General features: G+C 35.5%; 4 protein-coding genes across 4 annotated transcripts; 3 read left to right on the top strand and 1 right to left on the bottom strand.

Annotated features, from left to right (window-relative positions):
* Positions 1-12,392: 12,392 nt before the first annotated feature.
* On the top strand, positions 12,393-17,406 carry LOC116587845 (beta-defensin 110). The gene is made up of 2 exons (XM_032338375.1): positions 12,393-12,447; positions 17,258-17,406. The coding sequence occupies exons 1-2, from the start codon at positions 12,393-12,395 to the stop codon at positions 17,404-17,406; spliced, it is 204 nt and encodes a 67-aa protein (XP_032194266.1).
* A 3,834-nt stretch (positions 17,407-21,240) lies between these two features.
* Positions 21,241-25,652, top strand: LOC116589364 (beta-defensin 110-like). The gene is made up of 2 exons (XM_032341351.1): positions 21,241-21,335; positions 25,487-25,652. Exons 1-2 carry the CDS (start codon positions 21,241-21,243, stop codon positions 25,650-25,652), a joined length of 261 nt encoding a protein of 86 aa, XP_032197242.1.
* A 19,949-nt stretch (positions 25,653-45,601) lies between these two features.
* On the bottom strand, positions 45,602-46,783 carry LOC116588736 (28S ribosomal protein S7, mitochondrial-like). Its single transcript, XM_032340225.1, has one exon. The coding sequence runs from the start codon at positions 46,763-46,765 to the stop codon at positions 46,037-46,039; it is 729 nt and encodes a 242-aa protein (XP_032196116.1). The 5' UTR covers positions 46,766-46,783; the 3' UTR covers positions 45,602-46,036.
* A 2,247-nt stretch (positions 46,784-49,030) lies between these two features.
* DEFB113 (defensin beta 113) lies at positions 49,031-50,192 on the top strand. The gene is made up of 2 exons (XM_032340227.1): positions 49,031-49,088; positions 50,002-50,192. The coding sequence occupies exons 1-2, from the start codon at positions 49,031-49,033 to the stop codon at positions 50,190-50,192; spliced, it is 249 nt and encodes an 82-aa protein (XP_032196118.1).
* The last annotated feature ends 21,897 nt before the right edge of the window (positions 50,193-72,089 follow it).

Here is a 72,089-nt window from a genome sequence, read left to right as displayed (position 1 = left end):
AGTAAAGAATTTAGAGATAATAAAACTACTGTGCATTAATTATCTGTTTTCTTTCTAATCAATTCTTCCTTTGTTGGATAAAGAATATTTTCCAATACCCCTTTGCTATCTCTCTTCTGAGTGAGTTTAGACAATCAAAAGCACTCAAGGAAGAATGCATGGTGGATAGGTAAGCCCACATATTTTTCCCTTCTCTATTTCAAGGCATTATTTCCTGGTACTGGCTAATTCTCCTTTTGGTTATAGTTCCCCACTGGACATGGTCCCACTTCCTGTCAGGTAACACCTAACATAGTTCTAGATCCAATTGGATAACCATAACTTTTAGATTCTGGACATACAACTTCTCTCTGTTTCCTAGCTCTAGACACATTACCAGTCACTGGTAAGAAGAGAAATATAATAGTTGGTCCTTAACTTTGTTGTCTGTAAACATCTCCCCAAACTCTAAGAGCAGTTTCTCAAACATCAGAAACATGAATCTAAGATCAGAAGTGAGCACTAGAACTTTGGAACTCTGGAGAGACTGCCCACAGCTAGTAGCTTCAAGGAAAAGGAAGTGATAAACAACTTTGGTGATGTCCTGTTGTTCTTATCCCTGAATTCATTTAAATCCACGTGGGAGGAAAAAATGATGTCCTATGGCTTTGTTTTGATTTAGCTAGAGGTAATAGATGGTAAACTAGCTTTCATTTCTGTCACAAATCAGCTGGGTCTTATAATGGAAAATTAAAGTTACCTCTGAAGGTTATCTCTTTTTTATATCTTTACTTTTTTTATCAGGTGATCTTACTTGTATGAGCTTGCTAGATTTATCTTACTATTTTCTTCTGGAAAGTCTGAAAAACATTTTTATTGATATAAGTGGTAATGAAGATTTTTAGTGGGGGAAGTGCAAAAGTAATTTGTGTTATAAATCAACAGAACTCATTTGTTGGCCTAAATATTTTTTTCTCCATTTAACCAGCATATAGAATATACATTTTTCTTATAATTTTTATTATCCAAAATGCTGAGGTTTTTTTTTTTTTATATAATTCCAGAAGGATTGGATACCATACTACTAATGGAAGAGATCATTTGTTTTATCCTGTAAGTGGTGAAGAGTATTGAGTCTATATGTCATCAAACACAAATAGGAAAAAACACTACAATGAGGATAAAATGTGTGAGAAAGTCCTTCAACCTACTTCTATTTGGCATGATATTTTTTTAATCTATTTGAGTTCTAACTCATATAACTTTATGCTGCTTAAATTTGAATAAGATGTTTTTTGTAATGCTTTTTTTTTTTAAATTTACATGGTATGGGATTTGATTAAGAAGAGCATTTCAGTTAAGAGGTCTGGTTCTCATGTAGACAAACGGGGATTGATATCTCATTCCCCCAAATCTTTACAAGTCACTTAATCTTTAAGACTTTTATTTTCATAATTTCAAAGAAAGTTCTCTATGAGCTAAGATGATTCATTGAAATAATAAAAAAAAACTTATTTTTTTGCCTGATAGACTTTTTTTTTTAAAAGATTTTTATTTATTTATTTGACAGAGATCACAAGTAGGCAGAGAGGTGGGCAGAGAAAGAGGAAGAAGCAGGCTCCCTGCTGAGCAGTGAACCTGATGTGGGACTTGATCCCAGGACCCTGAGATCATGACCTGAGCTGAAGGCAGAGGTTTTACCCCACTGAGCCACCCAGGCACCCCACCTGATAGACTTTTAACACTCCTTAAAACTATAGAAAATTTTCTTCTGAATATCATTGGCTGGAACCTTAACAGGTAGATCTACTACATATGTGCACACAAACACAGAAATATTTAATTTAATTTTAAGCACGCCTATAAGAAAAGTATGGTTGAGATTTCTTTTTTTTTTCTTTCTTTTTTTTTTTTTTTACAGATAAAGCCCTGAAATTAAAAGAAGTTGAAAAAAAAAAAGAAGAAGAAGTTAAGTATCTTTTCCAAGGTCGATCATTTCTTTTTTTTTTTTTTAATTTTTTTTTCAGTGTTCCAAAATTCATTATTTATGCACCACACCCAGAGCTCCATGCAATACGTGCCCTCCTTAATACCCACCATCAGGGTCACCCATCCCTTCCACCCCCTTTCCATCCAAAACCCTCAGTCTGTTTCTCAGAGTCCAGTCTCTCATGGTTTGTCCCCCCTCCAATTTTCCCAGACTCCCTTCTCTCCTTCCAATGTCCTCCGTGTGATTCCTTATACTCCACAAGTAAGTGAAACCATATGATAATTGGCTCTCACTGCTTGATTATTTCACTCAGCATAATCTCCTCCAGTCCCATCCATGTTGATACAAAAGTTGGGTATTCATCCTTTCTGATGGAGGCATAATTTTCCATTGTGTATATGGACCATATCTTCTTTATCCATTCGTCTGTTGAAGGACATCTTGGCTCTTTCCACAGTTTGGTGACTGTGGCCATTGCTGCTATGAATATTGGGGTACAGATTGCCCTTCTTTTCATTACATCTGTATCTTTGGGTAAATACCCAGTAGTGCAATTGCAGGGTCATAGGGTAGCTCTATTTTTAATTTCTTAAGGAATCTCTGAAATATTTTCCAAAGTGGCTGCACCAACTTACATTCCCACCAACAGTGTGAGAGGATTCCCCTTTCTCCACATCCTCTCCAAGGTTGTTCATTTCTTAAGTGGCACCATCCAAATATGAAAAGAAACATGACAGATTCTGAATTCTCTCTCTCTCTCTTTTTACCTCTTGTATGCATAACATATCATAACATATCAAAATTTGTGGTGTAAGAATTTATACCCATAAGTGATTATGTTTTTGAAAAAGAAGATTTCAAAATAATGAGCTATGTATCCTACTTAAGAACTCAGAAAGGATCATAGAGCACTGGCTATTATACATATTTAACAAATAATTGAACACTACATCAAAAACTAATGATGTACTATATAATGGCTAATTGAACATAATAATAAAACAGCATAAAATGAAAAACTGAAAAAAAGAAAGAACCATAGATAAATCAAGAAAATAAAATGAAGAAAATGAAGATATGAAGAAAAATCAAATAAATAGACAAGATACAGTAGAGTGATGATCAACAAAGGCAAATAATGTTTTTTCATTAACGAAATTAATAAAATGTATAAACTTCTGGTAATCCTAATCAAGAGAAAAAGTACATCTAAATATTATCCCATATTCTTTGACTCTGTGATTTTCCCATTACACTTAGCAAGAAGGGTAACATTGACTGAGAGACATATAGCTTTGGTTGATCTTTAATCCCAGCTTCTGGACTCTGTGTAGGGTGTTAGAAGAAGAAATTAATGAGAAATAATAGCTAATGAAGATTGGCTTCTGATTTTTTATTCTAGGGCACCTGGCTGGCTCATTTGGTAGCGCCTTCAACTCTTGGTCTCCGGGTTGTGTGTTCGAGCCCCATGTTGGGTATAGAGATTATTTAAATTAAAAACTTAAAAGGAGAATTTTTATTTTACATATGAAATTTGGGGCAGGAGTATGAATATCAAATTCATTTATTGAAAGGAATGATACAAGGAAGTACAAGAGGATGGTTTGGGAAAACTTAAAAAAAAAAATAGGTAAAGCAAACATGCATGTGCTTCATTGACAAGATACTCCAGTGGATATAGGCCAGCCAGGTAAAAGTGAGCTCTTTACTCCACTATCTCCCTGTGTGCACCTGTCAAAGAGATCCTTATACCAGATTCTGTGGCCCTGTCTTGGGCAAGTTGGTTACATGGCCACCCAATTCCATGATGGATTTCACCTGTTCTCCACCTAATAAATCTCAAAGACATCGCATAAGTGCGATCACTTTTTTCAGTGGCTTGTTTTTACAGTTCCGTTAGCAACTAATTCACATATTTTTTCCAAGTGTCATGAACATTCACATTCTGCTCACTCTGTCTTCATATTCTGGTTTCTTGAAGGAAGATTCAGCCTTCTCATTGTTCTGGATCTTTATCCATTTCTTAGTATGTTTTCTTCCTTCATAACTTTGGTAAAACCACATTATTATAGTCAAAGTAGTAAGACACGGACAGGTAACGGGAGGTATAGAACTTTGACTGATCTAACAATTGATGGTGTCCTCCATGTTCTGTTGTTAATATTGGTTTTTTTGTGTGTCAAATATAGAAAATGATTCACATGCAGACTGGATCAGAAATACCTCCTGAAAAAACACAGCAAAAATCAGAGCACACTACTGGGTTTCATGAATAAGATTTTTGTGCCACGATAGGCACAATTCTATTTAGAAGGTTATATGTAAGTGTGTTAGGATGACTTTTGAATTGTTAACAAATTCCCATTCTTATTATTATATACTTAAAAGTAAATATACATAAAAATAACTGTGATAATTCACTCATCTTCTCTGGTACATCTATCGATAAAAAAATCTCTGCAGTAAATGCTAATTCTATGTTCTTTGGTGTTATAATATTGAGCATTTTGAACATTTTGATATCAGAATGAGAAGTGTCTTTGAAACTTGTAGAAGATTGATGGGGTCAGCGAGGTATCACTTTTACCTTGATGTTTTAGGAAGTTAAATCCACTACTAGTGGAATAATAATGTCCCTTAGGGTCTTCTGCAAAAATTAGATGATTATTTTATATGAAAATAAAATAGACTTTTCCTCATTGTAAGCTTTTTGCACATGACACTATTCAACAAAGAATGCAAATGGTCTCAAAAGTAGTAAGCCTCAGAACTACTTGCTAGGGAATTCCCTAGCAAGAACTACTTGCTAGGGAATGCCTGCAAATTAAAAGTATTTAATGAATGCCTCTCTTTCTTTCTCTGTGTGTTTTATTCTATGTAATAGAATTCATTCATTTTCACCATACAATTTGGAGAGTCATGATATGGGAGGGAAAAAAGAAAAAGTGAAAATACAGCAATGCAAATGAAGTATGGCTTATAGTTAACCAATACGTGATGGTTAGGTTTACATTAACAACATTATTTTTCTTTTTTTTACAGCGTCTTAACAGCTATATTTTTTCCTGTAGCTTTTTGGAGGCTTAAACTTGCTGTTCAAAAGTGAGATAGGAAATTTCATAGGAATAGTTTTATGATATAGCTCTGGTGAGACAGATGTCTTTACATTTTCTCTGTAAAGAAATTTCCTAGAACGTATTTTCACTGTCTTTCTTCCTTTTCTGAAGTTTTGGGGTACTGAATCAGGGGAATTCCGTATCACGGTAAAAAGTAATAAGTGCCAAAATAACGAATACTGTTATGCTGAAAATAAAAAATAAATTAAAAAAAAAGTAATAAGTGTCATATGAGTGATTCAAATAAAATACTATGATGAGTAAAGGGGGTGAAAAGATACAAACCTGCAATTAGAAAATAAATGACATGGGTATGTAAGGTACAACAGGATGCCTATAGTTAGTAATACTGTATTGCTTATTTGCAAGTTGCTGAAAGAGTAGACCTTAAAAGTTGTCATCACAAGGAAAAACTTTTGTAACTAAGTATGGTGATGGATGTTAAGTAGACTTACTACAGTGATCATTTCACAATGTATATAAATATTAAAATCACTGGGGCTCCTAGGTGGCTCTGGTCATGATCCTGGAGTCCTGGGATCAAGTCCCACATCGGGCTCCCTGCTCAGCGGTGAGTCTGCTTCTCCCTCTGACCTCTCCCCTCTCATGCTCTCTCTCTCTCATTCTTTCTCTCTCTCTCAAATAAATAAGTAAAATCTTAAAAAAAATCAAATCATCATGTTGTATACATAAAATTAATATCATGTCATATGTCATTATACCCCAACAACAACAATGAGAAAAGAGAGAGGCAGGACATCTGATCTACTGTAGCTAACTTGAGGCATCTAGTGAGGAGTCTTCAGGAAAGATGATAATATATATTAAGATGGTTTATATTCTAGGGAATTTATTAGAAGTGCTCTCCAACCCTTAAAGTACTCCCATAGAAATAAGAAGGAGGATGATTTTTTTATCTCAGCAAAGGTGAGCATCTGAACCAAATCTAATTTGACAACCTGGAGTTGATGTCACTGGGAGGTGATACTGCATGAAAATTAAGAATGGCCGGATGAAGGTTTATTCCCTCTGGACACCAATACCTTCTACCATACTGATGCCTGTTACGGACTGACTGTTTTTATTCTCCCAAAATTTACATATTGAAACCTAATACCCAATATGATGGTATTTGGAGGTAGGGCCTTTAGGAGATGATTAGGTCAAGAAGTGGAAACCCTAATGAATGGAATTCATGCCATATAAAAGGGGTCTTATGGAGTTCTTTCTGTGCTTCTGTCATGAGAAGATACACAAGAAGACTGTCATCTGTGATACTAGAATCTGATCCTCACTATATGCAAAATCTGCCAGCATCTTGATCTAGTACTTCTCAGCTTCCAGAACTGTAAGAAATAAATTTCTATTGCTTATACACAATAAATATGTACACACATAAAATAAAATAAAATAAAATAAAACAAATAAAATAAATACTATTGTTGTCAAAGGCTGAAATAACTTTTCTAAAAGTATTCAAGGACGACATGACATAGGATGAATGAGATTTGGTATTGAACAAGTTCTATGAAGGCAAAATCATCTGTTTGTGTTCTTGGTTTCCTTAGAGGACAGCAGATGATGTAACATTAGTAAAAACCCAGTAAGTATTAATGGAATGACTGGATGGACATGTGGATAGAAGAAAAAAGCAAAACTGAAGACACATCTTTTGCAATCTCCACTTTATGGAGCAGAAAAAGGAAAGGTACAAAGTAAGGAACTTTTAGAGAAGTGAACCAGGAACAAACATGGACCCATACAAAGGATACGATTGTTGCCAGGAGGACGGGCAGATAAATAGTATCAAACATTAAGAATTACCAGGTTCCTGGGTGTATCAGTCCATTGAAGGGCAGACTCTTGATTTTGTCTCAGGTCATGATCTCAGGATCATGAGGTCAAGCACCGTGTGGTGCCTGCCTATGATTCTCTCTCTCCCTCTCCCTCTCACCCTTCCCTCACTCACTCTCTCTCTCTCTAAAAACAAAACAAAACAAAAAGAATTGCCAAAAGTGAGTCCCAGTTCAATAAAGTGAGCATAACTTGTCTTTCTAATTTTGAGAAAATTCCAAGGATGCTTGATTGTTTGATCCTCTGAGAACTAAATTACAGGACAAATAATAATATGAGTTTAAATAAGAGTGCTTAATTAAGTAAGGGTAAATGTTTTTCTACTTCTATTTACCTAAGTCTTGTGTCTGCATCACTTAAGTTCATGAACAAAAAGCCAGTACTAACAGTTTCTAGTCTCTGTGTCCAATGGCCACTTGAGCTTTGGGTTTACACAGTCCCCAACAGGGGTTTTCAATAAGAATAGCACAAATAGATGGTGTTTCCATTCACATGTATTGAATCTTTTGCCAGGTGTTTTACTTGGATTGACTCTATTAATCTTTATAAGAGCTCTATGAGGTTGTCCATTAGTGGATTAAAAAAAAAAAAAGTGTATACAATGGGCTTATGCCTCCTTAACTCTCTTTAAGGACAGGAGAAAAAAAATAAAATATTCTTCCCATTAATTTTTTAACTACTCTTTTTCTTCACTTCAAAACATGCACATTTTTTTAAAGATAGCTTTCCAATCATTTAGCAAGCTCTTATTTCACTATAATCGAATCCAGTCTTTGGTAGTATAAGTAATATGTTGAGGCACATATTCCTCCCATGAAATTTGAAGAGGCCACATATAAACTAGAGGAAAACAATGTTGCAAATATAAAAAGTAATGTCTTTCGCATTATGTCTTTCACATTATGATTCATAAAAACGTGTTGATGGAACTAAACTAAATAAAATCAATGCCATAAATATTTGTCTTGTGCCAGTCCGTGTAGAGTAGAAGTTTTAATTTCTTTTTTTAAATAAAAGATTTTATTTATTTGACAGAGAGAGAGAAAGCACAATCAGGGGGCAGGGGAGAGAGGGAAGCTCCCCTATGAGTCACTCAGGAGCCCCTGAAGTTTTTATTTCAACCTCCCTGTCACCTTGTAAAATTTCCAAAGGCCTATCATAATTTTGTATAGTTTTGATATATATATCTTATCATGACAACGTAGTGTTGTGTTGAAAAGATTTTCACAGTTTTTTGATCCATTTGAAGGAAGATACAATTATTAAACCTGAAAGAGAAAATACAGATGAGTGACAAAATCAAAATTAAAGATTGTGATAATTTCACCCATTACAGATCCCCTTTTTGTTCAAGACTTAGAATATTATTTCCAAGAGCCCCTAACCCAGGTACAATGACATAAAAGCAGAATGAGTGAAGTAAATAAAGAGCTAAGGGAAGGCAAAAAAAGATATAGCCATGTTTGTGAGAAACTTCCAGGAAGACTTTCAGAGAAGGGATAATACTGAAGCAAAGGTCATGAACCCCACTGTTTTTGTCTTCCATAGATCCTGAAGCCAAACTTAACATTTGGTAGATTCTTTTTTTTTTTTTTTTTTAAGATTTTATTTATTTATCAGAGGGAGAGAGAGCGAGCACAGGCATACAGAATGGCAGGCAGAGGGAGAAGCAGGCTCCCTGCTGAGCAAGGAGCCTGATGTGGAACTCGATCCCAGGATGCTGGGATCATGACCTGAGCCAAAGGCAGCTGCTTAACCAAATGAGCCACCCAGGCGTCCCTTGGTAGATTCTTAATAAGCAGTTGTTGAATTAATAATGATTGAAGAGGTTGAAAGAGGATGGAGAGATGAAGACATGAGAATCAAAGTTGTAGTCTTAGGATATGCTGATATTTTCTCTCCTGAAGATACTCTGTAGTACTAACACAAAAACCTAAATCAAGGATTGGTGAACTTTTTCTGTAAAGATGAAATTTCAGATAGTAAATATTTGGGCTTTACAGGTAACAGCCAGTGCAGTACAATGCATTCTGCCATGAACAGATGCAGCCTAGACAACATATAAACAAGTGGGTGGGGCTGTGTTCCAAAAACACTTTATTTATCAAAACAGTCAATGGGCCAAATTGGCCTGAGAGCCTTTTTCTGACCTCTGCTCTAAATCCACAGGGCTCAGGACACTGCAATGGCCTTGGCTGGATTACAGATTTCATCTATTCCTATTTTCTAGTAGCCAGAACTAGGAAAAAAAAAAAATAGGGATATGGCTGTGGATGTGAATTGCAAAAGGCTTAATGGGCAGGAAAAAATGATCTGTAATGAACAGGAGAATATCTCTTTCTGCCCTGGATCCATAAAATTTCTTATGCCATTATATAAGAGTGTTATAAACAATGGATGGCAGAATGGAACAAAGAGATATATGAAGCTAGGACAAGATCCTTGCCTGACATCATTCAGAAGTGAGAACATCTGCTCTTACATCTTTGTAATGAATAAAGAAATATAATTTAATATTAAAGCTTGAACAGTGCCAAAACAACTGCCATGAAGGCACATGGTAAGTTTGCATTGCAGTCTTCCTTGGATGCCTTCATACACACACTCAGAGCTGATTCTAAGGCAGTGTGATCCAAAAGCCAGTTTCATCTACCATGGAGTTAGTGGCTACAAGTAGATCATGGTGAATCCCAGGCAGTTGAAAAATTTTGAAGAGGCATAACTTTTAAAACAATCTTTCAGTAGACCTACCCTGTTGTGGTCTCTACAGAAACAACTTTGAAGTTAACAAATAAAAGATTCTAGATTCAAGTGACTTCAGACACTTTGCATGTCAAAAGCAGATGTCCTCACGGGTGATCTGGAATAAATGCAAGAAAACTGAAGAGCATAGAACGTCTAAAACACTTGTGGCATTTCCTTGCTCCATTGTAATTGTTTATAAATACATGCAGGAATAATCAATTAATAGAAGGTTTTATGATCAAGGGTTTAAACTCATAAGGAGTAGGGCTTACATTCACATTTCTAGAAAAAAGCCACCAAAACTGCTGATGTGCTAAGGTGAAGGATATTTGGGATGGACAGTAGAGGAGGGAGAGCATAGGTGCCATTCAAAACCCAGCAATCAATAATAATGACAGAGGCTGAGATTTATCTCACAAATCTTCTAAGTTTGCTTTTAAGAAGGATCCAAAGGAATCATGGAGGAACTGCTGCTCAAATGTAGAGGAAGAAATAAATTTACATGACATAAAGGACAAATTTAGGTAGCCATGAAATGTGACTGTAATTGATCACGGGCCTCAGCTGACAGACTTTGAGATAAATCTCTGCATTTCTGCTGAGGCCACACTCTTCACAGACTGCTCCCAGCTAATGACTGGTTGTAGCAAGGTTACTAAAGCAGACACTTTCCTGAAAGACACAGAATTTCTTGGATTGCTGATTTTGTGGAGAGTAGTCCTTTATGGCTTTGCTGAACCTTTTGTCATTTGCCCAGGAACCTGGGGATGCATTCTTCTAAATGATTTTTGTCTACTTCACTCAAGATCAGCTCTGTATCCCAGTCCAATGCTCTCCTAACCTTTCCTGACTTCCTTCTTTTCCTCCTAACAGGTATTTCCCCTTATAAAATCCTAGCACATTTAATTCTGTACCGGCACATGGTTCCTACACACATAGACTATATAGAGTTCACCACTAATTTAGGTAACTACTTTAAAAGTTTTACATCTTCATATGCAATATTGTAAAATACACAAACATTTATTTAGTTATTTATATTTTTAAAGATTTTATTTACTTATTTGACAGACAGAGTTTACAAGTAGACAGAGAGGCAGGCAGAGAGAGAGGAAGGGAAGCAGGCTCCCTGCTGAGCAGAGAGCCCAATGCGGGGCTCAATCCCAGGACCCCAGAATCATGACCTGAGCTGAAAGCAGAGGCTTTAACCCACTGAGCCACCCAGGCGCCCCTATAGTAAATATTATCGCATGCAAATAAATGAGATGTGTGCATAACTAGCAATTCTTTTTGACAGGTTACACTTTATTTTGTCCTCATAACAGTAAATGCAAATTAACTGCATATATTAATGTATCTTACTCGGAGTAGATATAGCAATACTTATCATTTCAGTGCAAAGGTATTGTGGAACTGAAAAAAATATCCAACTACCTACTTTTGGATCAAAATGTGTAAGCACATACGATCCAAATCCACCCAAGAAAAAAAAACCATAAACATAAGCTTAGCATCCTAATAGACAACAGAAAGAAAATATTGTCACAATACATGAAAGCCCTAATCAATATTTCCATATGAAATTAATATATTTTAATAAAATGATTAAAAATTTAATTTAAAAAGAATAAATAAGTAGATGTTTAATAGAATGAATGAATCAGGTTTCCTGGAGTAATATGTGGCCCCTTCTAGCAGTCTTAGCATTCCAAGATCTTGTTAGAAATGCAATTGTTAGGCTCCATCCTAGACTTACTAAATCAGAAATGCTGGAGGTGGGGCCTTGCGATTTGTTTTTAACAAGCCCTCTAGGGGATTGTGATGTAGCTGAACTTTAAGAACTATTGTCCTAGAAAATCTCTTGACTCTGTGGTAAGAGAGGTTCAATTATTTGTTCTCTGTTTACAGCATCAGCTTCTGGGTATTGTGTAAAACTTCCAGCCTTTCCTCCTGTATCTGAAATAATAGATGTGGGCAATATGCAAATTGGATCAGAATACACTTCCAGTTCCATGTACAGAATTAAAAACATTAGACATTAGAATGGTGAAATCAGATGATTTATTATAAGGAATCCATAAGTCATACTTAAAAATTTACTGGGTACAGTATTTCCCACACTCATTAGTGAATCCAAATTTTTTGATCATGTTACATTTAAATAATTACATTGTATATGAATTGAAATAAATCATTCAACCTTCCTGGTTCTCATCTGTAAACAAAAGTGATCTCAATGGAAACTTATAGCTATAAAGTCCTGTTTCAGACATTCAGTAATTTAATACTAAAAATATTAGAATATTTAGCATCATATGTAACATATAATAGAGGAATGTATTGCTATAACATTTCCACTCTGATGTTTCAGCAATCCAATCATATTTCCTCTACAAGTCAAAGTTTGTGTTTTCAGGAAAGTCTAAGGTAATACAAGCAGGTTTTACTTTTATGGGAAAAATTTAGTAATAATTCTTATGACCATGTTCTTTGAGCATGCACAATTCAACCAAGCATACAAATGTTCTCACTATTGATAAGCCTCAGTAGTTAAAACCACTTCCCAAGAGAATCTATAAATAAAAGGATTCTCTGTTTTCTTATTTGGAAACCCCTGACTTGAACAAGATCTGGATATATATATATATATATATATATATATATATATATGCATGTATATAGTATTTTTTTTCCTGAGAAACTCCACCATGAAGATTCATCTCTTTTTCTTTATTCTGCTCTTTTGGGCCACAATTTTACCAGGTAACATGAAAATGTTTATGGGCTTATTTGTGCTAATGAATTTGAGGAGACATAGGTTGTTTCTGATTAAAACTAAGATTTAAAAGTATGGGATTAAAAGATTTTTATACTAACTGCAATCTGGTATCCTGGCTTGGACCCCAGAATAGAAAAAAATATATATTTTTTTAAAGATAGTGGGAAAATTGGTGTGGTGTGAGTAAAATTTGCAGTTTAGTTGGTAGTATTATACCAATGTTACCAATGTTCATTTCTTAGTTTTTATAATGTAAGCATGATTACGTGAGATGTTACCAAAAAGGGAATTTCGCTTCTATTACCCTTACAACTCTTCTTTAATCTAAACTTCTATAAATCTAAACTTTTGTTTCAAAACAAAAAGTTTAAAATAATTAGATCAATATGTTAGTCTCATCAACTTTATCCTGAAGCAATTTGTTAGAATCTATTTTTACTGGAAAAAAAATGTTCTTTAGCATAATCAATTGGTAAGGGATAGATGTTTCTGTGCTAGAGGAAGATCTATTTACCTTTTGCTTCTTTTTAACCTATGCCAGTGTACTACTTCCAATGAACAAAAGCCTTTCTTACTATTCTATTCTCAGTATATAGGCAAATCATGTCCATTTTTGACCTTTCTTTCTATATTTCTGGTCACTATCTTTCTGTCTTTGACTGCTACAGATCACATGGATGTTGAGTGTAATACCTTGTACACAAGCTATTTTTTTCATGAGATTTTTTTTCCACCCTCAAAGGCTACCTTTTTACATCAGGTACGTAACAAGAGAATCTTGTTAATCCTGAGTTAATGTGTAAGTATGAATTGTATGGAAATAGAATAATACATTTTAGAAGAGATCGCTTATTACCTCTTTTTTAAAGAGATTAAGTGAAAGGATTAGTTAAAGTCTACCTAATTGGCACTGAAATTAGGCTCAAATTCTCTACCTCTCAGGAAAACATTCCTTTTTTGATATCTGAGTGATTTCTTTAGGCCCAATAGAAATCATAATAGAGGTCTAGGAAAGGAAACTAATTTATCCTTTCATTGTGAATATTATAGAATCCATCATGGCAATCTAAAAATGTATATAATGTATACATAATAAACGGATAAATTATCATTTAAAATTTGCAAGTGGATAAAATTCAAATAGAGATCAAGCATTATTGAAATAACAAAGAAATACAATTAATTGTTCATCTTAACTAAAAGAATAACTTCCTTTCTCTCCATTCAAAAATTTCCTTCATTCAAAAACTCAAAAGGATCTCTGAATTTTTGTTTTCCAGTTCTAGACAGGGCTTAAAAGATACTCTATACAGATTCATACAGCTTTTAACATGTGATAAATCCTTTTCTTCTTTTAATTTCAACAATAGCTAGCATGACTAGATCACTATGTCAGGCCTGTCTCTGTTTTCGCCATTTTTAAAATTATTTTTAAAATTTCATTATTTTTTCTTTGTAACAGTTATATTAGGTACTCTTACCAATAATTAAAACTATTCATGCATTTATCAACAAATAAAATATCATGTGTCCTGTGGATTTAGAAATTAAAAACCAGTTGGGGATACAGTAGCATAGATTACAACATCAGTGTTATTAACTTTTTGTATATTTTTTCTTATATTATTAAAGTAAGACCATTGTCCTTGTTAATCACACATCAATCAAACTTTTAGAAAACTATAATACTGACAAAAAAAAAAAAGTCCAGACACAAATTTAGAAAAGATTTGGTAGGAAATATAGATGTAGAAAGTAGTAAAGCAATAAGGATGTTGTCTTTCAACTTATGTATTCACCAATATATAGATGTTCACTTAAACTGAACAAAATGTCATATGTATGGCTTTTAGAGTTCTTCAGTTATTTTTTATATCTCACCTGCAAAGTATAAAAGTCCTTACTCAAAATTGAGGTAGAAAACCTCATTGTTTTCCCACTCAGACAGTTACAGATGAAGAGATGTCCAGATAAAAGCCATTAAACTGTCTATACAGGGAAATTTCCATTGAAGTCACTTAACTTTCCTCTTCATTTTTAGAGGCTATAAATGCATCAAATGTCTAGAACTGAGGTACAGTTTCATTCCCATGTGTTGTTTTACTTCATCTGCCAAACTGAAAAAAATATGCCAATAATCACTTCTCTTTAAATCTGACATGTACTCTGAATCTAGAATAGTATAGTTCTAATTTTTTTTAATTTATTCATTTGAAAGAGTGAGTGAGAACATGGAAGGGTCAGCCTCTGCCTTCAGCCCAGGTCATGATTCCAGGGTCCTGGGATCGAGCCCCGCATCAGGCTCCCTGCTCAGTGCAGAGCCTGCTTCTCTCTCTCTCTCTCTGTCTGCCTCTCTGCCTACTTGTGTACTCTGTCAAATAAATAAATAAAATCTTTAAAAAAAAAAAAAAAGAACATGGAAGGGTCAGAGGGAGAAGGAGAACACACTCGTCCCTAAAAAGGGAACCCAATGTGGGGTTCGATCTCAGGATCCCACGATCATGACCTGAGGTAAGGCAGATGCCCAACAGACTGAGCCACCAAGGTGCCCCTAAGATAGTATGGTTTTGTGCTGAAAGAATAGTCATAATTCCTCCCCCTCCACTCCATGCCATTTCCAACAAGTTTAATGGTAGCCTAAAGAACAAAATGACAGGTGAGTGAAAATAAAAAGAAATTATAGGTTGAAAGATATTTCAGGAAATACCTTGCCCATTTCTGGCTTATATATTAAGTAAAATTTGTATACTGTTTAAAGAAATTCCCTAGCATGTGAACATGTTAATGGATGCAGGCTGAATGAGACATAGGAAGTGCCTAGGAAGGGCCTTGTGGGAGCAGTGGAAAGAGAGTTTACTTCCCTGAAAGGGATCAGAAGAGACTCCAGAAAGACCATATTTAAACAATGTATCAAAGGCTGAAAACAATATGTTTGACTTATCACAGCATCACAAGAATAGTAGTTTTAATCACTGAAAACAGTATTTTCAATTAGAGGCAACTTCACCCTCCATTAGGCAATGTCTGGAGACCTTTTAAGTTGTCACAACTGGTACTATTGGTATCTAGTTTGTAGAAGCCAAGGATGTTGCTAAACATTCTTCAGTGAACAGGATAGCACCCCACAACAAAGAATTGTCCAACTCAAAAGGTCAATGGTGTTGAGGGTGAGAAAACCTGCACTAGAGATTAAGTCAGAGCTTAACAGGGCATATACCTAATAGTGGAATGAGTGGGTGGAGGCTTGCAAAGATGAGTATCAGCAATCCAAAGACACAAGCTTGGGGATACTTATATTTAGAGCTGAAAAGGAAAAGAAAGAAGATAATGTTTTTTAGAAAGGTTAAATAAGACAACAAATGGGTAGGAGAAGGGGTGAGGTCAGTTTAGGGGGCTATCCTGAACAATAGTGTGATGAGTGGGACAATCCTCTTGTCTAAAGTGAGTATAATTCAGGTTTCTGTCACTGGCAAATCATCCATGGGTTTGATGATAGTAACTTCTTAGAAGTTATACAATAAAAAATGACATTCAGAAATTAACATTTAATCTGTGCAAAGTAACTATTTTTTTTCTGCTGTAAATTGTGTCATATTCTGCATTGCTTCAATTATCACTAGAAGAGAGGTTATTTTAATAGAATAGTTAGGTTTTATATCTGCTATTTATACCAGTAATATAGATAATGTTGCTCTGAGTCTAGGTTTCCATTAAGAGGTATCACCACTCACCACCAACTCTTGGAAACGCAGATGTAATGTCTAGGTAGAAAGGCCTGGTCTTTAAAAGGACAGATTAGAACACCAAACCTAATTAATGGTTGAAATTAGTGGAAAAATTTATTTATTTTCATGCCACAAGTATACAAAAATATTTGAGTCTGACCTTTGGCAATATTTGGAATTCTCCCACACCATTTCCCCTCAATCTCACCACATGAGTAAGGTGATTACTTATTAAAAGTGATGTGTATTAAAAAAAATACTTGAAAATATAGGGCTTCTGAAAACACATGGATCAGCACATATTGTGAAATATAAAATTAAAATGTATTTGGCTTGGAATAGACCAATACAGACCAACATCTCCCAATTCCCTAAATATCTCCACTTACCATAAATACAAACTTCAAGTGAAAGTCAGTCTCCAAGCTACAAGATAAAACATGTTGTTCAGAACACCAGTAATGTTAGCAATCTTGTAATGACCAACAATGGTCCCACATTCTAGTCATTCCCATTTTTTAAATCAATGTTGTCATCAGACATGGATATGAGTTAGGTAATTTCTTTGTGGAGATAAATCCCAAAATACCCAGGGTAGTTGCAGGAATTCAGTCAAATTGCTTAACTTTACTTCTATCTCAACATTTTAGAAAAGTAAAATCAAGCTGCAGTAAAAATCTCTAGAAAAACCGGAAAAGTACATTTTTTCTAAATAATGTTTGTGAGAGATAAAAGGGAGAGCGCAAATGCAACTGGATAATTATAGAGACTAAGCCTGAGAGGTCAATTATGAATACTTCTTAAACTGATTGGGGAACTATCCCAGAGTTACTATGCAGTCATTTGTAAGGAAGCAAACTGGCACACCTAACTTAGGTCCAAGACACTTCCATGATTTTCAGGTACATTCACTTAAGCTTTGCTCAATTAAGATTTTTCCCAGTCATTAATTAGAAGGGGGACATTTCCTTTTGAACTATACAAAAATCTTTTACTTCTTTGACTTTCTTCTTTTAAAATGTGTGTCATAGTTAAATTGCTAATTTCAGTCATTCTTTCCTTCTTACAGCCAAAAAGAAATATCCCCAATATGGTAGCTTGGATTTGAGGAGAGAGTGCAGAAAGGGTAATGGCCGATGTAGAGTTGAGTGCCATGAAAGTGAAATTAGGATTGCTTTCTGCATACGACCTGGATCCCATTGCTGCTTACAGAAGTAAAGCTTACAGAAGACAAGAAAGAGATACATGCTCCAAGAAGAGAGGACCAGTGTTATTAAGTCTTCCCAGAATATCCCTCAAAGCCTGTGTATCTCAAAGAATTAAATAAAATTTAATATTGAGCCATTCAGAGTTGGTTCTATGTCACCTATGTATCTGGTGACTTTACATTGCATTTTCTCTTGATTTCTCGGTGCCAGAAGTAAGCAGAATTTATTTAATTCAAGTTCCCCAAGAACTCTTCAAAGTTCTATCTGCTTTGTGTTGGTTGACATAAATAATGTTGTAAGAATCCCTAAGTCAAAGAAATGGGAGAAACATCTTTCTGAGATGCAAGCCTGCAGTGGAAAGGTGCTGCCATTTTATCATTAAACATTGCTCTATAGACTATGCTGTGAAATATATAATAAACACAGGGCTTGTGAGACTATATATAAAGAGTGCAGATCCTGCTCGTGACAGAAAGAGCTGAAGTAAGAGAAGGATTAGTGTAAGAATAGAAGAACAAAGGTAATCACAATAAGCTCAAATTTCTGTCCTTATATATCATTTTATTTTATTTTATTTTTTAAGATTTTTTAAATTTATTTGACAGAGAGAGAGATCACAAGTAGACAGAGAGGCAGGCAGAGGGTGGGGGGAAGCAGGCTCCCTGCTAAGCAGAGAGCCCAATGTGGGACTCGATCCTAGGACCCTGAGATCATGACCTGAGCCAAAGGCAGAGATTTAATAAATTGAGCCACCCAGGTGCCCTTTATTTATCATTTTTAAAAGATATATTTATTTATTTGAAAGAGAGAGAGCCCCAGAGGGAGGGGCAGAGGGAAGGGGAGAGAGAATCTCAAACAGACTTTGCTTGGACTGTGGAGCTGGATGAGGGGCTTGATCTCAAGAACCTGAGATCATGACCTAAGCTGAAACCAAGAGTTGGACACTTAACCAACTGTGCCACCCAGACACCCCTGTCCTTATTTATTGTTTAGTGGAGGAAAAGTGTGTATTTACAAGAGAGAGTAAAAATGGAAGGGTCTGAATTCCATGAAGGAGATGAGACTCTATGTGATTAATTTTTTTGACGAAGACAGAAACTATGGCTAACAACTGAGTTCGGCTCCCCAGTCCTGGGGTGACCCTGTCTGAGGATACACACAACAGAAAGGAGGAGTAGCCTGCACTCTTCTGCTCTACTCTGCCTGAGTTGCTCTTGCCACTTCCTCTGAGGGACCACAGGATTTTCTACTATAACACTCTCCACAATACAGCTGTATCATAGAGTTGCTATTCAAAAATACACATTCTGCTTCTTTTATGAACTTAGGAATGCAGCTTAATTATTGATATTAATTTGGGATTCTTTTTGGGGAAAAAAATCATCAATAACACAACATAGCAGTAAAACAGAAACTTGCCTTTCTCCCAAATAAAATTAAAATATTTTTGATAACTTAACAAGTAAAATGAAATTTATTAAGTGGATATATGTGAGCCAGACTTGGACTCAGAGGAGATGAGAAGTCAAAGAATTTCCTGGCCCCAGTTACCCTCTGGATATATTTTTTTCTTTCTTTCTTCCATTCCCTTCCCTTCTTTTTTTTTTCCCCCCTTCCTTCCTTCTTTCCTTCCCACTTTCCTTCCTTCCTTCTATTTTTAAGTTTAGTTGATATACAGTATTATATTAGTTTCAGGTGTACAATATAGTGATTCGACAGTTCTGTATATTATAAAGTGCCTATCACAAGTGTAGTTGTCTTTGTTACCTCTCTTTATGTTTTTATTATGGCGTCTCATTACGTCTTCTAAATGCAGATATGAGATATAAGAGTCTATGTTCATACTAAGCATTATCTATTACAGTGACATGTACAGAGAAAGAAATATCTTTTTTTTTCTCTATTTAGATAAAGTTTCTGGATATGTTTCCATCGCAAGAGACTATTTACTTTTTTTGTTTTATTCTAATAAAAATAAGACTTCGCATTATGAAGCAATGACTTGCTAAGCACACACTAGAGTTTCACATGCAATATCTTTCATAAATTCTAATAACTTAAAATAGACTTTGAGTTCTCAGAGTGTTCCCTTGCAATATAAATATCTCAAAAGTATCTTTATAGTACATTTAAATAGTTTTCAACCTGAGAACTATTGGTATTTTGATCCAGACAATTCTTTGCTGTGGCAGCTATCCTATGCATTATATCTTTAGCAAGATGTTTCTTAGCATCCCTAGCCTTTACCCACCAGATGCCAACATACCCCTTCTCCTAATTGTGACAATCAAAAATGTCTACCTACATTGTTGAAAATCCCCTTTGGAGGATTCCCAGGTGGCTCAGTTTCTTAAGTGTCTGCCTTTGGCTCAGGTCAGTTAACTGACTGATTGGTTCAGTCAGTTAAGCATCTCAGGTCCTGGAATAGAGCACTGGTTGGGTTCCCTACTCAGTAGGGAGTCTGTTTCTCCCTTTCCCTCTGCCCCTCCTCCCCAGTTATGCTCTAACAAATAAATAAACAAAAATCTTTTTAATAATTTAAAAAAAATTATCCCCTTTGGAGGCAAAATCACTCCTGATTTAGAACCACTGGCTTATAATTAAGCACTCATTCTCACAGAAATTTAAAAATTAAAAAATAGAAACAAAAAAAATCAATGTTTCCAGATAGCACATTTTATGTGTCTTATTATGAGAATTATCTATTTGAAATTTTCATATTTTATTACATATGGGATAGAGATGATATATTGGTAGCCCCAGGGGGGGAAAATAGCTCTACTTTTGAACAATAAATACATTAGTCATGTTGAGAAGAAATGAATGTTTGACTTTTACCTAAGATAATCAAGACCTATAATGTAGAATTGAGAAACTTAATATACTATTAATATGGGACAAATAAGAATTGAGTTTTTAATTGGCCACCAAGAAGTGGTAGGTGATAAGAGGTTTTCTGAAAGATACCCAAGGTATCTCTGCATATGAACTAATCTGTACCTGTAGACCCTCCAACCTTCAGTGCTTGACAGAGAAAACCAAAACCATCTGCATTTCTAAGCTAGCCTCTCTTTGTGTGGTCTAGGCCACCAGCTTTCCTTCAGCCCAAGGAACAAATATGACAAACTTGAAGGAGAATATAAACCTATGGGCATCAACTATGAAATTAATATTCTTCCGTGAAGAAATTTTTAAGTCTGTGCTGTACGTGATATTGATGAAACGTTCTAGAAGCCCTTTTGATAAACTTCTGCATCCTATTTCCTTAAAGAGAAAGAAGTGTCACTAATTATTCATACTGACCTCAGAATTTGTTTATAGCAACAAAAAGAAAGAATGAAAGAAAAGGAAAAAAAAAGGTAAATACATAAGGGAAGATATCTGGCAAATTTCTTGCTCATGCATTATAACGTTCATTGGGTTAATTGATAAAACAGCTTGATAATCTGAAACTGAGCTGACCTTTGAACAACATGGGTTTGAAGTGCATGAATCCATTTATACATGGATTGTTTTTAGATAAATACAGTACAGTATTACAGATGTATTTCCCTTCCTTATGATTTTCTTAATAGCATTTTCTTTTCTCTAGCTTACTTTATTGTAAGAATACAGTATATAGGGGCACCCAGGTGACTCAGTCAGTTAAGCCTCTGCCTTCAGCTCAGGTCAGGATCCCAGAATCCCGGGAGAAAGCCCAGCATCAGGCTCCCTGTCCTTCTGGGAACCTGTCTCTCCCTCTGCCTGCCACTCTCACTGCTGTGTGGTTTCTCTCTGTCAAATAAATAAATAAAATCTTAAAAAAGAAAGATGCAGTATATAACACAGACAGAATACGTAATATATGTTAATTGACTTTATATCATCCATAAAACTTCCAGTCAGCAGTGGCTACATAAAGTTTTGGGAGAGTCAGAAGTTACATGTGTATTTTCAACTGTGTGGGAAGGTGGAGGGGCCATCAATGCCTCTAAGCCCCGCATTGTTCAAGGGTAACTGTACTTAGCTCTAAAGAGCTGAAAATTTCCCATTTTTCTCTCCTCTGGTCTAGAATCAAAATTTCCACAACACTGTGTGTCTTCCTGCATTTTAGTTCTCTATGAGTCAGGATTAGAAGCGACTCTGATAAAACAGACACTATCAGGCATTGGGTATTTTTGTTGTAGTTAATAGTTCAATACACACCTGAATCAGTTAAAAGCATTCCATTGAAATGAGGTCTATCACCATCAAATTCCAGCATGGGACTAGCAGCAGATGATATCACACACTCAAACCCTCTCCATTTCAGGATTTACTTTACCTCAATGTCCTTGGGCAAGAACAAAATCTAACTCCAAATAGTAATTTATTTATACAGAAAACATTTGACTAATGGCTTGCCTCTTCCCAGGTATGATGTTATGGGTGTGGGACATGAAAATAAAAACTTACAGCTCCTGTCTTAAGGAACTGATGTTTACTGATTACAAAGTGAATTTTAAGTAACTTGGCCACCAAGAAGTGGTACGTGATAAGAGGTTTTCTGATCTAATTTGATAGAGTTGAAAAGTGAGTAAGATATGGGATCCATCCCCAAGAAGAGCAATGTCAATTCATAACACTGACAATATGTCAGGCACTGCATCTCACAACCCCTCTCTCATTTAGTTACCGATTCAATAATATTCCTTGAGAACCGACTATGTGTCGCCATAATGTAATAAGACTGGGACACATTAATAAACAAAACAGACAATATTTTCTATCTTTGAAGAGCTCATATTCTAGAGGTGGAGAAAAATACAGGCAGTGAACACAAGAAACAAGCAAATTAGAAAGTAGCTTAAGGAAAAAAAAAAAAAAAAAACCTCATGAAATCCAACTAATTATACCTTGAATGTATCCAGAATCCTACCATTCCTCATTATTTTTATTGTTAGCACCATGAACTGAGCTACCATAATGTGTTACATATATTACATTAATATCTCCTAACCCAAGAAAGTATCTCAGAGAGGATGTTGGAAGATGGTAAGTTAGAGTTAAGGGACTCAAAAATGAAATTTTAAATAGGATTTTTCAGGAGCCCTTATTGAGAAGGTAACACTTGAGCAAAAAATTGACAGACGTCCGAAGGCATCATGAGACCTCACTTGAGATTTGTGGGGAATGCCTGTGATGGGTGCTGGAGAAGAGTGAGTGGGGAGGAGAGTCCCGAGTGAGCTGGTCAGAAAGGAAATGTGTTGGCAGATCACCCAGAGCTTTTTAGGAACGAGAAGGGCTCTTGCCCTCTGTTCTGAGAGAAATCCTGTGGGCTTTTAGCCATAGGAATATTTGAATTTCATTACAAGATAATAAAAAGAAAAAGAAAATCCTCTCTGAGATACTTTCATGAGTTAGGAGATATTAATGTAGTATAAGTAACACATTGTGGTAGCTCAGTCCATGGTGCTAACAATAAAAACAATGAGGAATGGTAGGATTCTGGATATATTCAAGGTATAATTAGTTGGATTTCATGAGATTTTTTTCCTTTAAGCTATTCTCTAATCTGCTTTATTCTATTCTTCACCACATTTCTTGAAAAACAGTTCACCAATACATTCACCCTCTCATCAATTAACAACATCTTCATGCTAATGTGATCAGTGTTTTCTTTTTTCTTTTTTTAATATTTTATTTATTTATTTATTTGACAGAAGAGATCACAAGTAGGCAGAGAGGCAGGCAGAGAGAGAGGAAGGGAAGCAGGCTCTCTGAGCAGAGAGCCTGATGTGGGGCTCGATCCCAGAACTCTGGGATCATGACATGAGCTGAAGGCAGAGGCTTTAACCTACTGAACCACCCAGGTGCCCGGATCAGTGTTTTCTTAAAAACAAACCCAAAGTCCTATTTTTATTCTTCATCCTGTGGACTTCTTCACACTGCTAGAGTTTATCACTGTTTTGACAATTGTCTGAAGATTATTTGATGGTCTCTTAAATGCAGTGGCGTCCAGTACTTTGTCTCTGAATCCCTTTTCTTCTTGTTTCATATGCTTTCCTGAGATTATCTTGTTCACTGTAGTGAATTCTGCTATTACGAATTTTTTTTTTCTCAAATCTTCCTAAACCACAAAGCTGCATTTATGTCTAGTTGTGGAATTTAATTACCTTGCTGGTTTCTAAATTCTTTAATCCTAATATGCCCAAAATATAGCTCATCTTATTCACAAAGGCTAAAGTTTGACTTCCGCTTTTTTATTCTCTGTTTCACTAATTACTAACATCAATGGCAAGACAGTGGAGTCTCAAGAATACAGACGAGACTAAAAGATAATTATCCCAATAAAAGTTTTTTTTTTTTTTAAAGTAAAATGTAACCATGCATCACACTCTTCTCTATTTTTTTTTAAGATTTTATTTATTTATTTATTTATTTATTTATTTGACAGACAGAGATCACAAGTAGACAGAGAGGCAGCCAGAGAGAGAGGGGAGGAAGCAGGCTCCCTGCAGAGCAGAGAGCCCGATGTAGGGCTCCATCCCAGGACCCTGGCATCATGACCTGAGCCAAAGGCAGAGGCTTTAACCCACTGAGCCACCCAGGCACCTCTCTACTTTTCATTACATCAAATACGGATCTGAAATAACTTTAGATTTCACCAAAATTTACTGGTGAGCAGAGATTCTGTCATGGTGAGTCACCTTTCCATTCCAAAAGGACATACATATATCCACATGGCAAAACCCTCCTGACAATCTCTTTCATTTTATGCTTAACTTCCTCTTATTTTTTACTAACTTTATTAAGAACCATAAAGTTAGTCCATTTGAAGTTTTCTCTACATTTGAAGTTTTTGACTAGTTCTCAACCAAATGGTTAGAGAATACTATGCACTCAAACACCTGCCACATGGAAATGAAACATCATTCTGAATTTCATTTAGGTTCTGGGCAGACAATTAAGTTCTATGAGTTAACACTATGTAATTTTAATCTAAATTCAATTCAATTTATTCCCTAAATTTTAATGAAATTATATTGCTTTATTTTTCCTGATATACAAAATTTAATATTCAAAGTATATTTGTGATAGCTATGCTTATTATATTCTATCATGCAGATAGAGGGAATGACTAATCCAAGAGAAGTAAATACTAAGATAAAATTTGGGGTGGGGGGAATAAGCCTGATTTCCAAGTCTCTTTTCTAAAGGCATTAGTTGCAGTACTACTGAATCATTAAAAGAAATAAAATTCTAAGTAACAAAAATATTTTCTTCCATTTTAATGTATGAACCCAAATCTATGAATTTACAATCTCAGGACATCCTTCTTTGCATTGTCTTAGATGACTCACTAGAAGACTAACGTGGGGATCCTCTTTTTATTAAACACTTAATATACAACAAAACTGTGTTTCCTGACCATATTTTTTCCTGAGCATATTTTTCCCTTAATAAATTACTCTATCAGTATGTATTACATGCTTACTGTATTACAATTATCATGATATATGGGGTAGGAAACAACAGGGAATCAGAAGAAACCATTACTATCATAAAAGGCAGCAAGAATAAAAGGACCATAAAAACATTTAAGAAAAATACATCTATTAAGTACTAAATCATGTTATTCATTCATTATTACTGTAGACTGGTGAAAAGGACATATGTGTTTGCTCTAATATAATAAAAGAAAATTTCAATTAGGAGTAAGATCTGGAATGGAGAAGAAAGCATTCAACAAATAATACTGTGAAGAGGCAATCAGACTAAGTTTAAAACATTGAAAAAGCATGAAAATAAAAATCATAGGTCTTTAAAGAACTGCAAATGTCATCTTAATGAAAGCATGGGAGAGCAAATGTGGTCCTAATAAAGAAAGAAAAAAAGATAGGAAGGCAAGAGCCTTCAGGAGCCAGCTAAAGCTTAGTACCGAGTGAACTGTAAGATAAGGACATACACATCTGTGCAAGGAAAATGTTTGTAGCATGGTCACTTTCTGTACCAGCTGCTACCACAATTTAGTGCCATGAAACTGCTTTGCCAAACCCCTCACACGTGATCTTATAACTAAACAGATTTTCTTCTTCCCTAAGTAAGAAGACTCCCAAGTGAAAAATTAGACTGATGACTTATATGTCTTCTTTGACTGCAGCCAGAAATGACATGGAGCCCAAATATCAATTTCAGAGATGTGAAAGAGTGAAAGGAAGATGTAAAACATTTTGTGATGATGATGAATATGATTACGGATCCTGCATAAAATGGAGAAATCAGTGTTGCATATAAAATCTGGACAAGAAAAGTATGATTAAGCATTGAAGTCTAGAAGAGAGACACATCTTATTGACTCAAGGGTTGGCAGAAAGAAAACAATGTTTAATAAAAAATATTCACTTCTATATCCTCAGTACCACTGTTTATGTAAATAAAAGTAATTCGGTTTCTCTTCTGTCTATTCATTGCCTACTTTCTTTGTATTTCAGATGGATAAACATATTCATTAAACATGACATCAGACTCTAATTGTGCTTATAGTGTCATTATGGTCATTTTGCCATCCAGCCATTCATGGTAATCATCTGAGTTGCTCTGGTACATCTCTAAATATATGTATGGCACTTTACTGCCAGTTTTACTATGAGAATCATGGTTATCTTCATACTTGCTTTTTTCCATATTGAAATATCTCCAAATAGAGTCATAATTATTTCTTAAAAGAAAATGCATGTTTTCTCTCTTCCAAATGTGAAGCCTTCCAATCTTGGCTCATCTACTGATTTTTTTTTTTTTGTATGCATTTTTTGTATGCATCTTACTCCTGTAAGATGACAGTTTGAGAGGACACAGTTTAATAGTTCTCTCAGTAGGGCCATGAAATACTCTTATTGGCACTGCAAAAGGATAAATTGTAAGGTGTTGGAGAGAGAGAGAGAGAGAGAGCTCCTTTTACCCATGCAATCATTTATTCAAATGAAGTTCCACAAGTAAGTTAAGTAATGGCTTTTCTTCTTCCAGCAATTTAGGACTCTGTTCAGCTGGCTCAGTCGGCGGCTCCCAAAGAATGTGTCCTATTGAGGGAATCTTTCATTTTGTTGGAGAAGGAATTGGGATGCCACGAGCAGTGTAGAGTCTTATGGTGGAAAGCTCAGTTTAAGCTGATGAGTGAACCTGACCAACTACTCAGAACACCAGTCTCTGAGGTCCACCATGAGATCTAACAGGATTAGTTTTGTCTAAGAGATTGAAGTGAGAGAGGTTTAGATGTTAGAGAATTTCAGTTTTCAAAAGCAGCTCCCACAACCGTGCGCATGGCTAATTCAGGAATTGTCACCATGAGCCTAGGAAAGATGAAGGCACATGCATGGTAGCAAAAATGAGGACTCCCCTGGCCATCCCAAAGACGATATTATTTACACTAGAGACCAGCTTTTGCATTTCCAAAAGGTGTGCTGCTGTGGGGGCCAAGGATGAGACGGTAGCATTTAGTTTAACAAAGGTTGTTGTTGTTACATTACACCTATTGCTTAAAACTGTTCACGCTACTCTACCTGAAATATTTAAGCTGTATTGTGTACATATATTGGTATACATCAACACATAATATGACTTCATTTCATCAAGACACAATGTTTCTGGACTGATATGTCGAGAAAAATGCATTGTCTTTGTGAAAGCGCAGTATTCTCTCTGACTCTTCGTTCTTTGAAGATGCCGCTAACAAAGGATTGAACTTTTCTCATACTTAGCAAGCCCCAGGAGGTAAGAATTCTCTGTTCCTTCATTTTAACAACACATGATATGAGAAGGAATGTCTTTCAATCCTTTTTTACTAAGAAATTTTCTACTGTGAGATTTTTTTTCTTTCTTTTTTTTTTTTTTAAGATTTTATTTATTTGTGTGACAGAAAGAGAGAGGGAGAAATCACAAGTAGGCAGAGAGGCAGGCAGAGAAAGAGAGGGAAGCAGGCTGTCCGCTGAGCAGAGAGCCCGATGCAGGGCTCTACCCCAGGACCCTGAGATCATGACCCGAGCCGAAGGCAGAGGCTTAACCCACCTGAACCACCCAGGTGCCCCTTTTTTCTATTTTTTTTTAAAAAAGCATTCTCTTCTATATGGTCAAAATTCCATGAGCTAAAACAGACATGTTTATATAGATATTTACATTTCCAAATTTTGAAAGTAATTACTTATGTCTTGAATGATAATATTCTAGGTGTCAAAGGACCATTAGATTAATCCGTTTACTACCACTTAGCAACAGTCAGCTGTATTCTAATCTTGCTGTACATGGTAGCTAGTTGGAAAAAGTTTTGAATATAATTTTTAACACCATATACTTATCCATGGTGATAGCCTACAGCTAGAAAAAGATCAATTTGCCTGTTCTTTTTCTTTATTATTGCTTTATTGCCAGTGGACTAATTCCTACCAAGAGGAACACCAATTTAGGATACTCTTTTGCATACTTCAGGGATATCATGTCCACTAATGACTTCTCTGAGTATTATTTGTTCTACCTTTCTAATGTTAAGTGAAACAGATTCTGTGAATACTGAAAATATTAGACCTCACAGAACTACTTCTTAGTAAGATCTCTTCATCTAGCGACTATGTCTCCAAATTCGCCATGTTACCAAATATGCATTAAGTACTGTACATAAATACATCTTTTAAGTAATTTTGTACTTGAATTTTTTACTGCAGTTCATGACCTGTACTTTTTAATATGTGCTCCAATATACCACCGCCTTGAAAAATCTCTAGTATATGCTCAATTAATAACTGTTAAATGAGTGTTTCCCAGAGCTGTATGAATTTTCCTTCTGTCAGCTGATCTTGAATTTTCTTTTGAACCAGTAACAATAGGTAACTGATTCCACTTCCTTACATTTGATGATGAAGTTCTATCTTTTAGTTTCTATTTATAGGTTACAAATTTGTTGTAAAGAATCCTTAAAGTTTTTTCATCACTGTGGATCTCACTTCCCTAACCTGTCATGTAGAGAGTTTTTCTTCAAGCATCCTTGTATGTATAATTACCTATTTATCACTTTGTGATTTTCTTTTTACTGTTAGTATATTGCAGAGGTTAGCAAACTACAGCCTATGGGCAAGACCGAGCCCTCCTCCTTGTATGGCCTGTAAGTAAAGGCTAGTATTTGCAGACGACATTTTAATTGATTTGATGGTAGGAGCTACTAACTTCCAACATCAGTTAAGAAAAATGTTATCCCATCTTTCTTATTAGTAGATCTGTACCCCCCAAATATTATGTGCAATCATTTTTACTATCTACTAAATTTTTGTCAGTTCAAATTTATGGAAAATTGTTTTTTATCTTCTATTTAAGTTCTTACAAAATATCCTTGATTTCGTATCATGGCCAGCAAAGCCTCAAATATTTGCCCTTTACAGAATACATTTGTTGGTCCCCATAAGAGAAGAATGAGTAACATTTCCAGGTGCAAAATGTGGTCTGTGCAGCATCTCTTTAAGCATTACCTGAGAATGTGCTAGACATGCTAATTCTTAGGGGACTGAATCAGATGCTCTAAAGATGGGGCTCAGCCATATGTGTTTAACCTGCCCTCAACTTGATTATAATGCACAGAAAATTTGCTAACCATTGCCTAGAAATGTTCTTTACTATTGAATTTTGGAGCAAAATCATGATCCTTTAATGTTTTAGTTAACTTGGATCAAACTTTTCAAGACCCCTTGACATTGCTGATAAAATATTGTCCAGTAGGAGAAGCAAGATGCCAAGTAAAATATCTTTCTTTAGAGAGGATAATGGTCAAAAGGAAAACACAGAGAGAAATTTTAGATAAGGAAATCAGAATTCCATCTCCCATATTTATAATTTGTCAATAGGTATTGCATGACCTAAACTAAGTAAAAGTAAAATCAATCAGTATATGCCATTTTATTCTACTTTCTCCACTTTCTCTACTTTTTTCTACATTGATGTCGCTATACTTTGGGCACAGAATGTGATATAGTTGTGTGGAAACAGCAGTGCTGATTTCCTTGCTGCTTCAAAGGATGGCATCATGGTCAACCAAAGGAATGTGATCAAGATAGCTTTCCCCTCAGCTTTGACTTAGCTTCCGATGGATTTCTTCCTGAGGAGAGACTCCTGACCTCACTTTTCTTACTGAATTCACTTTAGAAAACTTGCTGTTGTAAATTCTTTCTCTGTTCCTTTGAAAAATATGTAAATCTTCTCCCAGCCTCTCCTCAGTATTACCAGAAATGTCTTTCTCAAAGACCTGAGAACCATCCCTTTGAAATACACATTTCAAAGGACATACACTTCTGTCTCTCAGTCTCTGTGAGAGGCTAAAAGCCTAACCTCAATGGGTGCTAGTTATCAAATGCAGATGGCCTAATCACAGAGGAAAGCACTGGCAGACTCTGAGATAAGTTGCTCTGGGTAGCCCAGTGATCAAATTCCTTCCAGCTTGTCATCACACCAGACCCTAAGAACCTTCCTGCATTCTGTTTCATTGAAATTGAGTTCATGTTCTCTCCTCTATTGCAATAGTCTTCAATAAAGTCTTCCTTGGCTGTTTAACTTTGTCTAGGGCAACTTTTACTTTATCAAATAAAATAACAAAAATTTGAATTCTGGGTCTGAAGGATTTGCTTAGGAAATATCCTCCCCAATATAGATAGAAAACATTATTAAGAGAAATTCCCTTTTTTGGTAGAATGCTATATGTACCATAGGAGTTACACATATAGATGTTGTGAGATGACAGGGGAGATTATGGTAACTTTTCTTAGAGTGGTCAGAGAAGACTTCAGAGAGGAGGTGGTATTTGGGTGCAAGGAGCACCTCATGTGTTTCAGTTATCAGAAATCCCTAGAATCTGGCACAGAGATTGACCAAGGGTGGACACTTGATACATTTTCATAGACAGTGAATTGATGATAGCTGGATGCACACATAAATAACAAAGATCCAAAGACCCCATTTCAAGGAGTACTCATATTGAAAAGCATACCGTGGAAAAGAGGAAGACAGGGAGTTTTCAAATAGAACCAAAATAAAGTTAGAATTAGGAAAGGCATATTCAGGAGGAGGGGTCATATATAATGCCAAATAATACAGGCTATCTTGGAAGGTGTGGTGTTTTGGATAAAGTAAGCATATAGTTATACAAATCATTTTAAAACTCTGTTTACAAAAAAAAAACTGTTTACAAAAGGATTAAAATTCAATATGAGAGCATAAATGCTAACATTAAGAAAGAAAACTTATGTTTTGGACAATCCTCTAACTGATTTCTTTGCTTGTCTTTGCCAGGCTAATACCTATCACTGACACATGTCTTCAAAATGTCTCCTGAAGAACATTAGAAGTCCAGGTTCTTTTGGTCATTCTGCATTTTCTTAAGTGCTTTATGTCATATTGATGATGCCATTGAGCTTCTTTTGCTTTTTAAACTTCCACTGATCGTTATGTTATTGGATTTTTGGTACTTATATTTTTAAGTTAGATTTCTCAGTGGTAGTAACTTCTCTATGTCTAGACTGGAAATATAAATTTTCATGTGTTTTAAAAATTTTTGAACATCTTTATTGAAGTATAATTAACATCAATTAAGTGTCTATGTTTAAATGTTCTTATATCTGGAAAGGCACATGAGTATCATTTCTTTCTCTTTCCCTCATATGTAAAATAAGGAGAATGATTCCTTTTTACCTAAAATAGACATCAATTTACTTGTTAAATTTGTAACAAGTTCTCTAGTGCTGTGTCCATGCTGTACTTCTATCTTTGGGGGAATTTCTCCCATCATTCTCATCTTAGGATTTTATCAGGAGTCAACATTTTCTTATAATTCTTGCTTTTTAACCATGGTAATATTGAAAGTTCAACCTCTGATCACAGTGGCCCAATCAGTCTTTACCTGGGATTTTTAACACCTTCCTCTCTATTCACACTTCTGTAATAGAATGAGTCTGGTGCTTCTACTAACAAAGTAACTCTCCCCATTCCCCAACTCTGATAGGCTAGAAAACCAATGTGAAGCCAATATGGACAGAAATAGATATGAGAATTACTGGGGAAGATTACTGTGACTGAATCCCTTACTGTCTTTCCTAATGCAAGTCCCACATTTGGCTTTCCTCTTTTGTTTGGTTCAGCTGGTTTTGTTTTGTATGAAATCCACTAAAGTCTACATTGATATATTAATACTATTAATATATTAAGCTATTTTGAGTTGGATGTCTGTGACTTTCAAACAAAACCTATGCCTCACAGATTTTATTTGAAGGCTGTTGGAGAATAAAGGTATGTAATAACGGAAAACATTTTTGAGATATTACTATTATTTTCACAATAACTTGAAAAAATTCTTTTTAGATTTCTCTGAGTTTTAGTCTTCTTATTTTTATTTATTTATTTCTAAAGATTTTATTTATTTATTTGACAGAGAGAGAGAGAGCACAAACAGGCAGAACAGAAGACAGAGGTAGATGGAGAAGCGGGCTCTCCACTGAGCAGGGAGCCTGATGTAGGATTTGACCTTGGGCCGTCAAGCTGGGGCTGTTTTCATGCAGATTGCTTTCATAGAGATCCTCAAGATCAACCATCACCTTGTATAGTTTCACCATGGTTCTCTTTGAACTTCTGCTTTACCATGAAGTCTATTTTTTCAGTGCCATAATGTATATGAGATTTAGGATACTCACTGGCAATTTGGCCTAAACTATTTAATACAAGATGCCAATTTTATATCGATAGTAAGAAATTATATTCTTGGTTTATTGATCATTTGTGTAGGCTCGACAAATGCATATTTTCCCTGCAGGCAATTTACATGGGAAGCCAAGTTATAAAGAAATTTCCTTATGAACAAAGAATAAAAACAGTTGGAATTAGAAGAGGGGTTTTAATGTTAAGGGGCATCAGTATGAAAGCCTAAGGTTTTCATATTCCAAATAAGTTTACTACTGCCAAGTAGAAAAAATAGTCATTTCAATATATACATCTTCTTAGGATGCTACTTTCCCTAGAAAAGTTAATTGACAGGTGTAATCAGTTTTTGTCTCATGGGTCTGCTTCATGTACACTTCCACCCTAATGTTTACATGTTCTCATTGACCCCATCCTGCTTTAGATATGTTGCTATAGAGAGAGAGTAGGCAAAGTAGCTGGAATATAGGTCTTCATATCACACTGCCTGGAGTCAGATGATCTAGGAGCTAGCTGAATATTATTCTTGCTAGTTGTGTAACATTGAGCATGTTACTTAGCTTGGCTACATTTTGGTTTTCTTAAATATAAAATGGTGGTAGTCACAAGTCACTTTCCAATTCCCAGTGCCAGGATCACTCAATAAATGTAAATAGCAATTGCTCATAAATGTAAACAGCAATACTAATGTTAAATTATATTTTAATAATCTAATTTCTTATTGGAATAATTTTTGTTTCCTTGCTGCATCTGCATATCTTTTATTTGACTCAAGATGCATGATTTTTATAGTTTATATATATGATATCACTATAGAGTAATCTATATAGTTCATATAATTCATGTATCAGTTTATGTAGTCTATATATGAGTCATTTGGAATCAGTGTTGAACATAGGCATTGAAGGTTTATGTCAAATCAGTTTGGGGATGATATGATACTACCTGAGCACTAAGGGTATAAAGGAGTTAGCTGTGAGACAGAGGATAATGGGACAGATGAACCTGCAGATTAAGAAGCAGGGAAAAAGAAGCCATTGAGATGTGTTACAAATCCACCATTCTCTCTGCCTCTTCTCAAAACCAGTTTTTGCTGAATTTATACCTGTTTTTTTTTTTTTTTTTTTTTTTTAGCCTTAAAATATATGCTTCTTTGCGGTAACTTGGTGGCTCAGTTGGTTAAGCATCTGACTCTTGATTTCTGTCCAGTTGTGACCTCAGGGTTGTGGGATCAAGACCTATGTTGGGCTCAGTGCTGAGTGAGGAGTCTGCTTGAGAGTCGCCTCTCTCTCTGCCCCTCCCCCCCAACTCACACACTCACTCTGTCTAAAAATAAATAAATAAATCTTTGAAAAAAATATATATTCTTCAGTTTTTCTTGAGCTATTTTGAGACATTTACTCTTTCTTGAAAATAATAATTTAGACCAGAGTGGAGAAGAACTAGATGACTTTTCTCTATATGTATATGTGTACGTATATGTGTGTGTGTTGGCAAACAGCCTACACATATCAGTTGTTGCTTTCAGTTGCCATCAGCCATGATGAGATCAGTTGACAGTAGGCATCATACACTCAAGAGCTGAAAGACACCAGCTCAAAGCCCAAGTCCCATAATCTTTCAAAGACTGAATGCAAATTATTAAAATCAGACATTTGGTTTTATTAACAAACAGACTCACAGAAGAATATTAATTATTATTGCTTTGACTTCTGGTTCACATGAGGTGATAAGAAAATTCTAAATTTAGACCCCCTTATCTTATTCAGAACTGCTTCATGTAAATGTTCTGGCTTTTAAATAAATTTCTTTTCCACATTCGTGGTTGAGACTTTGTATCATTGGGGAAAATCATACTTTAAAAAATTTAAAAAAATAAAAACAAAAACAAAGAACACACAGGGATATCTGGTTCTGATAATGTGGCAGACAGAGAGAGAATTCAGAACTCTTACTGACTAGTTAGAAGATTTAGACAAAGTGCAATTTTAAAATTGTCAATGACCCAATTGGGCTCATCAGAATGAATTCACTTTATATACAAGACAAAAGAGAAAATCAAAACCTAGAGTGATAAAGGCCAGAGGTGAGAGGGCCCCGATGTAGGGTAGAGGTGGGGAAAGTACAACCAACCCAGCAAAGGTCTTGGTGTTTTCTTTTTATTATTAATTAATATTTTTTTATTCATAAAAGACAGAGAGACATGAGAAACAGAGAGAAAGAGAGAGAGAGACAGAGAGAGAGAGAGAGAGAGGCAAACAGCCTTTTCAGAGAGCAGGGAGCCCAATTCAGGACTCAATCCCAGGACCCTAAGATCAAAACCTGAGCAGAAGGTAGACACCCAACCAACTGAACCAACCAGGAACCCAGACCTTGGTGTTCTACAACTAGGTTATGAGAGATATGATCCATGTTCTATACAAGGCAGGGAATTGGAAAAACACTGTTTATGATAGTGACATGAAACTTTATAGTTGTCACACTGGGAATGTGTAGGAAATTCACACTGACAAATTTGTGGACCTTGAAAAATGAGGTATGACACTGGCCAGGAAAAAAGAGCCTCGACTTCAGCTGGAGCATCAAGGGTAGCAATAGAAGAGGTGGGAAGAGGTGACCCCCAAACTGAGAAGATGACATGTGCAAAATCACTGAAACATCAATGAGTATCAAAGCCATGAACAGATGGAGGAGTTGTAAGTAAACTCACAGCGTGGTGAAAATTGGCTAGCCACTTCACAGGAGAACAGATTGACCATCAAGCAGAGCACAGAAGCCACAGAGAGGAGACCTGTGGGCTGAGACCTGTAGTACAAAGTCTGACTCAGACAAGTTGCCCATGAATCGCCCACATAGTATCGATTTCCACAGATAACTATGTTAGCTGGGAAGATAGTTTAGAAAACCAAGGGTAATAAAGTTTTCTCAATGAAAACTAAAGATTCAGAGATCAAACACTTAAAACCACTACCCCATAGACTGCCTGGGAATCATTACCGAGCTTAACAGCCTTGAAAACCACTAAGATTTGCATGACACATGAAAGATTGCTTTAGTTTTTTTGAGGCATGTTGGGGAAGTTTTTCAGCTGTAATCTTGCTCAAATAAGGCACAGATTCAATAATCTTCTAAGGTTCAGTAAACTGAACGAGGAGCCACACAGGTGAACTACAAATACGGATATATCTCTCCTCCTAAACTCTAGAGCTTCATAGATATAATCTCATTGTTTCTTGCTTTAAGAAACTGCACCTGCCATGAGAATTCTTTTTATAATGTTTTCCTTCCTTTTGGCACACATCCCTGCAAGTAAGAATAACATACTTATTGGGATTTTTCTGTGAAGCCTATTGAAGTAACCTAGGTTACTGTGTATGAACCAAGTAAATACAGTAATAGAACTGATAAAGAATCCAGGATTAATTCAGCAGAACAGGGCTAAATTTGTGACTTAGAACATTAAGACTGAAGCTTTTTGGAGCTAACCTGAAGATTATGGTCAAAACACTAATCCTTGGGCACCTGGGTGGCTCAGTGGGTTAAGACTCTGCCTTCAGCTCAGGTCATGATCCCAGGGTCCTGGGATTGAGCCCAGCTCCAGGCTGCCTGCTCAGTGGGGAATCTGATTCTCCCTCTCCCTCTACTTCCTCCACTGCTATTGTTCTCTAAAAATAAATCAATAAAATCTTAAAAAAAAAAGTAAAAAACAAAACAAAACAAAACAGTAATCCTTTTTCTTTTAGTATCTTAAACTCTCACCTGAGATAGAAACCTAAATTTAAATCACGTTTTATTTTCACTAGTAATATCTCTTCTCCATTACCTATTCTTGTTAAGGGGTTTCCTTTGCATCTTATAAGGAGAAAAGTTGAAGAGATTTGTACCCTTCTCCAATATATTTTTTCCCCACCAAACTGTACTTACCCCGCCTCTCCCAGCTGAAGAACAGAGAATAACTGAAGAATTTCATTTTCCTAAAAACTGTGTAACCAAAATTCATGTTTATATTTCTGCCCTTGTTTCAACTTCCACTGCAACAAAACATACACTGATGAGGGATGAAAGAGTAAATGTCATTGTACCAGTGTACTTCTGCTCTGTGGTTATCACCACACCCTGGGAAGCTCTCTTCCCAGGAAGATGGTGTGAGAGAGGACCAGCCACCAACCCTGGAACAGCAGGTGTGCTAGGGTCTCCATACTCGTGGGTACCACAGACCAAGAGCATTTATACCATGAGAGAGCATGTAAGAAATGGAACATCTCTGGCTTGTCCCATACCTACTGACATAGAACCTGCTTTTCAACAAGAATCCAGATTATTCACACGCACATTCAAGTTCAAGGAACACTATCTTAACACATTAAAGTTTCATACATCTACCAGTCAATTTCTAGGGTAATTCCCTCCCTCTCTTCCTCTTTTTTTCTTTTTTTTTTTTTTTCTACCTCTCTTTCTTTTCAAACATTTATTCTCATCTCTCAATCAACCTGCAATTTTTCCCAGGGGTCGAGGCGGAGGGTGGGGGGTGGGGAAAGCTTCTGTTTGTTTGTTTGTTTTCCCTATGTGTTAAATAGCAACATTGTTGGGGGATATCACTGTCCCTTAAAATGTACACATATTATGAGATAAAAAGAAAGCTTTCTCTTCTAAACTCCCACACGGCTCAGTATGACATATTTTCAGCTTGTACCTTAAGAAAGTACAGAAAGTCCAACCCAAGGGCACTGAAGTGATGAGGAGAGGACAGACTTATCAGTGATCAGTGGTTTGGCAATGGGTTAAAATGTCAGGCACAGGCTCTCCTTATCTGGGATAAGATCTGAAAGGTAGGAGGTTAAGCGTTTCCCAGGGAAGAAAACTGGAAAGCCGCTGGGAGGAAGGTAGTAGAGAAAAGGGCAAGAGGAACAACAGATAGGCAGCTCCCAATGGATAGGTAGTGTCCCTTAGATAATGAGACTTTATCTAAACCACATCTGCGTCTCAAGGATCACTGAAGTACTCTCCAAAATTACCTCCCACTCTGGCCCTCTTCCTGCTCCCTTCCAATCAGTTCTACTAGAGCCAGAGTGAGCTCATAAACTCTTAAATGGCTTCCATCAGACATATAATAAAATTCATCGCTTCACTGTGGCCTAAAAAGCAGGATGAGACCAACCCCCTTCTACTCCTTGACCTCCCGCTTCCCACTCATGCTTCCGTTGCCCACTGAGTGTGAGCTCACTGGTCTGGTTTTTATTCCTCACACACATCCTGCTGTCAGGAATATCTAATTTGTATCTCTGCAAGGGACACCCTTTGTGGGCTACCCCTTTCTCAGGGCAATAGAATTCACCCCTGATCACTTATTACAGTGCCTCTCTTGATGGTCTCTCTCTCCTAACACTCTTGAATTTTATGAAGAGTTATTCAGTCTGAAAACTAAATACCAAGTATGGTTGTAACCATGTTTATCTTGCCTGCTGCTTTATCCTAGAGTCTTGAGTTGTACCAATGCATAGTAAGAACTCAATAATTTTTAGAGTTCTTAATGAGTGTCTTCTTTGTCAGGTTCATGCATTATCTCATTTAACACATGAAGCAATAATTTTGATATTAAGTAGAAGTAGCAGTAGAAGCCAATAGAAGCCAATAAGTTTGTAGAAGTCAGTAAGTTTGATATTAAAATCCCCATTTTAGGGACACCCAGGTGGCTCAGTCATTAAATGTCTGCCCTTGGCCCAGGTCATGATCCCAGGGTCCTGGGATGGAGTCCCACATCGGGTTCCCTGCTCAGCAGGAAGCCTGCTTCTCCCTCTCCCATTCTCCCTGCTTGTGTTGTTCCCTCTCCTGCTCTCTATCTCTGTCAATTAAATAAATAAATAAAATCTTTTTTTAATTCACCATTTTATAGATAAGGAAAACCGACCTCAAGAAGATCACTTAGTAAAAGAATGCTTGAGGTTCAACTCCAAATTTTGCTAATGTGAAAGAATTGGCTTATTCTAGCCCTGAGGACATTCAATCTAGTCAAGCAGTACCAGATGAAGGTGATTTGTCAGGGGTATGGACAACCAGAAGGAGTGAACTGTATTAAATGGACTTGAGAAATACTTTCTAAATCTTGTTTCTTCATTTCTGAGAATCTGGGGACCACTTTACAAAGGATATGAACATACATTTGACCAGCTTTCTGTATTCTTCAGTTTGGTTTCAGCTCCTAAAGTAAATCTTTACTATGTGACACTGTGTTAGATTCCTGTAGCACAGTAAAATGGGCAGGGCATCAAACAGAAAAAGCAGATCAGATCAGATTAGGTCAGATCAAGTCTTCATCTTTGTCATTTTATCTTCACATCATGTATGCAAGTGACTAATTTTATTCCCAGTCCCCCTAATAAAGCTGAGACTCAGAATGGAAACACCCTTTGCACAAGGGGCACGTGGCTACACAGTAGTAGAGTGGCATTCACACTTGGGTCAGTCTGTCCATGCTATTTCACTGCCACAGCAGAGGACTTGGACAAGCCTATTCCAGGGTATTCATGTTCTTCGGAGCCTGGTGGGGAGAAAAGTATTTTTCATTCTGCGTTTTGAAAAGGGCTTAAGTAGAGCAGGGACAGTGATGAGACTGACCATAGGAAGGGAAGAAATGGTGTAAATGAATTCACTCTGTGAAAAACAGAATGTGTGTAAATTGGTGGTATCAGACCTGGGTAAGCATAGGAAATATTTGAGGAGATTTATTTAAAAGTGCAAATTTCTGGGCACTTGGGTAGCTCAGTTTGTTAAGTGACTGCCTTTGACTCAGGTCATGATCCTAGGGTCCTGGGATGAAGCCCCACATTGCTCAGCAGCGAGTCTGCTTCTTCCTCTCCCTCTACCTGTTGCTCTTCCTACTTGTGCTCTCTTGCTCTCTCTCTGTCAAATAAATAAATAAAATCTTTAAAAATAAATAAATGAAATTGGACCATTTCCTTACACCACACACAAAAATAGACTCAAAATGGATGAAGGACCTCAATGTGCGAAAGGAATCCATCAAAATCCTTGAGGAGAACACAGGCAGCAACCTCTTTGACCTCAACCGCAGCAACATCTTCCTAGGAACAACGCAAAAGGCAAGGGAAGCAAGGGCAAAAATGAACTATTGGGATTTCATCAAGATCAAAAACTTTTGCACAGCAAAGGAAACAGTTAACAAAATCAAAAGACAACTGAAAGAATGGGAGAAGATATTTGCAAATGACATATCAGATAAAGGACTAGTGTCCAGAATCTATAAAGAACTTAGCAAACTCAACACCCAAAGAACAAATAATCCAATCAAGAAATGGGCAGAGGACATGAACAGACATTTCTGCAAAGAAGACATCCAGATGGCCAACAGACACATGAAAAAGTGCTCCATATCACTCGGCATCAGGGAAATACAAATCAAAACCACAATGAGATATCACCTCACACCAGTCAGAATGGCTAAAATCAACAAGTCAGGAAATGACAGATGCTGGCGAGGATGCGGAGAAAGGGGAACCCTCCTACACTGTTGGTGGGAATGCAAGCTGGTGCAGCCACTCTGGAAAACAGCATGGAGGTTCCTCAAAATGTTGAAAATAGAACTGCCCTATGACCCAGCAATTGCACTACTGGGTATTTACCCTAAAGATACAAATGTAGTGATCCAAAGGGGCACGTGCACCCGAATGTTTATAGCAGCAATGTCCACAATAGCCAAACTATGGAAAGAACCTAGATGTCCATCAACAGATGAATGGATCAAGAAGATGTGGTATATATACACAATGGAATACTATGCAGCCATCAAAAGAAATGAAATCTTGCCATTTGCGACAACATGGATGGAACTAGAGCGTATCATGCTTAGCGAAATAAGTCAAGCAGAGAAAGACAACTATCATATGATCTCCTTGATATGAGGAAGTGGTGATGCAACATGGGGGCTTAAGTGGATAGGAGAAGAATAAAGGAAACAAGATGGGATTGGGAGGGAGACAAACCATAAGTGACTTTTAATCTCACAAAACAAACTGAGGGTTGCTGGGGGGAGGGGGTTTGGGAGAAGGGGGTGGGATTATGGACATTGGGGAGGGTATGTGCTTTGGTGAGTGCTGTGAAGTGTGTAAACCTGGTGATTCACAGACCTGTACACCTGGGGATAGAGTATTATGCCTCCATCAGAAAGGATGAATACCCAACTTTTGTAGCAACATGGACGGGACTGGAAGAGATTATGCTGAGTGAAATAAGTCAAGCAGAGAGAGTCAATTATCATATGGTTTCACTTATTTGTGGAGCATAACAAATAGCATGGAGGACATGGGGACTTAGAGTGGAGAAGGGAGTTGGGGGAAATTGGAAGGGGAGGTGAACCATGAGAGACTATGGACTCTGAAAAACAATCTGAGGGTTTTGAAGGGATGGGGGGTGGGAGGTTGGGGTACCAGGTGGTGGGTATTATAGAGGGCACGGATTGCATGGAGCACGGGGTGTGGTGCAAAAATAATGAATACTGTTATGCTGGAAATAAATAAAAAAAAAACATATAATGTAAAAAATAAATAAATAAATAAATAAATAAATAAATAAATGTTCAAATTTCTGACCTACAGAATAGCAGAATGTGACTATTAGGGAGTGGTGCCCAGAAGTATGGGTTTTTCTTTTTCTTTAATTATCCTAATGATTCTAAAAATTATGACATTCAGAGAGCCATGGATTCAACTAATCCTTCTGCTGATTCTGGGCATGAATTCACCTTTTAATTTTAGGGTCAGTCTGTTGTCTACCATTTACTAAACTGAACATAAAGAAATTAAAGAAACTCAGTATTGCCTTTCATAGATTTGTTCATTTACAAATTCATTGATCTAGTGTAGCAGGTCAGACCTTGGGTTCAAGAATCAAATTGCTTTGGGGTCTAATATCAGCAGTGGAAATACTAGTACAGGGATTTTAACAGGCTACTAAATGAATACCTCTACGCCTCTTTTACCTTGTTGTGCGATGACCTTCAGGTTGGTGTTATGTTCAACAGAAATCATAAATGAAAAGCATTCAGGCATTACCTTATATTTAGTAAATGTTCAATACAGATTCACTATTACTTATTGAGCACCTAGTAAGAACCAAGCCCTTCGCTAAATATAAAAAATAAAATAGAAAGTAGAATTGTAAAGGATATCCTTTGTGTACAGTCTATCTACTTTCTCAGAATATTTCTCGCATGACTGTCCTTTATACAAGCTGTATACAGAGGGGTAAGTCAACCTCCCAAAAAACAAGAGCCCAGGACCTGACAGATTCCCTGGGGAATTCTGCCAAACTTTCAAAGAAGAAATAACACCTATTCTCCTGAAGCTGTTTCGAAAAATTGAAGCAGAAGGAAAACTTCCAGACTTTTTCTATGAAGCCAGCATTACCTTGATCCCCAAACCAGGAAAAGACCCTACCAAAAAGGAGAATTTCACACCAATATCACTGATGAATATGGATGCTAAGATTCTCAACAAGATCCTAGCCAACAGAATCCAATAGCACATTAAAAAGATTATCCACCATGATCAGGTGGGATTCATCCCTGGGCTACAAGGATGGTTCAACATTCGCAAATCAATCAATGTGATACAACAAATTAATATGAGAAGAGAGAAGAACCACATGGTCTTCTCAATTGATGCAGAAAAAGCATTTGACAAAATCCAGCATCCGTTCCTGATTAAAACGCTTCAAAGTATAGGGATAGAGGGAACATTCCTGAACCTCATCAAATCTATCTATGAAAGACCCACAGCAAATATCATCCTCAATGGGAAAAAGCTTGCAGCCTTCCCGTTGAGATCAGGAACAAGACAAGGATGCCCACTCTCACCACTCTTGTTCAACATAGTATTAGAAGTCCTAGCAACTTTTTAAAGCTTAGGAAGAAAGACCTAAATTAGTTCCTGTCATCTTCTTTCATACCCACCAAAAGGGAAAGAAATGGATAAAAAAATCTTTGTGAATTGGTCTTTCATCCCTTAGGATTAGAAACTGAATTGTGTTTCTGGCATTCACTTTCTCAGAAGTGCAATTTTCCAAAATTTTTTAGATTAGATAAATGATAGATACTAGAATTGCTACTATAACTTTATTTCAATCTCCATTCAGTAAATGTAACTTTATTTCAGTCCCCATTCATATGAATTAAATGCCTATTCTATCCTAAACTCCACTGCATAGATGTCAAAATCCTTGCCCCAGTTTACATTCCAGTGAGAAGTTAATGATAATATTAATAGTAATAATAACCATACCATAATATATGGGTAAATAATTAAAGAAGCCAATAATGAACAAGCTAATTTTAAATGAAGACAAATAAGGAACACACCCCCACCCCCTCCACAAATTGGAATGAAGTAAGAGTCACTATTATTAAAATAGCAGAAAAGCCTTCAGAATGTCTGATAAGATGACATGTGAACATCAGGGACCAGAATAAAACAAATTCTGGGTAAAAAGGTGGAGAACTTGAATGATGTGATTGAAACGCTTGATAATGAGTCCTAAATATCACATATCAATACATAACACACACACACACACACACACACACACACACACACCCCAAATTCTTCTGAACAAAAGAGAACATTATAGTTAGGTGAGTTTAAAGTACCATGTATTCAGTGAGGAACTAGTCTTCAGCTGAGTAAAATTAAAATTGACACAGAGAAGTGGATCATATGCAAAATATGTGAAATGAATATTAATGGCTATTGAGTTTATAACCTATACCTTAAAATTCACTCATATGTAAGAAGATGAGGCAAATAATAACGTATCACAGTAGAAAATCAATACTCTATTTTCAAAATTAAAATGTAATACTTTGGGACACCTGGGTGGCTCCATCCATTAAGGGCTTGTCTTCAGTTCAGGTCATGATCCCAAAGGCCTGGGATTGAGCCACCTGTTGGGCTCCCTTCTCTGCAAGGAGTCTGCTTCTCCTTCTGCCTTTCCCTTTCTCACTCTAAATAAATAAATAGGTAAGTTTTTTTAAAAATGTAATACTTTAACCACCACATGAATTTCCCTAGTGTGAGACAGCTCACTGATACATAATACCAGAAAGTAGTAAGCGTATTCTGACAGTTGCAGAATGCCATTGTTCCGAAACCACTAACCAAAGTACAGTCTAACAAACAAATATATTAGTGAAAGGCACCAATAGCAGCAAAAAATATATTTTCATTAAGTAATTATTGCTTAAATATCTACTAAGCAATGGCTACTGAGCATAGTTTCAGATTAATATTTCTAAATCACTGTATAAAAAGCTAAAACTGTAATGGGCCCTACTAACTTTGTTATGGTTCTTTTATATTATCTCTTTCAATATTTATTAATCTGTACATTTCCATGTATCTCCCTTACCTTCCCTTCTTTGTTACTACTACCCAAACTTCACTTATACCTAATATCTATAACTATGAGCTCAAAGACACTTTTGGAAGTGTGGGTTTTAGGGGCGCCTGAGTGGCACAGTTGATTGAGCGACCAACTCCTGATTTCAGCTCAGGTCCTGATCTCAGGGTTGTGAAATGGAGGCCCACATTAGGCTCCGGACTTAGTGTGGAGTCTGCTTCGGATTCTCTCTTGCTCTGCCCCTCCTGCTCGTGCTCTCTCTCTCTCTCTTTCAAATAAATAAACAAATCTTTAAAAAAAAAAAATGGTGGTGGTAGCCGTCATCCTACCCACTGGAAAAGGTAATTTCTGGAACCGAATAACTTACATAAACATACCCATTATACTGATATTTTTTTAGTAGTTAGTAGTGGCAGCAGTAGTAGTAGTGATTAGGCAGATACATTTCACAGTCCCATAACAGTGTGATAAGACTGTAAGCAACTGGCTCAACATCAATTCTTTCATGAGTGATTTTTTTTAAAAAGATGACTCATGAATAATGGACTAGTACAAAAAATACATTTGATAAACTATAAATTTGTCCCCCAGGTCAAGACAAAGCACACAAGTCAATAGACATTGGATGACATTATTCCATGAGAACATACATTCTAATAGTTATCTTTAAGGTTAGTTTAAAATTTAAGGTGTAAGACTTAATTATGGAGAATAAACTGATGGTTACGAGAGGGGAGGTGGAGGAGTGGGTGGGTGGATTAGGGGGTTGGGGTGAAGGAGGGCACTTGTGATGAGCACCAGATATTGTATAGAAGGGTTGAATTACTATATTGTCCATCTGAAACTACTATTACATTGTATGTTAACTAACTGGAATTTAAATAAATAAATAAATAAATAGCAATTTAAGGTTTATATTATTGCCTTTAACACCCATGTATGACTTAAAATAGAACAATAGCTACACATTGCACCAGAGCTCCCCAAGAGGACTTGTTTTTGCCCCATCCTCACTGAGAATACATAATATGTGATGTTTTCACCTACTCCTTAGAATGTCAAGGAAAACTAAGACTGGACTGGAAAGATTATTTGTTGGGAGGAAAGGAAAGATTGGTGTCTGCTATTCTCCAAATCTTCTCTAGAAACAGTCTCCTAGAACTGCTTTCTCTACAAAGTTTCTGATTTCAGAGTGTCCTTAAGCTATGAAAATAGAGTGAGAACAAATGAGTTGTAACATTTCTTTTATTTTGGAAAGCACATTTTCATGATTATATTATATAAATTCCTTTGTAACTCTAAGACAAGTATTCAGGTGACTGGAATATGTAGTAACAGTAATGATTAAGAATGTGGGCTCTAACCATAGACCATGTTCAGTTTCAGTTTCACCACTTACCAGTTAGTAGTTGACTTTGTTACTTTAAGTAAGTAACTTACTTAAATCTTTCTGTGTTCATTTCCTTGTGCATGAAAATGGGGCTAAATATTATTCCCACTTCATAGGGCTTTCATGTGATGTAAATATAAGGAACAGCACCTTGCACATAAGGAGCATGTGATAGATGTTTTGAAGGTGCATCAGGAGCAGGAAGGACAGAGCCTGAGCTCCTGGGACTCATGGTTTCTAAATATATGAAGCATCAATAATTATTAGAGCTTGCATAAAAGCTTTTTAATAGAGGAAGGAAGTAGAAACTGTAGCAGAAGTTCCAGCTGCTGATATCTCTGCAGTCTTTTGTTTTCTTAGTAATTTAATGCTCATTGTCCTCATCTGTAGAAAGGTTTTATGATTCTGACCACTTTGAAAACTTCCCAAAGTGCCAATCAGTCTGCCACTGGTGTATAAAATTAGTCCCATAATGTATTCTTTAAACTTAAAGCTTTGTGGCCATCAGTGAATTAAAATAGTCAATTATTTTTATTTTTTTATTTTTAGGTTTTACTGGAAACTCCTATAAGGGAATATTTTTTTTTCTTTCCTTTCCTTTTCTTCTTTTATTTTCTTCCCTCCCCTTCCCTTCTCTTCTCTTCTTTTCTTTTTCTTTTCCTTTCTTTTCTTTTTTGCCTGTCCTTTCCTTTCTTTTATTCTTTTTTTTTTTTTTTTTTTTTTCACACCAGAAACTGCTTTTTATACATTTTGTACAAGGACCACTTCGGAAACAAATTTCCAGTCGATTTTAGTAAACAGCAGGTACCACCATACACGCGACACCAGTTCAGGACGAGAATTTTCTAATAAACCTTTTCTAACATTAAAACTGCTTCCTTTCATATCTTCCAAAGTTCTACCCTGAATAGAGGAAGAGAAGCTGGACGGGCCCGAAGTTCCTGGGGGAAATCCAGATTGATACGTTCCCAGTGTATGAGGAGCTGGGACAGGAAAAGCAAGTTCCAGCGCCCAAAGAAAGGACTAACGAGCATAAATACGCTGCTCCCCCCTTACAAGGCCTGCATGCCCTTAAAAAGGAACTACTTCACCCACAAGGGGTTTTTGCTGACAGTGACCCCGGCTCCCACGGTTTCTTGCAGCAGAGCGCCGCCCCCTCCCCCTACCACCAGCGGTAGTGAGCCAGGGCACGGTTGGCCTCGGCCATCTTGTGCATGTCATGCTTCTTCTTGATCACAGGGCCCTGGTTGTGAAAAGCCTCCAGCAGTTCATGTGACAACTTCTCCGGCATCAGCGTCCACCGGTGCTTCTTCTCCCTGCACTCCGTGAGCATCCACTTCATGGCCAAGAAGCGACGCCGCCGGGCGGGAAGTGGCACAGGGACCTGGTAGAAATGGCCCCCTCTGAGGATGGGCACCAGCCCTATCACAGGCTCACAGTTTTTCAGAGCTTGGTGGAAGATGGTGTAGGGGTTGCGTTCGATGGTTGCCTGTTCCTCAGCAGAAGCAGCATGGTACTTCTCAAACTGCTTCCTTTTCACAGCTTCCAGAGTCTGTGTCATGAGGGATCTGGCCAGTACTTTGTTTCCTCCTTTCATCATCATGTTGATGAATTTACTGATCACGGGGTCTTCAAACACAGAGCTTGTTTTCGCTGCTGGGGCAGCTTTGATAAGCTGAGTCTTCCTGAGTTCCTGTTCACACTTCTCCTCCTCAGTCAGCTCCGCCAAGGGCTTGCGGTAATACTTCTTGTCAGTCTGTGGATCCCTGTATTCAGGACTATAGCGGCTCCACCTCACCTGGGTTAGCCCTGGAAGCCGCGGGACAGCAGTCCGCAGGGTCAGCGCCAGGACCGACCACCCTCGCGCAACCTTCCCCGCGGGGGCAGCCATCTTGGCTGGCCACGAGGACCCCACCTATTCTTTTTTCTTTTCCTTTTTTTTTTTTTTTTTCTCCTTTCCTTTCCCTTCCCTTCCTTACTCTTACCTTCTCTTTCCTTCCCTTTCTTGACCAACTGTCTTCTCATCATCACACCCTCTTCTGGCACTCTCAACATATAGACATTAGCCTGGAAAAGCTCCCTTGTTAGGCACAAATCAACCCCAAATCCTGAAAGCCTAGCCACATTCTTTTCACCAAGAACTGACAACTTCAAGGGTCCTTATCTATGGCTTTGAAAGGTATAATTATTAGCTATTCTCATCTAACATTGTAAAAAGGAAGTAACAATTTTTCATCTAAGAATCCAAAATTCTTACTTTAGTAGAAATATTTTGGACCAATGCCAATTGGTTCATACACTTTAGGTCAATTCTTTAACCTTTAAAAAAAAATTCCTGTGTATCTTCTCTTTCTCTTAATCATTAGTTGCTATCTCATTCTTGTCCTTTTCCCCACACTTTGTCTCTGTTTTTTCCCCTTTAAAAGAGTTGTAATTAGTAGAAATCTAGAATCTGGATTTCTCTCAAGTCAGCCCTAAAATATAAATTTTAAGCAATAAATCATCCAGTTTGATTCTACTTATATTACTTCTTGGCTAGAATTGGGGTGATAATCATCCAATCCTTATCTTTGTTCTGTGTGATTCAGATGCCACTAGTTTCAACCTTATATTTTAGCAGAGAAAGAAAAGAAGACCAACCAATTTATAAGAATTTGGCTTATATTCCATCTTGATAGGAGTGCCTTATTTTAGACAGAGAATGGATACAGCTGCACTGAAGAAAAATGGGCCATTTTGTCCTAGGTTGTCTTCTTAATCCATGCCACCGCTATGCTAATGCCAGGCCTGTTAACTTTCTATAGTATTTCTTGTATCTGTTACTTTGCTGTACTTACATACAATAGGTCTTAGTATGTCTGCAGCAGTTTAAAGTGTCTTATTTTTGGGGGGCTGTGATTTTAGAAAGAGGATATTGAGAAAATAGATTTTCCATGATGCAGCTGTAATACATAAGCAGATAAGAATTGAAGCAGAGAATGAACAAAACTAGATAACTTCTTTTAAAATCCAGATGATAGAATATCCTTATAATTTGTTTTTCCTCAATGAGAGAGGGAGTTAGAACATAAATCATTAAGTTGTAAGGACATAACTTTTTGGATTTTCATGCCCAAAGTATTTATATTTATATTTCAATTACTTATAAGTCCTCTTTTTGCATATGGTGTCTGTTCAATTCTTAGCTTAAACCCATGAATGTGGCTGGTCCTACCAATCCAGCCTTCAGAGAGAGCATCTTGAGGCTTAGTCAGTGAATGTTTGTCTCGAATGTACAGCCAGTAAACAGAAAAGCCAGATGCCAAGATGAGTTTTCTGTATTTAATCCAGTGCTCTTTCAACTTTTAACACACTGATTTCCCCTATGAATGAGGTAGTCAGTTCTATGAATAACTCATTACAAGTAAAGAATTACAGTGATTATTCTTATAACATCACTATGGTAATTTTTAATGTAACCATCCCAAAACTACATTTTAAAATATTTTTCTTTTGTAGAAAAATTGCATTGCAGGAACTCCCTGGTTCAGGCCAGTATACAGAGGATAACTTCACAGGATAAAAAAGCTTTTACTCAGAAGGATAAAGAAGGTGGAAGTTGAGAGACGGACTCTGGTATCACATTACCTTGGAGTCCACTAAGGTCTTCTAGGTCTTTAAGGTCTACCAATCACTACATGTATGATTTGAGGCAATCACATAATCCCTCTTTGCCATAATTTCCTCAACTAGAAGAAGTTCCTATGTCATAAAATTGGGCATGAAGATTAAGCTAGCAAATCTATATAAAGTGTTTAAAACACTGCCTGACACATAATAGATGTTCAAGAAAACATGTGACTGACAATATAGCTGAGCCCGATTGTGTATTTTCAATTAAAAAATTTAAAGATTTCACCCTATTATTTGTTTGTCTCACTGAAACTGAGTTCACATTTGGCTCGAGGTCATAACAGAACTAAGTCCTCTCTTCTGTTTGTTGCTATTACACAATACATGAATCTGTGCTCAATCTTGAAAGGCGGCATTAATCAGAATAGTAATTACCCTGAAAGGGCTATAAAAACAAGAGTTTATCTTTATTTTATCAAGGAATAGAACAACTCTCAGACATTTTGAGGTCTGTCTCAACTTCACTGAAGTAACAATATCAGCAATGAAGATACTTTGTATTTTCCTGACTTTCCTCTTCACTGTGTCTTGTGGTCCATCAGGTAATATTTGCTAATATGAAAAAGAAGGGAGGAACAAAATGTTTTTTATAAATGTTTTACTCTGAAAAAAAATCAGACAATTAAATTGTTGTTAGGAGATGCCACGTGAACCTATAATGCAAGTCACTCTATTTTACATGAAAGAAGAAATGAGTGGAACTGATAGTTGAGAAGATAAGGGGAAAAAAATTCCCTGGGTGTAGAATTAAACCTGTTTGTTATTTTGTTTAATGAGACTATGACTTCTTACATACTTCCTACTGCCTTCTCATTTTAAATGTGATTTAATGAACTGATATGCAAGCTGTTGTCAAAATTAAGCTTTCTACAAGTAGTCCAGTAGTTTGTGGGGTGAGAGAGTATTGGAGGTGGGTGGTTATTTAGAACACAAAACAGGTAGAGTATTTTTTTTTTAAGATTATTTATTTATTTATTTGACAGAGATCACAAGTAGGCAGAGAGGCAGGCAGAGAGAAAGAGAGAAGCAGGCTCCCCGCTGAGCAGACAGCCCAATGTGGGGCTCGATCCCAAGACCCTGGGATCATGACCTGAGCCAAAGGCAGAGGCTTTAACCCACTGAGCCACCCAGGTGCCCCGGTAGAGTATTTTTTACACATTTTTTTCTCTTTATTCTTGAGGAAGCATGCACATATTAGATATTTAATGATATTCTATTTTTTAAAAAACTTAGTGGTCAAGGAACTATTATTCAATATATAAGTATTTATATTGTCACTATTTGTAGGGGATAAAATGTGAACTTTTTATATAATTGCCTGGACATAATTTTAGAAACAAAATGGCTTAACTCTTTACTTTAAACAACTTTATATGCTTATCTATCTATTATCTATTCACCTATCTATGCAAGGGGATTAAATCTGGATTTATGATCATAGATACTTTTTCCCAGTTTCACAGAAAAAAACAAAAGAAGATACAGAGAAAAAAATAGAATGTTACCTTGTTCGTGGTGCTTGCAAGACTTCATGCAACACTTGGGAGTATATATACAATTACTGCAGTACAGAGCCCTGCTGTGTTGTGCGGGAATACCAAAAGCCAGTTCTTGAACCTGTCAATACCACAGGGGATAAACTGTAAATTATAAGTCTACCATACAACATAACACTAAATTGTAACATTACTATTAATAAAAATTAACTTTCTACTTTTCATCAATGTATTTTCGTGTGGGTGTCCTCTGGTCTTCTAGATTACACACTTAGATCATGGAGATTAATGAGTTCAATGTTGGGTTAGTTACAAGAGATGTAAAGAAGAGTGGTAGTTTATTTGTGAAACGGGCAGGAGTTTTCCCCTACCCACATTACAAACACCTTTCATCTTTAATGCTTCCATTTATCTCTGGCCTGTTTATGTGCCCTGGGCAGTAACCTCATTATTTTCATGTGGTCTTTTAGGCATCATTCATCAATCATGGTTTATGCTATCTTTCCATAATTTCGGTAAAATGTGCTTGAGTCTTAGACACAAAGTCATAAATGCCTTAATCACCTAATAGACACTACTGGTGATGCATTTATGAGTAAGAACAATCAAGCAAAACTCAGCAGGGAGTAAAATGTGATGAGCATAAAGCAAGTTAAAAACATTTTTAAGATGCAACATGGGGGCTTAAGTGGGTAGAAGAAGAATCAATGAAACAAGATGGGATTGGGAGGGAGACAAACCATAAGTGACTCTTAATCTCACAAAACAAACTGAGGGTTGCTGGGGGGAGGGGGTTTGGGAGAAGGGGGTGGGATTATGGACATTAGGGAGGGTATGTGCTTTGGTGAGTGCTGTGAAGTGTGTAAACCTGGCGATTCACAGACCTGTACCCCTGGGGATAAAAATATATGTTTATAAAAAATAAAAATTTAAAAAAAAATTTTTAAGGCTATTTTTTTCTATCATAAAGTATAAAAAATTTGGAGAACCCCAAAACGTCCAAAAACAAAAAAAAGACCATTTCTAATTCTAAAGCTAAACTTTTATCATAATTAATTGTCAGCATAGGCAGTTAATGTAAGGGTCTTCTCTCCAGGTCCTTAGAATTTTATTTAACTTCTTCATCTTATAATTCAGTATTTAATACTTCTGTCCTTATCTCTATCTTCAATGAACTCATTGTGCTTCCAGTTTTTCACATTCTACATTAATTCTACCATAATATTGCATTCATATTGACATAACTTTCTTGTGAATTATAATGTTTTCTATCCACAAATACTTGATGTGTAGAATTTAAAGTCTCCACTCAGTGCTTTTTTTTTTTTTTTTTAACCTATAGCTATAGCACTGATTTGGAAAATATAAAAATTTAACTGTGAATTCTGATTTAGAGAAAATGTAAGAAGTTCAGTGAATTTGAGGTTTAAGAAGAGATGATAATTCCAAGTTCTCTTATTTGGATAAATGCTAAACACTGCAATCATTCATTAGGAAATATAGCAAGAGACATAGAATTTTGGAAAGGAACATATATGGTATATCAGGTTTATACTTTTTAGCTATGTACAGGTGTGAAGTTTAGAAAAGAAAGTTGTGCTTCAAATATAGAGTTCAAGCGCCATTAACTGAAGCAATGAGATAAAATCACCCAAATGACTACTACAGATTGATGAGAAGAAAAAAATGTCCAAAATTCTAAGGAATAACATTTAAGTATGTTAAGAAAAATTAGATTCTATAAAGGAGGGTAAGAAGGAGAAGTTAGCCAATGAGACCCCACTCCCAGTCTTCATGTCTTCCCAGATAAGTTTCCAGACATATAAGAGAAGAGGCAACTCATTCCTACTATGCTCTGTGTTAATTTTTGACCCATTAGCTGAATGAGCATTATAATATGGTTTTGTTTTAAATCATCAAATTTCAGGGTAGTCCATGGCACAGCAATGTTAGCCAGAAGTGTATATAACTTCCAAACTATAGAAATTTTTTAAAAAGATAAAAAGAAACAATACATAAGAATCATAGGCAAGACTTCTAAAATGATGGTATAAAGAGATCTAAAATTCTGTCCCTTCATGAAAGCAGCAAAACAGTGGCAAGAAAAAAAAATAAATGTTTTAAGAGCTCTCTAAATTAACCACAAACTTGCAAAAATCCAAGGAGCATTTATTTATTTGTTTAAAAACAAAACAAAGATGCTGAATCTCCAGAAGAACAGCCAACTCTGTGGCAGTTCAGCTGCCCCATTATTGTCCAACTCTTGGCTCCACAAGTAGCTGTGACAAACAGCAGCCTCTCTATCAAGGTAGCTGTGAATGTACAAAGAATATGTGTAACTCAATAATAAAAACACACTAACTCTATTATAAAATGGACAATGGAGTTGAATAGACATTTCTCCAAAGAGGAAATATGGATGTTCAACAAGCACAGGGAAAAATATTTAATCTCAATAGCCATCAAGGAAATACAAATAAGCACCACAGTGAGTGACCATTTCCCACCCCCTAACTGTAATAAACACAAGACACATTAACAGATGTTGGTTATAATATGAGGAAATCAGACTCCCATATACTGCTAGTGAGAATGTAAACTAGTGCAAATACTTGGGAAATAGAGTGCTAGTTCCTGAAAAAAATTAAGCCTGGGATTATCATTTGATTCTGCATTTGAATCTCTTGCATACATGCCCCTCATTAGGCATGTATGCAAGAGATTTGAAAAATGTCAACGCAAAACTTGCACACAAATGGCCATAGCAGCATGATTCATAATAGCCAAAACGACCCAAATGGAAACAATCCAAATGTTTATAAACTGATGGATGGATAAGCATTATGTGGCATACCCATACAATGGAATATAATTTTGCCAATAAAATGGAATAAAGTACAAACGTGTGCTACAACATGGATAAAGGTCAGCAGACCTTTCTTGAGAAATAAACAAGAGTTCTATAGTAGAATTAAGCGTATAAAAGATAGAAATTTGGACCTTCACAAAGGAAAACAATTGAGTTACAATTTGTAGATTTGTTGGTAAATGTAAAATATTCTTTTCCTCTAATCTCTGTTAAAGACAATTTATTGCTTAAAACAAAAGTAATGATATATTGTGCAGTTAACTGCATTGCAGAAAGATATGGATGACAATAGCCCAAACTATGAGAAAGGGAAAATATTAGTATAGGATTGTAAGTGTTACATTATAAGAAAGCTGAAGAGCTAGATTATAAAACTTACAGCAAGAATAAAAAAATAAATATATAATCAATGTGGTAGATAAAATGTAATAATAAAAAATGTACAGATAGTGAAGGAAAAGAGAACCAAGGCAGGGAGAACAAATAGAAAACAAATAAAGAGGTGACAGTTTTAAACACAAACATACTATAATTTCATTAAGTGTAAATATTAAATGTAGACATACCAATTAAGAGAATGTAAGATAGGATATTATATTAATTATTTTTTCTGCCTAACAAATTATTCCAAGAGGTCACAGTGTAAAAGCCTTTATTATCTCATAGACGCTGTGGGAAGGATTCCAGAAGCAGCTTAGCTTGGTGTTTCTGTCTCAAGGTCTCAATGAAATTGCACTAAAGCAGGTGACTGGAGCTATAGACATCCTATTCTCAACAGGGGTCAAAGAACCTGTTTCTAAGGTTGCTCATTTGATTGTTGCTATCCTTTGTTCTTGAGAGCTCTTGGACATAGAGCTTCAATTTCTTACAAGTTATTAAATAGAGGGTCATGGATTCTAACCAAACCATCTAACCACATGGATTCTATGGCCACTCCATAGGGATTCTAACAGCATAGCACCTTGCTTCCCCCATTACAAGTGATGAGAGAGAGAAAGACAGAGAGAGAGGGAAGGAACAAGAGACAGAGAGAATAACAGACACAAAAACAAAGAGACACAGACAAAAAGAGAGCCCAAGACTATAACTACAGTACTTTTAAGTGGTTATAATCAAACATAAAAGGGACATCTGGGTGGCTAGGTCAGTCGAACACCTGAGTCTTGGTTTCAGCTCAGGTCATGGTCTCAAGGTCAGGAGACCTAGCCCATCACTGGGCCCCCGATACAGTAGAAGTCTGCTTGAGATTCTTTCCCCCTCCCTTTCCCCACTCCACTGCTTTTCCCCCCACCCCCTTGAATGCATACATAAAAGTACACACTCTCCCTTTTCTCAAATAAATAAAAAAAATCTTTAAAAAATATAAGAAATATTTCAAACCAATGATTTACACTTCCACTTTAAAAAGTTTAAAAAAAGAAATTAGAAAAAGAAGGGTAAATTAAACCTCATTTTATAAATTATATATCTCAATGAAACCCGAATTTTTACTCAGAAGAATGGAAATAATAAAATAAGACAGACAATTAATTAAATATAAAATAGAAAAACAATAGAAAAAAATCAATGAAAACAAAAGATTTTTAAAGAAAAGGTAGAAAATTGCTTTTCAGAAATATCTAGTCAGATTGATTTGAAAAAGAAAAAGCACAAATGACCAATATCAGGAATGAATAAGAGAAATCACAATAGATATAAAAAACATTAAAATAGCAGTAAGAGAATATAATAAACAATGTTATACCTATACTTTGATAACTGTTATGAAAAGAAAAAATTCCTCAAATGATGTAAAATGCCATGAGTCGCTCAAGAAAAAAATTTGCATCTTGAATAATTTTATATTCATTTTCAATAATGTCTATTTACAAATCTTCCCACATAGAAAATACCAGGTATAGATGGCTTCACTGTTGAATTTTTCAAAATATGTAATAATGAATGTATACTTATTATACACAGATCTCTTTGTACAATAGAATAGGAAAGAACATTTTCCAAATGATCTTAGGAGACCAGCATTATCCATACTAAAATTCAAAAAAAGAAATTTCAAGGAGAGGCATCTGGGTGGCTCAGTCAGTAAATGACTTTGTGGCTGAGGTCATGATCTCCAGGTCCTGGGAGCCCATGTCAGGCTCCTAGCTCAGCAGGGAGTCTGCTTCTCTCTCACCTTCTCCCTCTCCCCGTGCTTCTGCTCTCTCTCTCTCTCTCTCAAATGAATAAATAAAATCTTAAAAAAAAAAAAAGAATTGAATGCACTTCGTCTAAGATCAGGAACAAGGTAAGCATAATGAATTTCACCATCTCCATTCCAAATTGTAAGAGAATTTTAGAAAGTATGATAGGAAAAATAAACAAAGGCATATTGATTGTAAATTAAAGACAAACAAACATTTTTATTTGACAACATGATCGCCTATAATGTAAATCTAAGGAATCTAAAATAGAAGGTAAAAGAACTAATTATTGAATTTAGCAAGGTTATTGATACAAGAAAAATATAAAAACCAATTAAATTTCTATAAACTAGTAATAAATACTTGGGTGATAAAAATTTAAAGATACTATATATGAAATGACTTAAAACAGAAAGAAATATATCCAGTACTTCTCTATACAGTGGCAAGTACATTGCTGAGAAGAATTAAAGAAGTAAAAAATGAAGAGATATATTTTGTTCAAGTATTGGAAATTTTAAATTGCCAAATCTCATCAAATAGGTCCATAGAATCAGTGAAAAACCCAACCCAAATTCCCCTGCTGGGTTTTTAAATAGGTATTGACAATCTTACTCAAAAAATTTGTGTGGGAAAAAAAAAAATACTGAGCCACCTGGGTGGCTCAGTCAGTTAAGCATCTGACTTTAACTCAGGTCATGATCTCAGGGTCCTGGCACTGAGCCCTCCATTGAACTCCCTGCTCAGGAGGAAGTCTGCTTGTCCCTCTCCCTCTGCATCTCCCCCTGTTCCTGCTTTCTTTCTTTCTTTCTTTCTCCCTCCTTCTCTACCTCTCTTTCTCTGTCAAATAAGTAAGTAAATTAAAAAAAAAATGTTTGGAAATTTACAAGACCAAAAATAGCCATGATAAATTGAAGAATTGAGAACTAAGTTGTACAGCTGATATTACTTGATTCCAGATTTTACTATAAAGCTTCAATAACTAAGAGAATTTGGTATGGACATAAAAGAGAGAGAAAGATTGATCAATGAACCAGAATGTAAAGTCTTGAAACAGATGCCAATATGTATAGTCAATTGATTAAAAAAAATGTTAAAGATATTAATTTGAATTATATTGTTATTTTTGGAGTTTCTACTCTAATAAAAACATTCCTACACATTGGAGAGTCACTGTCAAACAAGAGAAATACAATTCTTCCTTAACAGAGTTTTTTTTGTTTGTTTGTTTGACTAAAACTAGAGCCCAGTTGAACAAATCATGTATAGAGATCTAAGATTTCTGGTATAGGAACTTCTGTCACAGGGGGGGAAAAAAAAAAAAAGTAATGTTTGCTTTGTTTTTTCAAGACATTGAGAGCTCTAATTCTTTCTGCTCACTAAAGAAGCCCATTCAACCTATATCCACAGACCTTACCTTGAGGATTCCCCGAAACAGTTTTTTTTGGGGAAAAAAAAAAAGATTTGTCTAATAGTAAAGGAAATCTTCAAGAGGATTCTAATTCTTCATCCTAGAGCCAGTGCTTGGACAACATGTAAAAGTAAAGGCATGAATAACTAAGATAACACCACCAAACAGAACATTAGGTCCTGAGAAAAGAGTTCAAGGAAAACAGAATTTAATATGAACAAAATTCTCTTAAATATATTTGCAGATGGATTCAAGAAGATCTTACATCTAAAAAGACAAAAACAAAAAGACAAAAACAATAACAACAACAAAAACTGCTCTATGGCAAAAGAACAATCGGAGAAGAGATAAAGGCATTAACATCCTAAATATATTTGCTTAAAAAAACCATAGAAAAACTGAAAGGTGAAACGTATTTAAATCATAAAATAACAACATAAATAGATATAAAAATAAGATAATAAAGACAAATATATAGAGTAAAATTTCAACCCCTGACTAAAAGAAATCCTCAAAAAAGGTAAGATAAATATACACCTAAGGAGGGAAAGACTTTATCAGGGAAAGAGATAGAAAAAGAGAAGAAAACACATATTCCCAGATTTGTAGAAGCTCACCCAAAGGCCAGACAAAACTCATTAAAAAGAAGTTTACACTAGGAAATGTAGGAATCATAAGATGTGGGGTACAAATTATGAAAAGAATATCCTATAAGTGTCTAGGGGACACAAAAATCAAACCATTTAAAAAGACCTAACCTAGCATTGAAATTCTAATCAAGAAGACTGAATGATATAAATTAGTAATGACTTCACATGATTTTGAACCTATATTTTACATTCAATCAATCAGATATGAAGGCAGAATAAATATATTTCCCAGCATGGAAATTCCTGTATTTTCTATCTTTTTGGAGAACATTTCTGGATGGAGGGAGAAAAAAAAAGAAGCTATGTGAGATCCAAATAACAGTAGATTCAGAAATTCTTAGAATGAAGCAGAGACACGTATAGCCTATGATACTAAGGTAAACTTAAGAATGAGGAATGACCACCACTTATATTTTTCATCCATATCTAGAAGAAAACTACAGGAAAAAATATTTTTCAAAAACATCATAACCAAATATTAAACAACTAAAAGACTTGAACATATTTAATTAAAAAAAGGTAAAAAAGAAGAGAGATGAAAATAAAAGAAAATAATAATAATAGTAGTAAAATAATAGTAATAATTTACTTGACTTTGAAACCAATAACATTTGTCTTTGGTTAGCACGTCAAACATATTAAAAAGGCAATATGGTCCATATTGCTATTTCTATTACAGGATTTCAATATAAAGCTTGTATATCTCAATTTTGAGAGCAAATATTAACCTAGACAAGATAAAAGGAAATGTATGACAACAGGTGAATGAAATGTATAAAGTGGAGAGGAATGTTGGAGGGAATGGCAAAGAGACTAATATCTTCATTTTAAATAGAGAAAGTTTAATGTCGTGACTAAGGTTGATGGGGGAAAAATGAGATATTTAAATGTTTATAGATAACCTACAGAATTTTTTAAAATTAATATAACTTTCAAATATTTGAGGAGCAGAACAGCATAGGAGTGTAAATGATCTGAATCTACATTTTTCTTAGTGGAAATCAAAAGATACATTCTGTAATTGCTACACAAGGACAAAATATTAAGCTAGATCCCAATTCTTATGCCAATAATAAGGAAAAGACCTAAACATAGGGAGGGTGAAAGAGGAAATTATTTCTATTATCACAAGGTCTTTTTTCAGTATTTATTGTGTGCTTATATTACTCTTATAAAAAAAATTAAAAATAGAGACTAATTGGGCTTTTCAAGGAAAAAGCAGACCTCCGTAACTATTCAAGTTGCATCTGAAAAGAAGGTAGTAAAAGTTAATGACAAAAGTAAGGCTTACTATTTGTCCTTTGTAAATGTGTAATTTGGGGAAATCAATGGGATAATTGGATATAAGTAAGAATTTGGAATACATGGATGTATTGATGAATTTGCATACCAAATTAGTGACTAGAATATATTCTGAAAAGTAACCAGGAGTTTAAATGACATGGTAATGTTCAGTTGTTTTTATAACTGAAATGGTAAATATTTCTCTTAAACCCACTCCATACCTGCCCATTGTGTCAATGTTTAATTGATCACCGTCAATATAATGGCGTCATGTGTACAGTTATCTTCCAGATAGAGTTTCCTCTATAAAGATCAATAATTTCAAGTATTTTCAGTTTGGGTAATTCTGCCCACAGCCTAGTCAATCGTGCAGAGACAAGTACACCGGATTAAAACAATTTCCGGATAAAGAGTCTTTCTTCCATTAGAAAACTATAAATAGAAAATGTCTCTTGGCTTTTCAGAAAGTGTGCTAATCTTTAGATTTTGTCGCCAAATCTTTCAGCAGCTTCTTTCTGCAGAATGAAGATCATTTACTATCTCCTCCACTTTCTGTGTTACGTGACCTTCATCTTACCAGGTAAAATAGATGCTTGTTTATGTTTAACATAAAGCTTCTAGCTAAAAATAGAAAAAACAGATTATAAAATAGGAAATACAATTTATTTTTCTTTCCTTTTTTTTAAAAGATTATTTTATTTATTCATTTGACAGAGAGAGATCACAAGTAGACGGAGAGGCAGGCAGAGAGAGAGAGATAGAGGGAAGCAGGTTCCCTGCTGAGCAGAGAGCCTGATGCTGGACTCGATCCCAGGACCCTGAGATCATGACCTGAGCCAAAGGCACGGCTTAACCCACTGAGCCACCTAGGCGCCTGAAAATGCAATTTCTTAACAGAAATCAATTAAAGAAGTCTCTTGATTGTGTTGAATCTCAGTTTCCTCATTTAGAATAGTGTTATACTAATGTACTCAACTCATTTTTTTTAAAGATTTTAATTTATTTGAGAGATAGAAAAAGAGGGAGAGCAGGAGCAGGGGGAGGAGGAAAGGGACAAGCAGACTCCCTGCTGAGTTCAATAAACCAAGAGCCCACACAGGGGTGGATCCTAGAACCCTGAGGTCAAGACTTGAGCTGAAATTAAGATTTGGTTGCTCAACTAACCAATCCACTCAGGCACCCTTCAACTCAATTTGGAAAATTAATATGATAAGGTAGATCTTCTGACTTTTTAGGGCTTGATTGTTTTATGTACTTAAATTATTTTTAAAAATATAAATTAAAAAAATTTATTTCTAAAACTCAGAAATAAAGACTCCATAATAAATTGAGTCTAGTAGATGTGCCTGTGTGGCTTAGTCAGTTAAGCATCCAACTCAGGTCGTGCTTTCTTTTTGGCTCAGGTCATAGTCCTAGGGTCCTGGGATTGAGCCCCCATGTTGGGCTCTGAGTTCAGCAAGGAGTCTGCTTTTCCCTCTCCACATGTCTCTCCCCAGCTTCTCATGTGCTCTCATCTCTCTCTCTGAAGTTTTTTATAAATAAATAAATAAGGCCCAGGGAAGATGACTGATTGAGAATAATGGTAAATATCTCTCGAGATGTCAATAACAGAATCTATAAAATGATCCAGGATATAGTCTCAAAATATGCTGGGCAATGAGGTACAGTAGGAATAAAATGGTAATTAAAGAAATAGTATCACAAAAAATCCTGTTGAATTAGTTAATACATTAATGAAGAAATTCAGCAATGACTTTATGAATCAATTAAAAATAAATATTCAGGGACGCCTGGGTGGCTCAGTTGGTTAAGCAGCTGCCTTCGGCTCAGGTCATGATCCCAGCGTCCTGGGATCGAGTCCCACGTTGGGCTCCTTGCTCGGCAGGGAGCCTGCTTCTCCCTCTGACTCTGCCTTCCACTCTGTCTGCCTGTGCTTGCTCTCGCTCGCTCTCTCTCTGACAAATAAATAAATAAAATCTTTAAAAAATAAATAAATAAATAAATATTTAAAAAAATATGCACTGCAATGAAGTACATGATGGTGATTTTAAGATATTCTTGAGAGGTATATCCTCTGAGGCAATCCAGACTCTCAAACAATGAATATATAAATCGGTACTCAAAAGTGTTCCAATTTGGACCTAGAAAGTTGGGAATTCAAGAGGTGCAACATGTACCAGAAAGAGAACTGAATTCAAACTTAGAAGATCTAAATTTTATTACTAACTTTCTACTTAATAGCTTCTGAACCTTGCCACTCAGAGAATTTAAGTGGTTTGCCAGTCTTTAACAACAACAAAAAAAGAAAATACAAGGGAATCAATAACAACCACAATTTAAAAAAAATAAGTCTGATGTAAAATATTGTGCTTGCTAATTATATGCACCTCAAAGACTACAGTTAAGATTTAGTGTAATAATGTAACAGTAAGTCGCCCTACAAACTGAAAATTAGTCTACCAATTTAGGTACCATTATAATTACTGTAGTTGATGATGTTATAGCTATTATGATTATTGTTTTTTAACCAGCTGAGCCACCCAGACGTCCCTATGATTATTGTTTTTTAAAGACTTATTTTTTTTAGAAAAGAGAGAGGCAGAGAGACAGCATACATGTGGGAGGGGGTGCAGGGAGGGTGGCAGTGGGAGAGAGAGAGAAAGTCTTAATAACCCTGTGATGACTACCCTGAGATCACGACTGAGATTGAAACCACTAGTCAGAGGCTTAACTGACTGCTCCACCCCGGCACCCCAGCTGTTATAGTTGTTACTCATAATGAAGGGGAATTGAGGAAGTGAGGACCTCAAATATGATTAGGGAGGATGCTGAAGCCCATGGTGCTAGAATGTTAATCAATAACCATGTGAAACTGAATGGCTAGTGATCTACTGATCATAACACTGGGCACTAAGAAAACAGTAATAAAGAAAGACACAGTAGGGGCACCTGGGTGGCACAGTGGGTTAAAACCTCTGCCTTCGGCTCAGGTCATAATCTCAGGGTCCTGGGATCGGGCCCTGCATCGGGCTTTCTGCTCGGCAGGGAGCCTGCTTCCCTCTCTCTCTCTCTCTCTTTGCCTGACTCTTGGCCTACTCATGATCTCTGTCTGTCAAATGGATGAATAGAATCGTAAAAAAAAAAAAAAAAAAGACACAGTAATTCTTCAGGCACAATTAAAAGCTAGTTGAGTATACTCAGTTAAAATTAATGAATTGCTTGAATTAGAATGTTTATAGAAGATTTATAGAATTAGAAGGTTTATAGATATATAATCTGAGCCTCCAGATTAAACTGAGATATCTGCTTTTGCCTCTTTCTATGCAAGAGGAAAATGACATCAAAAGAGAGAGTTTTCTAAGGCCACACCTATTATATTGTCTGTGATAAGTGGAATATAAATATTGGAATACAGGATCCTAGCATATTTGCTCTTTCTATTTCATCATGATTTCTATAGCAGGCACTGAGGCTAAAGTCCAAGATGAATAGATTATTTGGTCAAAAGCATTGAGGTCACATGGGAATATGGGTGTGCTTCAGATGTGTAGGGACTGTACCATTTGCCGAGCATTGCAGAAAATTTTAAATAATGTAATGAAGACACTTAGTGCATGAATATGACCACAAACTTTCCTTTACCTTTTGATCATTCAAACAGACACTAAATTATAATGTGTACTGAAATGGACAGAATGTCCTATATTTGGCCTTTATGGGACCAAAGAAACAGGAAGGGTGATACAAAGTATCAGAGTGAGTGGCTTTGAAGGCGTTCATAGAGTAGTACATATCAGTTGCCCAATGGCATGGTTTGGTTATTGGTAGAACCCCAAAGTCATTAAAGAAATAATAAAAAATATTTGGTCTAAGTGGAAGATGTTAGATGAGTGATCCAAGCAGAAGGATACCATGCTGGAGGGCAAGTTGTAGAAAATTGATAGAGAACAATACTGACAATGGTTAAAACATGATAGAATGAGCAGTATATTAGACAGTATTTTAATACAGGCATAAAATAATCCATAAATAGTGAAAACAGCACAATATAGTGGTTTATAGAGTGAACTTGTCATCAAGTAGATCAGGGTTTATATTAAGTTGTGGAGAAGCTTTAATTCTTTTAACTGTACAATGGAAAGGTAATTTTGTAAGGTTCTGCAAAGACTCAGAGATAATTTAAGCAAAATCTTTTTATCACATTCAATATCATATTGCAGTATTTCAAGAAATGTAAAAATAGAAGTAGAAATAGAAAACAGAAAAAGAGGAGACAATGTAGTTGAGAGGGAATACAGGGTACTGTCTTAGTATAGCCAGTTGTTAAGATGTCTCAGAATGGACCTTAAATGGCACAAACATGGTGGCCTTGGAAAGTTTATAATATATTGCATGTGCATGGGAGTCTGAGTCTAAAATAGTGGGGGAAAGACATTCACCTGTGTTGAAATGTTGGTGGGAAGACCATATCCGTCTGGGTGCTCTAGATTTTATTAAATTGAAAACCAAGTCAATTTGGTTACATGAAAATTATAATAAAATGTTGTGAGAAAAGTGGAGCTTATAAAAATAACCTTTTCCAACTGGCCAGGATTTCACTGACTATCTAAGTAACTTCTCAACCAGTCCAGAAAGATGTTGTATGAAAAATGAATACCATGTGAGTGCTTCCATTGTGGCAATGATTTGTTTGTATTAATTAATTTGTACTAGTTAAGGTAACTTGCAAATTTGTCTTAATATTTTTCATATTTTCATCCACCTAACTTAAAGAATTATACCTTCTTCAATATTCTTCAATAAACTAAGGAAAAATAGAACACAAATACTAATATCTTAGAACATTTTATGATTTTCACATGATGGTACTATTAATTGATAGGAAGTACCTTCAATATTAGAGATCCAGGTGCCAGCCATAAGATAAGAGACAAATGCAACCCTTACCAGACAATGTTTGAGAAATAGAAAAAAAAAAAAAAAGGATTTAATTTGAAGCTCTGAATAAGATGTCGGGAAGACATGGGGAACAGAAAGTCACCTTAAATTCATAGTTATCATCCAATTTTGAGTTAAGACATCAAAATCAAGGGAATTAACAAATAATTCCATATAGAGGACCTAAATTATTTTATTTAAAATTGTCTAAGATAAAATTTTTCCACGTTCAGGTTGCAGCATGTAATCCCATTTATTAAGCCTATATATAGTATATTAAGTATCTATTACTAATGAATCTTTGTATGGGTAAACATATTTATCTTAATAGAATTCTATTTTGTCATTTAGTACTCAACTTCTAATTTTCACATCTTCAGGTTCCCCCATAGTCATAAAATACTTAAAGGTCTTAGAACAACCAGCTACCAGAAACAATATATAATTTGAGACAGTATTTTGATGTGTTTGTCATATGTCAATATTTTGAATGTTTATCATATGTCAGTTTCCAACTTTTTTCAATGTAGAGGCCATGAATTACATATTTGAAATGCAAATTCTGGTTTGGAGCAATTTAAGATTGAACCCTTAAGCTTGTATTAGTTTTGCAAACTTGGGCAAATTATATGGTCACTCAAAGCCTCGGTTTTTTATCTAAACAGCAGCAACCTTAAAGTTTTATGGCAGTTAAATGAGATAACGTATGCAAAATATTTAAAACAATATCTGACGCACAGTAGGTTTTCAACAAAGGAAATCTATTTGTGTTATTATTAGTGTTTGAACTTAAATGTATAATATGCTCTTTCAACTCTAGGATGAAAATCACACTACTTTGTTTGACTGATTCATGTTCTTTTTATACTCCTCCCATGCATTTCAATAACCTTTACTCATTTTTTAAGGTTAAAATTTCATAACACTCTTCCATGATACAACACCATGAATATAAGCAAACACTTCTCTGTTCACGCATTGAACCTATTATATGTCTCTATCATGGTACTTAATTAGCTGTCTCTCTTACTCTCACTCTGGCTCTCACTGTTGCTCAGTGTTTTGCTTTACGTCCAGAAAAAGCCTACCACCTGGTCCAAAAATTGTAGTCAATAATGATTTAATTTCAACTACGTTCTTGTTCAACACTAATTAGTATCAATTCTTAATCTCTGAGAGAGGATTATGTTCCAGGCACTGCTGTACACCAGTTTATGTGTTAACTCATCATGTTTCATGGAGACTCACTGAATGAGATACCATTTTCTCCATTTTACAGTTGAAGCAATGAAGACTCATTGGGCTTACCCAAAATTACATAGCTAGCAAAAAACAGCATTAAAATTCAAGCTCAAGTCCATGGCTGTAAACTCATCTTCACTCTGCAGTTAGAAAAACTATCAACTTGCACCATATAAAGTTTTTGCAAAATTAGTGATTTGTTTGCTCTACTGATGTTAAAACTTTACAATATAAAATTATAGTAGTCTGTTTCACAACCTGATGTTAAAACATACTATAAAATTATAACAGATTTTCATATAGTCTCTCCCATGCACTGAGGGGGATAGATGCACAAACAAAACAAAACAAAACAAAACAAGAAATACAAAACAATTGCTTAAAGAGTAAATAGGTCAATTAAAAGGTACAGTGAAAAGATCATGTTGAAATCAATCTCTGAGACAGCTCTTCTCTGTAGAAGCATTTGACCACTCATAAAGACACAGGAAAAAAAGTTGAAAAGCAGAAATTTGATAGCTGTATGCAACAATTGGGGCAAAAATTGTAATTGAGAACCCACAAAGGAAGGAGAACTATGGAAATACTGGTGTGCTTTGGATGAGGATCCAAAAAACTATGAACTAGGTCTAAGTTGAAAGGACATTAGTCCAGCTTTCGAGCTGTCCCAGGAACTAACACCCAGCTTTACATTATCTCAAGTTCAAAAATGTTTTAAGATTATCCAGTTATGTTAGTTGGTAGTCCTAGGCACCAGCAAGGAACAGTAATAAATCATTCTGAAGAAAGAGGACATCATTCCAGACCTCAAGCTATGTCCTCAATCTTTCGTTAAAAATGTATGTGACAAAAGTAATCAGGAACAAATGAAAATATAACTATCCTATCAAAAATCAAAACCAGCATTCAAGAGAAGAGATTAACAAGGGATCCAGATAATGAAGTTACAAGACCTAGACTTTAAAATAACTGTGCTTAACTTGTTTAAATAAAGAAAAACAAAAGTAAAAATTTGGCATAGAGGTGAAGACTACAACAAAGAAGAAAAATAAAATGCTACAACCGAAAAAATTTTGAACTAATATTAAATACATAATAAATGCATTAAATAGTCATTTTTACAAAGTTGGTAAGATATTTAATGATGATGACAGATGAACCGGAAGAAAATATCTAGAAAGAAACAAGAGAAAATTAGAGGTTGAAAATAGGGAAAAAGGTGAAAGAGGGAAGGAAGGATGAAGGAAAGCAGGAGGGAAGGTAAGAAGGAGGGAAGGAAGGAAAGAAAAGCATAGCAAACTGTTAAAAAAAAAACTCAAAAAATAAAGCAAAACAAAAGTTGAAGAAAACATCATATCACTTTTAAAGGGTCAGATGTTAAACTGAAAGTTGATTTCTCAAAACAAACAAACAAACAAAAAAAAAAAACAAAACAAAAACCCATAAAGAAAGAAGTTAGAAGACAAGATAGTGATTTCTTCAGAGTCCTGAAAGAAAAAACCTATGATCTAGAATTCTGTATCAAATGAAAATGCCTTTTAGGAATGAAGATAGCATAAGGATATTCTCAAACAAAAATAGAGAGAGAATTCAACATCAGAACTTCAGTATTAAGGGAAATTCTTAAAAGATTGTTTGGCCAGAAAGAGAATAATTTTTTATATGGAAGCTCAGAAACACAGAGAGAAGAAAACAACAAAAAACAAGCAATGATTTTTTGGATAAGACTGGTAAGTTGAAACTTCTGGCATAAATAGTAGAAGAAGAGTAAAAGATAATATAACTACACAATAGTAAATGGGATGGTGGAATTATAAAAAATCACCAACATATAGAAAAGAAGATAAGAAAAAATAACAGGATATATTTCATCCAATCTATCTTACTATTATAAATATTAGTGTAAAGTTAAAAAAAGAGTGACTTTTTGAATGTAGTGGATACAGTTTTGAATGTAGCAAGTAGTTTATATGAGAAATATCTAATATATGAGAAAATACAAAATATAAAATATAAAGGATAGGAAAAGATATAAAACACAACAAAAGCATGGTGAAGTAGTTATATTAATATTATATGAGGTTGTCAGTAAGAAAAAATGCATTATTAGAGACAAAGAATGATTATTTATAGTAATACAAGATTCAATTCAACAGGATAATATTGCATCCAAAAATTTAATGCAACAAATAACTTAGTCTTAAACTATGTGAAAAAAGATAGAAGGACAAAAAAAGTAGAAAACACCATAATAATGGGTGATGTTAACACACCTTCTTCAGTTACACAAGAAACAGAAAAATAAACAACATAAATGTAAGAAGAAAAAAGATATAAACATGAATATTAATGAAACAATCTAATTCAAAGAAGAAATATCAATGAGTATTAAAAAATATCTTCATCTGAATGGTAATAAAAATGAGATGACACAAAGCTCATAGAACACAGCTACAGTAGTGTTTATAGGAAAATTCATACCATTATATTTTTATATCTAAAAAGAATAATGAGGTATTGGTAAAAGAGTAAACAAATAGATCAATAGAACAAGACAGAGATCTCAGAAATACACCCCTATAAATATAGGCAACTGATACCTATCAAAGGAGCAAAGACAATATAGTGAAGGAAAGATAGTTTCTTGAACAAAGGATGTTGTAACAACTGGACATTCAGATGTGAAAAAAGTGAATCTAGACACAGACCTTACACCCTTCACAAAAAACAAGCTTGAAATGCCTCATAGATCCAGACATAAAATGCAAAATTATAAAACTCCTAGAACATTTCATAGAAGAAAACCTAGATATCCTTGGGTTAGCAACGACTTTCTGGATATAGCACCAAAGGCACAATCCATGAAAGAAAGAATTGATAAGCTGGACTTCATTAAAACTAAAAACTTCTGCCCTGAGAAATATAATGACAAGATAAGGATATGACAAGCCACAAACTGGGAGAAATATTTGCAATAGACACATGTGATAAAGGACCGTTATCCAAAACATACAGAAAACTTTTGAAACTCAACAATAAGAAAACAAAAGAAAATAAAAACAAAAGGACCAAAGACCTTAAAAGACATCTCACCAAAGAAATTATACAAATAGCAAGTAAGCATAAGAAAGGATGCTCCATGTTATATGCCATCAGAGAAATGCAAATTAAAATGACATAACATGTCATACCTACTAAAACAGCTAAAATTTGGAATACTAGCAAACCTAACTGTGATGAGTATATGGAGCAACAGGAACCCTCATACACTGTTGGTGGGAATGCAAAATGGTACAGCCACTTTGGAACATAGGTTGACAGTTTCTTAAAAAACTAAACATACTGGGGGTGCCTGGATGGCTCAGTTGGTTAATGTTCTGCCTTCAGCTCAGGTGATAATCCAGGGGTCCTGGAATAGAGCTCCGCATGGGCCTCCCTGTTCAGCAGGGAGCCTCCTTCTCCCTCTCCTTCTGCCCCTCCCCCTCCTTGTGCTCTCTTGATCTCTCTTTTATCAAATAAATAAAATATATTAAAAAAAAAAAACCCTAACCACACTAGTACCATATCATACAGCAATTATGCTCCTTGGTATTTACCCAAAGCAGTAGAAAACTTGCCCACACAAAAACCTGCACATGAACATTTATAAACAGCTTTATTCCTAATTTCCAAACTTGGAAACATCCAAGATATGTTTCAGTAGGTAGACAAAACAACTGCGTTATATCCAGACAATGGAAAGTTAATTAATGCTAAAAAGAAATGAGCTATCAAATCATGAAAAGACACGTAAGCACCTTAAATTTATATCACTAAGTTAAAGAAGCCAGTCTAAAAACACTGTGTGCGATATGATTCCAGCTATATGACATTCTTGGAAAGACAAAATTATGAAGGCAATAAAAAAGACAACAGTTGCCAGAGAAGTGAGGGCAGAGATGAATAAGCAGAGCCCAGATGATTTTTAGGGCAATGAAAACACTTTGTATGACATTATAATAATAGAAATATTTAATTGCACATTTGCCCAAACCCATGGAATGTACAACACGAAGAATGATAGGGAAAACTATGGAGTTTGGGTGGTTCTGATGTGTCAATATAGATTTATCCTTCGTAAAAAAAAATACGCTTCTAGTGGAAAATGTTGATAATGGGAAAGGTTATGCATATTTAGGGGCAGGGAATATATAGGAAATATATAGGAAATCTCTATACCTTTCTTTTAATTATTTTGTGAACCTAAAGCTGCTCTAAAAATAAAGCCTTTAAAAAGTTTTAAAGTGAACTTATGAATTATTTTAAAAACTTATATAATAACATAATAAACAAAGCATATGAACAATTAAAGAAAAAAGAAAAATTACTAACAGTATAAAAATTAAAATTACAGTGGATACCATTTTATTTGGAGGCAAAATCTATGTATATTGCTGGTATAATATATAAATTTATATAAATTAATAACCCTGGGAACTAACTCTTCCACAGCTATCCTAAATATGTCTCATGTAAATATTAAAATGTATACTATAAATTTCTTATTATAATCCTAAAATATTAAAATTTTAATATGGCCTAATGGGAAAATTGGATGAACTGTCATATATTTCAAGGGCACATTATTTAGCTTTTAAAAAAGTTTTGAATCTTGTTGAGGAGAATAATTTATGGAATAAAAATGTTATATATATTAATTTAAAACATGTTTAAACTTTGCATATACAGGGAATATGTAATATTTTAGTGTCTTCTTATTTTTTAGCATTTTCTAAGTTTGTTACAATTTATTCATAGTACTTTTTGTAATCAGAAATAATATGTTCTTGAGTAAGAAATCGGTAATGTCAGTTACTCTTCTTTTACTATAGCCACATGTGCCTTGGTGGATCCTGATCGGTGCACAAAAAAGTTCGGTTACTGTAGAAGACGCTGCTTTAAAGATGAAAAACAAATTGATATATGTCTCTCACCAAATAAAATTTGCTGCACTGAGAGCTCATTTGATGAAGATTAATCTTGAAAAGGAAGATATACCTGTGATCAAACAAGTTTTTACACCAGGGCAGAAAGGTATAGGGCTATAATTAGAAATTCTGTAATAAATAAACACAGATGCCAATACTGATACCTTCCTCTGTAGATACTATGTATTCAGTGAAATAAGGCACGAACTTTCTTATATTCTCAAGTGAGAGGTTTTATGATAGAGACATATCTGGTGTGAATTTCCTGTCCTATGGATATCAACTTTGTTTCAATGTAGAACCACTTTTGTTCTGTCATGGTTTACCTAAACTTACACAATTAAATATTTACGAACTTAATCATGACCTTATTAGAATTTTAATTGATGAAAATTAATACCCATAGACTTATCAATTGTCTGTCAGCAGTATGTTATTGACATTAAGAAACAGGAAACCTCAATACAAGATGCATGCAAAAGCTACAGTACAGTATGACAATAGTCATTGGCTGTTTATTTCTCCTCTCCAAGTTCTGTTCATGCAAGAAGGCATATTAGTTGGATACTATGTAATACTAACACTACTAAACTGGGTTTAAATATAATCTGAACTTTGACTAGAATCTAGACTCAAAATTAGCTTGGCTAGAATCTAGATCAAAACATTAGTTTCATACTTAGTTCTGAATGGGATGGAAAAATGCATGAAGATCTGTTATTTCATTTGCAGTATAAATACTAGACAGCATAAGTAGTCTCTGTAATGATAAAAGTTAAGGAAAAACATAGAGACTAGAATTTGTTTTCCAACTAAAAACAGGGGATCAATCAACCATTTATCAATATTTTACCAAGATCCCAAAGACTTTTGTTACTGTTTTTTTTCAATAATTTAACAACTGACCCAAGATTACTGCTTTTTAAAAATTTTTCCCCCCACTGGAGATCTAGTGAACCTTGCGATAATATTTACTTATAATAAACAACTTGTACCAGAACAGGCATCATAATGCCACTGGAGATTTAAGTGATGTGTACCTAAAAAACAAAAACAAACAAATGAAAACTATGTTTAATTCAAGTACTATGTGGAAGGTGGAGGCAAGAAGATCTTCTGCAGGATCAGCAATCAGATAGGAGGATCAAATTCAAGAACCGGAAAAGAGAAGAAAGAAATGCATAACGGGCTCCAGGGATGGAGAACTAGCTGTGATTGTTGAATGCAATAAGAAATGAGACAAAATAATTCATGATTTATTAAATCTTCTAGGAAAGGGATTTGGAGGATGGTGGTAGCAACAGTTTTTTATTAAGGGCCTAGAGGGTAAACCCAAAACTCCTGGAAAAATCTACAACAAACTGATAAGAAATCTCTGCATACTTTACCATATAAATTGGTGGAGAAAAAAAACCAACAACAACAACAACAACAACAAACCAGTATCTTCAAGTCCTCTGAAATCTGTGTTTGTGTGGGAGAAATCAGATAGAAGAAAAATGGTCTTTTGATGGGTCTGAGAGGATACTCAGACTACCAACAGCATTTGCTGGGAAAGACAGCACACCAGTTTGCTGACAGCAGCTATAATTTCTTCTCTCTTAGAGCCACCGCTAGATTTCAAGTGAAATGTGAGGGGTTGAGAAGTACTGTATTCTTTTCCTTTGTGTCTCCTCAAACCTGTAATATGCTGGTAACCATACTCTGTATTCATTAATAAATGTTGGAAAGTAATAAAACATTTAACCTAGACATCCCAACTTATTTCTTGTCTGTCTTAAGCAGGCAGCATTTTATTTTGAATTTTATACTTTTGAATTTCAACTCTGGAAAACATTGAGATTTCTGGAAAACGGCATTTCTGATTGTTATTCTAGGGGGTTTGCTGTTGATTCATGTATTCTTGGACAAGTTCTTAAACTAGCTCTCAGTTTTCTCATCTGTAAATGATAATGATAATATATTATAATTAAATAAATATAAAATTATAACTACGATCTGTATTATGTGGTCCTCCAAATGGGAATTTCATTTTTAGCCATATATCCTCCAACTATTTTAAGGTGGACCTCCTATGCAGTTTATTTTAAAATCTTCTTTCTTCTCTTAATTTCTATCATTCTGATACCCCTGAGAGTCTTCCTCTACATGGTGGTAAAAGTGGATATGATAAGAAATATTCAAATTCTTGATGCGCTTGGAAGTCTACCTAGCAAATGATTTGCTGGGAACAGAAAATGAGGACACATAACTTGTATCCTTGCACACCAGGGATGACCCAAGTTTTTGTGTTTGGGTAATTGTAAAAATACAGTTGCCATTAAATGAGTTGGAAAAACTGTGGGAGGTGCAAGTTTGGTGAGAGTGTTCATGTCAGAACCTCAGTTTGGATATATTGAGTTATATATTTAATTGGAAATAGTGATTAGGCCATTAGATGTTTGTTTAATGTTAAAGAGAGACGATTCAGACTAGAGATAAAAACTTGGAATCATCAACTTCTAGA

This window comes from Mustela erminea, chromosome 4 (assembly GCF_009829155.1).
Source record: "Mustela erminea isolate mMusErm1 chromosome 4, mMusErm1.Pri, whole genome shotgun sequence".
NCBI classification, from domain to species: Eukaryota; Metazoa; Chordata; class Mammalia; order Carnivora; family Mustelidae; genus Mustela; species Mustela erminea.
The sequence above is the reverse complement of the archived record's forward strand: the minus strand, read 5'-3'. Positions and strand labels throughout refer to the sequence as shown.

Excerpts from the sequence above, each read along its gene's own strand:
- DEFB113 (XM_032340227.1), top strand. The coding sequence starts at position 49,031 with ATGAAGATACTTTGTATTTTCCTGACTTTCCTCTTCACTGTGTCTTGT. Across the intron at positions 49,089-50,001 it reads TGTGTCTTGTGGTCCATCAG|TTTCACAGAAAAAAACAAAA; the intron begins GTAATATTTGCT and ends ACTTTTTCCCAG.
- LOC116588736 (XM_032340225.1), bottom strand. The coding sequence starts at position 46,765 with ATGGCTGCCCCCGCGGGGAAGGTTGCGCGAGGGTGGTCGGTCCTGGCG.
- LOC116587845 (XM_032338375.1), top strand. The coding sequence starts at position 12,393 with ATGAAGATTCATCTCTTTTTCTTTATTCTGCTCTTTTGGGCCACAATT. Across the intron at positions 12,448-17,257 it reads TTGGGCCACAATTTTACCAG|CCAAAAAGAAATATCCCCAA; the intron begins GTAACATGAAAA and ends TCCTTCTTACAG.
- LOC116589364 (XM_032341351.1), top strand. The coding sequence starts at position 21,241 with ATGTTAATTGACTTTATATCATCCATAAAACTTCCAGTCAGCAGTGGC. Across the intron at positions 21,336-25,486 it reads TTACATGTGTATTTTCAACT|ACTGATGACTTATATGTCTT; the intron begins GTGTGGGAAGGT and ends GTGAAAAATTAG.